The sequence below is a fragment of the Alligator sinensis genome, unplaced genomic scaffold (genome assembly GCF_000455745.1).
Source record: "Alligator sinensis unplaced genomic scaffold, ASM45574v1 scaffold941_1, whole genome shotgun sequence".
Taxonomy (NCBI): Eukaryota; Metazoa; Chordata; order Crocodylia; family Alligatoridae; genus Alligator; species Alligator sinensis.
Window position 1 is genome coordinate 890555 of NW_005842163.1, and position 65060 is coordinate 955614.

The following is a 65060-nucleotide window of genomic DNA, read 5'->3' on the forward strand; positions in this document are numbered from 1 at the left end:
AACAGTTTAGTGGGATAAATAGGACAAGTGGCTCACTGCTCACTGGAACCGAGTACCATAGTAAGGTTCAAAAAGGCAGGATATTTAGATGCAGATTTCAGGGACCAACTTTATCTGTACACACCTTCCTTTGTGCCATAAGTTCAGGCAACACTGCTAGGTGATGCAGGAGATTAATATTAGAACAGCATTAAAGTTTATTATTATTATTGTTCAGGGAAACATCCACAGACATTTTCTCTACCACCTCTTATGTCACATTAAAAGCACTTGGCAGTCCGAACCCAGAATACAAAGGAGCTTTGCGTCTCATAAATATCCTGTTAACCAACATTAAGAATGAAAGGCCCATAGAGCTCATCATATCGAAACCGACATTTTGCCAGTCCTTTCTAAGAAATGCGGCTGTCGTCAAATGCGATAAGAACGGAGCAAAAATACTGGGAATAATTAAGACTATCTATAAAATTATAATGGTTTTGCAACTTAAATCAGTAAACCAAAAAGATATTCCCATGTAATGCCAGCGAGTTGTGTACAATGAGAAATAGAAACTTTGCTTTTTGAGGTGTAACCTTATGATTGTTTTAAGATAAATGGAAATTAATGCATCGTTTTCCACTGATCTTATTGCGTATGTTCACAATCCTAGGTGCATAAATGTATTTCATACTGAGAGAGTGCTAAAGTTCAGTTAGCATAAGGAACTAGCCTGAACTTGTTTCGCAGCTGACTGTAGCTGCTGACAATGCCTAGAATCAGTTGGTGCCAACAATGCTGGAAGGAAAATGGAGTTTGTCCTGAAGGTATGTCAAATATTCAAACTATTTGTGTTCCAAATCTGACGGGGAAGAAACTAAACAAAAAATAAATAAATCCAATGTTCAGTGAAAAATTTGGGGATTTTTGGTTTGTTTTCTTTAAAGGAATTTCCCCTCTGTTTTAAAGCCCCAAACCAAAGATATTAAAAAAAAAAATAAATAAATAAATAAAACTTATGATTTAATATTGATACTTTTGTATTAATAATAATAAAAAACAGCCTGCACATGAAGTAGCTCCATTCCAATGAAACTGCATTATCTGCAGGTTCAAGGATTTCTGTACAGAAGTTTTCACTCTATTCTACCAGAGTTTAAAAAAGATTCTCCTACCAGTTTTGCCGCTTCTTTCGAGCGGTGATGCTGAATGCTGGAAGCTACAGAGATTGACTTTTGGGGGTCTCTGTGGTTTCTCTGGAGGGGGACCAAGAGATTCAACAGAAGGAAGGGGCTTAATTTTGGGAAGCTTGTTATCGGTAACATCAAGCTGCTTTTCGGGGGCGGAGTGATGGTGGAAATGTTCCGATGCCGTTTCTGAAAGAATCACAAGCACAAATTTAGTTATTCATTCATTTCAAGCAAAAATCCAAAGCAGGTTTATATTAGCCAGAAACACATTTCCAACCATCAGTGTCACGATCTCCTTCCCAGTTAAAAATTCCTTTTATACAGAGGCTATTTTAACATGCTACAAGACTGACAGGTCATTAGATAAAGCACCCTTCGCTGTCTCTTGTTTCATCAGGTTTTTATCAAATTGGTTCAGTTTGGGCCCCAGCAATCTTGACAGCCACATTTTCTTGATTTATTATCAAATCCTGGGCTAATTTTCTGAACCAATACATTTTTAATCTGCTAAAAACATAGCTGTGTTGCTCTCTCAAATATGCATTCAAGAAAGGTAATGAGGGAGCTTTCCAGGGTAAACAAAGATTTAATCTTTTCAATATTCTGGCACTGAATCTAAAGTTGCCCAAATTAACTTGCTACCTAATATCTGTAGGGTTCCCATAGCAAGGACAAACACTCGAAGTAGGGAGCATCTACACGAAATCTTTACTGTGGAGTAATCTTTACTGTGGACTAATTAGCTCCGCTGTAGATGTTGGCGTCTACAAGTGCAGGGCTATTAGGCTGGAGTAAACTAAAACTCTGCAGCAGGGTAGTACTTGTAAATACAAGTAGTAAATACAAGTACTACCCTGCTGCAAAGTTTTTTTTACACCGCAGCAGCACACATGTAGACGCTAACCCAGCTGGCTGGGGCACGAAGGTGCTTCAGTGCAGGGGCTGCATATCAGGAAGCTCCATGCTAGAGCATCTTCGTGCCCTTGCCAGCCCCTCCACAGCACAGCGAGCCAGGTCAAAGCAGACCTGGGCTGGCAGGCTGACCCCCTAATCCCCCTGCCAGTCAGGGCTGCTCCAACCTGGCTCAGTGTGCTGCAGTCCCAGGTGCATGTTCAAATGGTGTGCCCAGGAGCAATAGCCTCCGGTGCAATGAGTACCAGGTTATTGCATGTGTAGATTCACCTGGAGAGAACACGCATTTGCTTTGGACCTGAACTTTCTCCAAATTGTATAGGACGTATACAGGATCAGGATATTCTCACTGGACTCCACTGCAGTTATAGAAAACAAAGCCCTTCATTTTTGCTGGGCATGTGAAATATGAACAAGGCATAAGAATCACCTTTGTACACTACTGGGAGGTAAGCAGCAACAGCCAAATTGATTCTAATAAATAAATTAATTAATTAAAATCACACATTTTCTCCCTCAGTCTACTCCCAGGATTTGACCCAACTTGCTACCACTTCAGTTGGAGAGAACATAATTTGCCAACTTCTCATTTTCTCTCTATGCCCAGATTATCACTTTTGAGCATCCCTAAAATCTCAGTGCTGGGCACCTGGATATTAATTGGCAACTTCAAAACATCACCAGGAAAGATACTGCTCAGGATGCTTCCTCTTCTGTTCTACGGTCCTTATTTGCATGGCCAAACTGACCCCAACCTCTGGCTTTTTTGTGGATCTGAGTTAGAGTGCAGATGATCAATCTTCAAAACACCCTGGGAGGGAGAGAGACCCGTTGCTGGGATCTTCTATATAGGATGTGCTTACCTTTAGAGTAAGGAAGGGTCTCACTTGAATCTTGCTGGTTATAAAATGGCTGGCAAAGTCCAGTGACACCAGTGGTTTTGGAAGGGGCTGGTTCAGTGCCTTTGTATCTTCTGGCTGGGAGTGGCGGGGATGGCGCATGGGGAAGTGCAGAAACTCCGCTGTGTGAAGCAGTGTTCTTTTGGGTAGAAAAATCCTGGGTTTGTTCATTGCCCGCAGTTCTCATTTTGCTACTCTCTGCTGCAGTGGCAGTATTTGTAGCCCTCGGCTGTGCACTAGAGCATGTCCCATTTGCACGGTGTCGCGGGGGGACCATCGCACACTTCCTATCATTCTGAGACGCAGCACTTTCCCAGATCTGCCGAGCATGCTGGAAGGAATTTTTTATTGACGCATCCTCTGAATTTGCATTAACAGTTCCTTGCTGATAAACACACGAGTTTGGACAGGGTTTCCATGGAACTTCCTTAGGAAGGGCATTGCCACCAACAGCTACCTGTAGGACTTTATCCTTTGGATCTTCATCCTTCCCACTCAGATGCAAATTGCTGAACTTGGCTCGAGGCATTGCCAAAGGCTTGGAGTGTGTTAGCTCCGAGTTGCGTACAGTGTAACAAAACTGCTCCTCCTTTTGTTTGCATGCCAATCTCTCTTCCTTGCTTGGGATTTTGGGGCCGGATACATGCTTACCATCACTGCAAGATGGGTGTAAAAAATCTGCGGGAGGCCTCTTGGCTGGTTGTAACAGAGTATTTGAAAAATTGGAGTTGTTTTGAAATTTGGCTCGAAGTGCTTTGAAGTCATTAACGCCTTCCTGAAGGAGGAGAAGCAAAGACTATTAGTATCCAATGGGTTCAAAATGTATTTGTAGGGAAATAGAATCATAAAGAAGTAGGGCTGGAAAGGACCTCAGGAAGTCATCTAATCCAACCTCCACCCAATGCCAGATCATCCCTGTTGAAACCATCTCATCCAGTGTTTGCTAACCTTGCAAAAACATCCAATCATGGATACTCCACACTTGAGTTAGTCTGTTCCAGTATCCAACTGTTCTTGCAATTAGGAAGTCCTTCCTAAAATCCAACCTCTCATGCTACTATTTAAGACCATCATTTCTTACTCTTTCCTCAAAACCACAATGAAAGGTCTATCATCAAATCCCTTCTAATGACTCATAATGTCTTTGCATGCTTATTTTAGAAAAGAAAAAGATTATAACCCTACAGCAAGTGAACAAGCATTGCATGACTTGCTAGAAATATGCAAATGCTATAGCATAAAAACAATATTGTGTCATGCATTTACATTTTATTTGAGATGGACAACTTCAGCATGAGCCCCTCACCCACTTAAGCACAACCTCCAAAGGGTTAAACAAAAACCTGAATAAGCAGATGTTAGAAAATCATTGGTAACACTCATTCCACAGTCCCACAAGCTACTGACCATGCAAGTACTCCATTAAAGACAGTGGAAGGAAGACGTATTTAGGATCATAGGAAGGTGGGGCTGGAAGGGACCTCACATGGTCATCTAGTCCAGCCCCCTGCTAAAAGCAGGATCATCCTTGATTAAAACTATCCCAACCAAGTGTCTGTCTAATCTGCTTTTGAAAGTTTCCAGTGATGGAAATTCCACAACTTCACTAGGCAGCTCGTCTCAAAAACTGACCACACTCATAGTAAAGAAAAACAACAAAAACTCATGGAGTCATAGAAAATTAGGGCTGGAAGGAACCTTCGGAGGTCATCTAGTCTAGTGTTTCTCAACCTGTGGGTCATGGCCCAAAAATGTGTCATAAGGATATTTGAAAGGTTCAAGAACAATCACAGAAAACTGTGGCAAAGCACGAGTTTCCCTTTCGGGCTGGCAGCATTCCAGACTGCAAGAGGCTGGGGGATGCAGGGGATGCCATATGCATGTGCATACATGCATGTGGCAGCCAGGCAGGATGGAGAGCAGGTCCTGCAGTTCCCAGCAGGTAAATCTATGGGACAAGGGGGACAGAGATAACACAGAGTGTGGGGCATGTCCCTCCCCAGATTTGTGCAGAAATGGGGCTGCAGCCTGGCCAGACCAGCATGGGCAGGAGCCACCTCCTTGGCCCGGTGAGTAGGTCCCAGTGTGGAGCACCAAAACTAGTTGCCAGGAGCTGGGCCGTGGTGGTAGTGTAGCTCGGTGCGCAAGCAGTTAGCTGGTGGTGGGAGGAAACGTGGGCAGCGTGGACCCCCTCCTGTCCATTACCTCTCAGGTTGCTGGTGGTTCAGCTGGCATGGGGTTCACGGCAGCAGCAGCAATTAATCTCACTGTCCCACTCCACCCTCCTGCCTTGGGACCCACCTGCTTGGCAATGAAGGAAGGTCTTTCCTGTGCTGATCTGGCCAGGCTGCAGGCCCATGTCCATACAAGTCTGGAGAGGCACATACCCCACCCTGCCCAACCCCTCACATCTATCCCCAGCCCTACACACTGGGGGGCTGGGACTGGCCATTGATGTTTACAAATGGGTCCCAGTACAAACAAGGTTGAGAACCACTGATCTAGTCCAATCCCCTGCTCAAAGCAGGACCATCCCTAACTATATCATCCCAGCCAAGGCTTTGCCTCGCTGGGTCTTAAATACCTCCAAGGATGGAGATTACACCACCTCTCTGGGTAACCTGTTGCAATACTTTGCTATGCTCCCAATTTTTCCTAGTGTCTAACCTAAACTTCCATTGCTGCAACTTGAGACCACTGCTCCTCGCGTCTCACGGACTGCTCTTCAGCAGCCTACACCCAACCTTGAACAAACCCTTCTGCTTGGCCGTTCAAAACATAGCCCCCTGAGCCACAGCCTCTCCTCCTAATCTCCAACCTAAATTCCCCCTGCTGCAGCTTGAGCCCATTGCTCCTAGTCCTCTCCCCTACAACCACAGAGAAAAGCCCATCTCCACCCTCTCTGCAACTGCCCATCTGGTATCTGACAACTGTTACCAAATCCCCCCTCAGCTTTCTTCTCCAGGGTAAATAACCCCAATTCTTTCAGCCATTTCTCATAAGTCTTGTGCCCCAGACCCCTGATCATTTTTGTTATCCTGTGCTGGATTCTTTTCAAAAACTGCCCATGTCCTTCTTGAAACATGGGACCCAGAACTGGAACACAGTACTCCAAGTAAGGCCTTACCTGTGCTAAAAGAATCACTTGTCTTGATTTGCAAGTGACAGTCCTGTTAATACAACCCAGTCTGCTGTTGGCTTTTTTCCCCCCTATGTTTTGCTAAACCAAGAGCACACTGTTGGCTCATATTCTGCTTATGAACCATCGTAACCCCTGGGTCCTCCTCGGCAGTGCTGCAACCTAGCCAGCCATTCCCCAGTTTGTATTTGTGCATATCATTATTCTATCCCCAGTGCAGGACTTTGCACTTGTCCTTGTCAAATCTCATAGACTGGAGAAATGGTCTATAATCAACCCAGGTCATTCTGGATCCTAGCCCTGCCCTCCAGAGTGTCTGCAATTCCATCCAACCTGGTGTCACCTGCAAATTTGCTAAGCATGCACTCAGTCCCATCATCCAAATCATTAACGAAGATGTTGAACAACACCAGGCCCAGGGCAGACCTCACTTGATATTTCCTCCCCCGACTAGACACTGAAACATTTAGGGCTACTCATTGAATACAATGATCCAACCAGTTACGTGTCCACCTGCCTTTGTCTAGTCTCTATTTCCTTAACTTGTTAATGAAGATGATATGGGAGATTATCATAGGACAGTACTGAGATCAGGAGTTATGCAAGAGTGCAAGTCACTGCTGATCATGAAGGAAGTGGAGAAGTTGTAAGAACGGCAACTTAGCAAACCCCTTAAATGAGCCACTAGCAGACTAGTGGCTTACAAGGGAGGAATAGTGAATAGGGCACTACAAGAACCAGAAGTTTCTTCAGGTCAAGGAAAGTTTCATCCACATATAGCTGTAAGGATATGTGTGCGTGTCAAGGTGGCTGAATGGGGTTCAGGGAAACAGTGAAGGAATGTCCTTAGCTCATGTGGATTGTCATAGCTCAGCTGAAGTCCATGCAGTTATGATACTTTATGCCAATGAAGGATCTGCCCCAAGAGGAAAGAGAGCATGAGTGAATTTGCACTTGTTCCAAGATGGACAATTTTGTAATCTCCAAAAGCAGGGCACAGAGAAGTACTTTTTCTTTGTAAACTAGCAGTAGGAGCAGCTGTGCCTTGCTCTCAGCATGTGAGAAACAGTTCTCTCTACCTACAGGCAGCCTAGCATCACCTAATCCACACCCCAGTGACACGATGAGAAGCAGTTGTATATCTGTATCCTACTGAAGGGCTATAAATGAAAGGTGCTTAAAAAAAAAAAAAATGCGGAAACAAAAGTGATTTATGTCCATCTATCCATACCCTGTCATATATTCCTTGAACATCAGACTCACACCCCTGTTATTCGTTCAGCAGAGAGGAACCAAAACAACAGCTAAACATAGACTCCATTAAAGAAAAAGTATGTTATCTTGGTAGATGATAAGATCATCTGTAATTCTTCAAGAAGAAGAACAAATGTAACAAGAGAAACCAATTACTTTTCCTTCATTGGCCCGAAGCACATGGTTAGGGTTTTTATTAAAAGCTAATCAGTAAAACTGGACTTCTCAAGTGGGCAAAGTTTGGTGAATTTGTTTTCGTTCTGTTTTTAAGATTTGCCTCATTTCTTCCCAGGTGTCTTGGTGTCCCATGCTGAAAAATAAGGAGACCACCGTACTTATCAGCAATGCCGTGCTTTGAATCCTGAAGAGAACTAGAACACGCCTGAAATAAAATTTGTGAGCTACGCAAGTCCTTGAACTGCTCTATAAAACTTTTTATAAATGCCATGATTACATTAGGTGCGCTACTTTAGCCGTTTTGTTCAGCACAGCGAACAGCGAGACTTCATGAGAGGCTGCCTAATGAGGAAATTGGAAAAAATTATCTAGGACAGAACTTTGTTATTCGTAAAAAAAAAAAAAAAAGCTAAGGCCCTTAGCACTAAGGCAGAGCAGATGAATAGCGCACTGAGGGTTTATTGCATTTAATTGCACAATTTATTAAACACTGACAATTTCTCTTGAATAACCTCTTTCACTAACTTTATTACTTTCACACAGCAGTGTATGATGTAAAGAACCAACCCCTGAAGGAGAAGTTTGAATTGCTCCAATAATATTTCATTGGAGAGGTCGGTAGCATGATGCAGTATAAGAAGCCAGGCTAGATGGTCTTAATATGGTCTAATCTAATATAGGGAATGGAGGTTGTTCAGAAAGGTAAAGAAAACTGACTCAGCCTCCTCCCTCCCAGCCATCCTAAATCACCCTGGCTACTCCAGACAGAAGACCGGGCAAACTCCAGTGCCGTTGTTTCTGCTGCATGGGCATTCAGCCACTGCCTAATGTAGTACATAGTAGCTAAAGGAACTGATACTGTTTACGGCTCCTTGCTGCATTTCAGGTGTTTCCTGTAATACCCAGTTTCTTACCGATACCATTTGAGGTATGCAGCTATGGAGAGGAAAAGCATTTGCTTCTTTAAATGCTTTCAGCATGTTAAGCAAGACTTTCCTCCTTAACAAGCCTACACACATCATCCATCTGATGGCAGGTGGGATGGCAAGAGTTAATAGCTCTGTATGGTGGCTCTTTCCTCCTTTCCCCCACCAGCCTCCTTTAATTAAAATGGATCCAAATACAAGTCTCCCTCTTTTCCTCAGGTTGTTATTCCCCTTCCCTTGAAATGGCAGCTATAAGCACTTTGTTTAATTAATTGAAAGGTTATCTAGTTGCACTGTTACTTCTGTAAGTGTCTATGTCCTTTGCTGAAAGGCGGCTTTCTCATGTTGCAGGCAAGACATCTAGGAACAAGGAGGACTCTTGAAGTGTAAATGGCTATTAAAATCTTCTGACATCCCTCTCCTTGCTACAGCCATAGGCCATTTTCTTCCCTTCATTTAGAAAAGGAGCACACCCATGTCATTAACCCAAGTAAGAGTCAAAGAGCTGAACCCTTCTATAATTTTGTATACCCCCCCAAAAATGTACTTGCTGGGGCTACAAAGAGGGATCAAATCTGGCCAGGTTTATTCATGAGAACACATTCAAAAAGAGATGAGCTCTTTTCCTGGTTATAAATGAATATAAGCATGCCTGAGCAGGCCCAATGCTCCTTAGAGCAAGGGACTTTTTATGTCAGACATGCTCAGATCTAGGGAGAATGAGACAGCAAGGCTCAGTGCAGAATTCACCTCCAGCACACCCTCATGAAGGAAGTACGAGAGACTTGGAAATAACTTATGGCATGTACCCAAGGTAGCAAACAAAGCAGGCAGCGTGGGAGGCAAGGAACACGTGGTGGTTTCAACAATCCTCCATCAAAGTGTGTGCTGTGAAGATCAGCGTGGCATCCTCAGGGCTCCCTGGGAATCAAGCATTCAGGTAGCTAGGAGGCTTCACGTCCAAGCACAAAAGATGGGACTACCCGCCATAGACACAGTGGCTGCATTTCCCCATTCAAGTGTGCACTCCACAGAGAAGTATAAGGAGTATCAGTGCATCCAAAAGCCTGACTCCAGAAGACGCAAGACAGGAGATTGGTTACATGAGCAACCTTAAAAGAAGGAGCAGCAAGACAACTACCCCTGAGCTCCCCAGGGATACTGGGAGCAAGGAGGGGGACTAGAAATAGTGAAGCTTGGCAGGATTCAGAGTTTGCTGCTGTCAGCAGAGGAGAGGGACAGGACTCATTTCAGGACCAAGAGCACGTCAAGCCTCAGACAGATCAGAGTGAAGTCAAGGGTCATTACTGACAGCTTTAGTCTGTATGTGAGAGGTCACTCACATGCAAATGGACCTTTAGGCTATCCTCAGTGTCCAGCATGGTACAGACTTAAGTACTTCTAGAGCCTCTCAGTACATTCCTCAGTAACAACACCCATCAGTGCCTATAACACTATAAAGCCAACCCCTTTAGATCACACAAAAGGTTTCAAAACCAGGGTAAGCAGCAGCTAGCTATACATACAGCCAGTGAAGCAATGGAAGAGAGTTCACTTAATAAGTTATATAAAAGGGACTGCTGGAATCTTGCAACAAGTATGATTCACAGCGAGCTGCTTGCCCAGGCATAGCTGTAATGCACTTTGCTAGCAACTACACAAAACCACAGGGAAGAAAAAAAAAATGAAGAGAAGGAGACACTTCATTCCCTCGGGAGGAATCTACCAGTGCTCGAGTCAGGAAAGAGTGAAAAGCTCCCCCTGTCCTGCCCTCTGCAAATACACTAATAGTTTTAAATTCCCCTTTGTTTCACTTTTAAGGAAGGCGCTGGTGGACTAAGATAAGGGTCTCTGCAAGAGGAAGACAGCCAGACTTTGAGGGCTGCTAATGCACAAAACCTGATCCCAATTCAAGTGAGCTATGATACACTTACAAAAAAACCAAAACAAAAAAACCCCTAATGGTCCAAAAGCAAGTAGCTTTAGGAGACAATATGAGAAAAAGGATTATGCTTCCACTCTGCTCAAGTTATTGGTTTGATCCATTCTTTATCTAGACGTAACAAGGAAGTTCCTCTTGTTAAATGTTTAATCACTCCTGCACTCTGACCATACCCGCTGCACTCAACACAACCAGCTGGAAGCTTGCCATGCGCACCCTGAAGCTCCTTATTGACAGTGGAGCAGCCCAGGAGATATCATCTACTAATTAACTGACTGGCTTTCCCACATATATCCACCTATGCTTTTGAGTCAATTGAAAGGAGCAGCTCAGCAGACCCCTATCAGAGCTAGCCAGGTGGATAGGGACTGTTCGCAAAGAAGACAAACCCCACAGACTCGGCCAGGTCACTGAACTGCATCCCCATGCCTGAAGGAGCAGAAAGAGGCACCCCAACTACCCCAGCAGAGAGCAGACATGGCACCCCAGATAGCCTTCCAAGTTACAGTCCCCTCCACACCTCTTTGCAGAGATAATAACATGGACCCTACAAGTCAAACACTAAACACAGGGTGAAGGGAATAATCACTGTCAGGAGCCCCACAAAGGCAAAAGGCAGCACCAGTATTACAATAATTACCACTTCCATGTCTTCCCTGCCAGCAGATACCAATCTGAAGGGTTCAGCCTTGCAGCATATTTTACTGTCACTGTCTGCAGCCAGAGCGTACAGAGAAACACCTCCTCTCCCCTACAGCTTTCAGCACTGGTCCGGGAGGAGGGGAAGGCGGAGCGTGCCGGGAAGCACACCTGAGCACAAGGGCTGCATCACTCCAGCCTGGCCCCTCCCTAGCCAGGCCCTGGGGGCAGTGGAGTGCAGAATATCCTCACCTGGAAGCAGCCCTCTTACTCACACCTTCCTCCTCCCTGTCCAACCCCTCTGAGAACAAAGTTAGGAGCTATCCCCCCGGGCACAGAAGCACAAATCATAAGGGTTTACATGGTACTGCAGAACCTGGTGCAGCCTCAGATTTTGAAGCAGTCTAGAGACCCAGGCCACTCCAGTGCTTGCACAGAGGCAGATGCTATCCCCCTTCCTCACCTGGGGAACTGAGAAAGCCTGTGTAAAGGGTTAATGGTGGGTGGGAAGCATAGCAGAGAGGTGCCTGGTCTCAGGAGGGGCAGTGGTAGGATTACATTTTGTGAAGCTTGTAAGTGGGGGGGAGGACTAGGATTGGGGAGGGGGCGCAGTAGAAAAGGGGGTCTTGGGTAGGTTCAGGAATAGAATAAGTGTATGGGTCTATGTCGGGGGAGAAGGCTGTGAGTGAGAAGCAGGAGGAATACCCTGCCTTAGGGGTGGGGAATGGCCTGGGGGAGGTGAGCTGTGGGGCAGTGCAGGGCTGGCTGACTGGCAGGACAAACTAAACCTCCCAGTCTCAGCAAATGTTTAAAATGTGAGGCCAATTCATTTTCCAGCACTGGCTGTCTTGCTGTAGTCTGCCGCTCTTTCCCACCTTCTGGCTGCTTTTTTTCTATTTGATTAATGCTAACAATGCAATCTGCTCTGTTTATGGGAGAGGAGGTGCCTTCCTATGGAGCTAACAATCTAAATACTGTTAGTGCATTTTCTAGGGCTGCTGAAGGTCTTGAATAATATCACCACAAAACAGGCAGCAGGTGCAGAAATAACACTGACTCTGAAGGAGAACACAATCATTTCTTATTGCATTTTGTTCTGCACTTGGACACTGGCCAGTAAATTTGTCAAGGGCTTTGTCGGAAACCCTCGTATTCTGAAATAAAACTTTCAGCTATTTTCTGAGGCACAGTCTTCTCCTTCAGATTCTCCCATAAGATGCCTTGGACCCCTCCACCCTCATCCCGTGAGCCATGTGCTCACGACTGCTATGTGCACTTTTGGCATGTGGAAATATGAAGTGTGGTTTTCAGAAAAGTAAAATAGCTGCAACTCCAAGTGAGGTTAATAGGAGGCACTGCAGTTTCTTGCACTTGAAAGTCCCATAGTTTTTGCCAGCTATGTGGCCCCATACCTATTACACTTACATGGCCTCTCCACCCCACTGAGAGCCAACGAGGAGTGTTTTTGATAGCATAGCATTTCCTTACAGAAAAATTCTTATGTCAGACCTGGGTGAAAGAAGTGTCTGGGAAATGGGAAGGCAAAGGCATCTGCCAGGACACGTGTGTGTGTAGAGGAATGTCATTGCTATGCTACTTCACCACCAGACTAGAGCAATTCCTGCAAAGACCGCTCTGTACACCTGTTATCCCCCACTCTCCCAAAGACTTAATGCAAGCTGAGACTTGAGATCAAGATGGGGGTGAGATTGAGTTTACAGCCTTATTTTTTTCTTTACCCAGAACATCAACATCCTACGGGGTCATCAGATTTGATCCTTGACGGAGAAAATGATAGTAATGATTTGCATTTCTCTAGCACCCTCCACTGAAAGCTCTAATTAACTTTTGCAAGATGCATTTAACTGAGCTCTGCAACTCTTCTAAGACTCAAGAAACAAGGATGCAGAGAGGCTGAGTGACCTGTTGAAGGTCACAGAAACCATGAAAAGCAGAGCTAGGAACAGACCCCAGCATGTCTGGTTTCTGGTCTGTCATCATGATGGCCTGTATCAGTGGCTTTCTTCCTCTCTAAGATGCTCTGAAGTTTTTCCTCATGATTCTCTGAAAGTTAGACCTCTTGCAAAGGTTCACTATTTTACTGTGTGCAGGACCTCTCCTGCAATCCAAAGTTGCTATGCCCCTGATAGTTTGGATAGTGAATTCTCCCTCATTGAATCACCATAAAGTCCTTTGTCCAATTCCCTGTTACCTTACATTACAAGGAAGAGCAAGATAAGAAGACTTCTTTCCTTATCTTTCTTTTCCCTCCTAATGACTTCCACTTTCTTCTCAGTTTTCCTAAAATTTCAGAATCCACCTGATTTCTTTTTCTTCCATCTCCCAGCCCACCATTTTTATGATGCATGCAGCCTAAATGGGGATGGAAAAGGAAGGGCTTAGCAACACTTGCACACATTTCCAAATTCTTGGAAAGTGAAATTTTCACTAGAGTTCAACAGTAATAATCATAATAATCATCATCATATCTCAATTTTCAATGGACCATTTCAATTTATAGAGGAACCTTGAATATAAAAATATTCATTCAAAAGTTGAAGTATTTTGGTTTGCAAGTGTTATTTCTTTTAAATGCAAAATCACTGTTTTCTGCAAAAAGGAAGGCATTTCTGGCAAAACGTTTTGTTTAGTCAAAGCCCCTATTTTCCATCAGTAAATAAGCCTGACAGAAATTATTTGACCAGCTGGAGTCTTCACCTTTAGCTATAATTGGGAATAAAATAGCAGGATAACTGGACCCCAAGGCTTCTGCACCTGGAGAACTTGAAAGCATAAAACCATCTTCACGATCAGCAAAGTCCCATCTGGAAACCCTTCTGTTACTGACTGAGGACCCTGAGAGGGGTGAGCAGAAGATTATTATGCCACGGGTGTCTCCCTGCGTGTTTTCTCCCTCTGCCTATGGAACATCTTGCTTTTTCTCTTCGGAGTTTAAAATTAGCGGGGCAATGTATAAATGAGAACCGAGTAAAGAAGGTAACTCATCTGCTCAATCGGTGGGCAGATGAACAAGCCAGGAGAGTCAGTGTTTAGATGGCTGTACTGCAGTTAGTTTATGCAGAGATAATTTTCAAAACGGATTGGAAGTTTGCCTCGTTCTTTATGTGATATGCTCCATGATGTAAGGATCCAGAAGGATGTGGTTCAGAAGTTTTTTGAACCAGACAGGACAGGACAGGTAGCCTTGGCATCATAGAAGGTTTCCCACTGTTTACAAAAACCCAGCAAATTATTTGTTTTAAATGAGAAGAAGAGACTCCAAATTGTCCCTGTGCCTAGGAACAGTAGTTCTCCTTAGCCAAGAGAGTATTGTCAGATTTTCCTGCAAGAAGGACCAACAGCATTTGGACCTACACATATAAAAAGTCCTAGGTGTATAGGGCAAAAGACTAAAAGGTATTAGTCAAGCTCTGCTGCTACTGGAATCAGATATAAACTCCTTTGCATTGGGCACAGAGTTAAACCAAAAACAAGCATGGCTGATAATCCCACCCACAGAACCTCCTTATAGAAAAACAAAATCTCTGCTCAGGTTATCTCATCTCTATTATACTTAATGGGTATATCTACACGTTCATGAATGTGCTTTAGGCAATGCACATTAAACGCAATACCTCCATTGTGAGGTACTAGAAAAATGCGCATTAGCCTGTTTTAATGCGCATTAGCGAGAGAAAATGGGTTTTTATGATGCTTTAATGCGCATTAACATAGGCAAATGCACATTAAAGGGGATGTGTAGACACACCCAACGTATAGCTAATATCTTATCATGATCCCCTCTGATAATCAGTCAAAAGCTATATTTGCATTAAAAAGAAGGGTCAATCTAATCCCCAAATGAGACTGCCAACTCAGTATGTGACCCTGTGTGTTCAGGTGAAGTTACACAGTACACTTGGAGCATAGTAAGTGCACTTAAAGCACGAGCACTCACATTTTGAAGTTTGTTAACTTATGCTAAGTGCCCTTTGAGTGTCTCAAAGTTACACCACTTTAGACACGGGTTAGCTCTGGACTGTGCTACCTGGGTCATGTTAGGGTAACTTAATTTTACTCCATGGAGATAAAACAAGCAATTTGCAGTCTTCCAGACTCCTAGGATGCACCACTCCCAGCAGGAATAGAGTCCAGATGTGATGGCTCCTAGCTACAACCCTCCTCACCAGTGCTCTAGTGGCAAGTCAAAACTACAAAAAACAGCATTAACCCTTACCATTCACAGCACATTCTAACTTTCACAACACACAACGTTACTCAGCTGTATTATGGTCTTACTGTAACATGTAACTTACCCCTTAGACCATACGAAAGCATGAGATAATGAACTTTGAAGTGAAGACACTTGCATTTTAAGTGCCCTTAATATGGTCTAAGTGTAGCTTAACATGTCATTTCACCTTTACACCCACTGCTGCCATTGAACACTAGGTAACCAGGTTCCTGGTAATTCTGTCTGATGTGGGGCTAGCATTTTGGCCCTGCAAGGTCAGGTCCTACAGCCCATCTTGCTCCATTCTCAGGTGAAACTCCTAGTTGCCATGTGCAAAACTCAGAATGTAGCAGGACTTGGCTGTGCTAAATGCCCACTTTTGCCATATTGATATAGAGAGGATTCATTACCTGATGCATGACTGTAAAGGACTATAGAGATGCAAGTGTTTTTGCCATACCCATTTTACCTGTGGGTGAATTAAAGCTCAGGTTATCACTGAACTGGAAACAAACCCCAGGTGCCTTGACTCTCAGGCTCTAGTTCTAATCCATAAATGCATACCCTGTTCCCTTCCAAGGGCTCTGTTAGGTCTCCTATTTGATATCAATCCTCTCGTCTTTACCTGTGGGAAGATGGAAGAAGTATATACGGCTGTATGCACTGCTATTCTTTATAAATCAGGCTGTGCTACTTTGAGCACAAAAGAGACCTCAGAATGATGAAAACATGTTTCCCAAGAGGAAAGGAGAATCTTCCTCATCATGAAGTATCAGTTTGGCAAAAATAAATACCCACTCCAATTATGTTTCAAAATAAGGCATCTCTTCTTTTTCAGTGATTCTTTTTTAGTGATCTGTTTACAAACCAGGACTAGGGACAAACCACATTTCTATTGTCACCGGCTATTTCTGAAAAAACAGGCCAGCGGGATCTATCCTGACCCTGAACCATTGGGTTTGTTTTCAGAGCAGCTTTCCCAGAAAAAAAAGGGGTAGTTAGCTCAGCAATAAGACAATTTACTAGCCTCTCTTTTGCTACTTAACTGATCAGATAGGATGTTCTCTTTTGCAGTAATAGCACACGGTGTTCTCCCAAAACCCACAGACTCTAAGTGTACGGGAGGACAGCATGGGGTTAAGATGTCCTATATACAGCAGCAGTTAACAGCTACTCAGCTAGGAAGCAGTCTGGCAGAGCGAACAATATTTATACAGACCCTGTGCCTATCTGCCACTAGATGGTACTCTTTATATGTACTATCTATGCAAAGTCATTACTTTTTAGATACAACTCTTGTAACAATCATCAACTCGAGACTGCCAGCCTCTGCCCTTTGATTTGTTTGTTGCATCACCACCGATCTGTTCCTGGATGGGGTTTTTTCCCCTTTCTCTTTACTATACCCATTTCATTTATTCTGTCCTTTCAGAAAACTCTGCAGCACCTGGAAGGAAAGTGCTGTCTCTATCAATTTGGGACAGCCTGACTTTAATGGCAGGAATATGCTGAGTATGTGCTGGCTGGGGCTAATGCTGCAGTCTTTCTGGCATTTATTGGCCGGCTGTAAATGCTGCTGGAGGTTCCTGAAGTTGCTAGGCAATATATGGCACAATTCCACACTATTAAATCCTGCTGCATTTGATAGGCTCTACAGAAGATGGTATGACGTGTTTACGGTAGAATATTGTAAACGAGTCTTGGTAAAATACCTATATTATTGTATATGTTCATTTGAGCAGGTGGCCAAATGTGCATCCTAACTACATCTTGTCTGAAACATTAGGCCCGTGTCGAGTGTTATGCTGTTCTTGGTGCTGAGATCTATGAAGCAGAATAGAGCCATTGATACAACAGAGGGATTTGTCATCTCATTGTGCTAATGAGCAGTTTCCAGTGGGGACTACAGTTTGATCGATACAGTCAAAGCAAGGTGTGGTTACATGAAGCAATGCAATTTCTTGGTTTATCAGATGCAGATTATTCATAAGAAGGTACACCTCAGATCGCATAAGCAAAGACCTGATGAACAATAGAAAGAACATTATATGTATGTTGTATGGGGTTTTTTTGCTAACATTCGAGGAAATCATGTGTGTGAATACATATGCTTATCAATAGGAACATTTTTGCCAGGTTTCAACCTCTTTTCTCTACAGTTGGTGTCCCACAGACCTGGAATGCATGGGTAAAGGCCACGACAAGAAGACAACTAGGATCACCCATGTGACAGCCCAAGCCCAGTGACAGTGAAAAGTACAAAGGGAGGTCAAGGGCATTGGATGTAAAGATAAACCAGAGGAATGGGTAGTCCACAAGATGATGAAAGAACCATGAAGGGGGAGACAGAGTCAGAAAAAAAGTTTATGGGCATGTCTACACACTGAACAAAACCAGTTGAAGGGCAGTGACACTAAGAGAACAAGAGGATCATGGAGATTCAGGCTAGCTTCCTAACTACTGTCATAACTTTCTCATGCATGTGCAAGGGTTTACCTTTTTCTTGGAAAGGATCATTCAGGAAAAGTAGACTTCAGTGATGGTACTTCTTACTGCCTTACTTTCTTTCATGGGATTTTAAATCCTTCCCATAATATACCCAAGATGGTGGAGGTAAGAATTTTTTCTGGTCCTTCTTTTTCTGCCCTGTTCTTCCCCTCATTATACATGTCTCTGTTCAATCCCATGCAAATAGCAAATTAACATGATTAGAGAACTAACAATACAACACATAATGACCAGTCTGCCCGGTGTAAATACTGAAATGTAAACTCGTTGGGAAAGGCATCATCTTTTCATTCTACATTTGTACACAGCCTGCCCAAATGGGTCTAAGGCCATTGGACCATAGTACACATAATGAACAAAATATTATTGCTGCCCATATTAATATCTTCAGAATAAAAACCAACTGATCATTACTAATGATATACCAGCTATCCACAGTGACCCACTGACCCTGAAAGTGTCACCGTGGTTCATAAAGGGATCTTGAATTTTAGGATGTTCTTATTATTTTTGCAGTGATTCAGTTAATGTTTCATACCCATGCATATCACTTGTTGATGTTGCAGGGGTGTAGGTTGTAGTCATGTTGGTCTAAGGATATAGGCAGACAAGGTTCTTTGGGTAAATCTGATATCTTTTATTAGACCCACTCATTTGATTCCAACTATTTGAGTTGGTCTAATAAAAGATAATTGGATTTACCCAAAAAACGTCTGCCTATTTCACTTTTTGGCCAACACACAATCTGTATTCATCAAACATATTTTCCATTTTACTTACTGCTACTCTATGACCAGTCACCTTAGCCACATGGTGTTGATTCTGTTCTTTCATTGGGTCTTATTGAAGTAGACCAGAGCAAGCAAACGAAACCCTGGGAATATTCTTTCATCTGGTTCTTTCAGTCTCTCGGGCAGTTGACAGACATTCACTTAGGGCATAATGGGATCCCCCGATTCCAACAACTGAACCTCCTGACATGCCATACATGCATGGCAGGAAGTGTGATTTTGAGACTGGATCCCAATTGCACCCTACTTGCTAGTGCAGAGGAAGCCTGGGGTCATGATACTGGGCTCTGCTGCACTGGACAATTGAAACCCAGGTGCCCGACAATCAACCCATTGTCAACTGGCTCCAGTTCAAGGTCTGGTGTGATCCCCAAGTTATAGATTCATAGATGTTAGGGTCGGAAGGGACCTCAATAGATCATCGAGTCCAACCCCCTGCATAGGCAGGAAAGAGGGCTGGGTCTAGATGACCCCAGCTAGATGCATATCCAACCTCCTCTTGAAGACCCCCAGGGTAGGGGAGAGCACCACCTCCCTTGGGAGCCCGTTCCAGACCATTAGTTGATTATGAGCTGACCATCAGCTGGATCAGGACCTCACAGGGGCTCCAAACACCCCCAGAGAGGTCTCTAGGCAGCTGATGATCAGATGATTGTTGGACAGATTGGGACAGCACCGGGACTCCAACTGGCCTCAATTCAAGCCCTAGAACAATCCCTGGAGCCTGTGTTTGATTAGCTGATTGTTGGCTGGATAGAGGCTGTACCAGGGCTCCAACTGGCCTTGGAGTGGTTCCTGGACCCAGACAACGATCAGGTGATTGTTGGCCAGCATGGACCACACTAAGCCAGTTCGAGCCCCAGTGCAGTCTCAGAGCCAGCCAACAATCAGCTGATTGTCCACCTGAAGGACTACCCAGGGGCAGGTTGGAGATCTCAACATAGTCCTAACCCTAACACATGTTCCATTTAAGGTGCAATGGAAATCAGCCACAAAATTAATACACATATTTTGTGGGTAATGTTGTGGCCTGTTTTCCATTTTACTACCCCACTATTTGCCTGAATGTGTGGCCAGGTTACTATTTAAGACATGATTATCTGGTTAAACTCATCTTAACATCTGCCTGGGATCTCAGAGAGAGGACAGTTGTTTTTTGTAGAATGAAAAGGAGCCACCCAACAAGTTTAGAGAAATTTGAGGATATTTCAAACCTTTTATTTGCTTGTGATACCATTGCAGGAAACATTAACTTATTGTCATGATTATATTGGGGACAGATTGAAAAGTAATTTTCACTAATCAAATCTGCATAAAGCCCTCAATGAGTCCTCTAGGAACAACTGCCACATCTCTGAAAACCAGGCCATGTTTTTATATGCTTAAATGTGTGTTTAGGTGACAGACTTTTGGCTGGAGTGACCGTATAGGATTCAAGAACATTAAATGGATTTCTTTGCATACTATGGCAATGCAACACCAGAAGTGATGGCCATGTGATAGCTGCCAAAAGGCTAGTCAGCCAGACAGAATCCATGGATTTCCAAAAAGCTGTGTATTGTGGTTTTGCCAGTTTGGTTTCCAAGAACATAGCACTGGACTAGGGAGCAACCGAGACTACAACTACACATACAAATGCTCCAAAGCCTTGGGGTACTTTTAGGACTCTTGACAGGGCTGTTTTCAAAGCACAGCTCAACATTAGCTATATGCCAAAAGAGTCTAATGAGCTGATACAGACACTCGGCAGAAGGTGGCCATCTCGGGGCGTGTCCTTCACTCAAGGCTTATGGTAATGCTTTAGAGCTAAAGTGGGACTTACGCAATGCAACCCTTATGCTAGAGGTCATTTTCAGACATGGGAATTCCTATCTCACTGTCCTTATATGAGGCCAAAACACAGATCACTGGCTCACAATTTCTGTTAAGCAGAGCTTCTGGTTATTTCCATACAGAGGAGTTATATTGGTGTTTTTCCAGTAGAGGGAGAGCTAACCATATATGTCTACATCAGGCATTAGAATGATTGGAGTTATCTAGCTATTTTAAGAAAATGTTTGCAGCTTTATTGATCCTCATGTGTAAAGCAGATAATAAGATGCTTTTTGTCGGACAAGATTAAAAATTATTGTTGGGGCAATAAGAGTTATCACATGGTTATTTTCTAGCTATTTAAAGAGATGGTCTGCTCAGGCAGGACAAGGAGAAAAGAGAACAGAACGTGTTCTTCAGCTTTACATTTTATGTCTATCCAATATCTATTTGGGGTACTTTAGAGGTGCTTGTTGTCAGAATATAACCATGATTGTACAGAAGACTTCAGCAACTACTTACCTTTAAACATGTCTAGACTCCCATTGTGGACAATCTTGCTTAAATATGAGCCTTCCTAAATCATGTGCTATACGCCTGATCCAAAATCCATTGAAATCAATGGGATATAGGATATCTATTGCTAGACCTTATGACTTCTGGAATCCCACGAGGACCTATTCTTTCTGGTCCTTTTCTATATCTTCATGCAGCCATTATGTAACCTGGTCAGGTATGGACTCAAATGCCAGGAATCTTTCTTGGATCTCTTGAACATATTTTAACAACCACATTCTGCCCTTGCAGTGGCTCTTGTCCTCCTGCTTTACATACAAGTGACCCTTCCTTGAGCAGCAGGTTGGACCAGATGACCTCCTGGGGTCTTCCCTAGATTCACTTTTCTCTGATTCTGTGATTCTTTAAATATGCAGATGGCATAGTTCTACTGACTTTTCATCACAAAAAACTATATAATTACCACTAAACCCTTGGACAAGAATGGCTTGTAAGTGAACAACAGTTACCTGAAGCTGAATCCACCCAAAATGGAGGTGATCCTGGTGGCCAGATTTCATAGCTAGGCAGGGGTCTGCTTTGATTGAAAGTATGTACCCAGAATTGCCCAATCCAGTCTGACCTTGAGTACTCTTGGACTCTTTGCTAACACTAAGCTCTCATGTTGCAGTATGTGCAAGTAACACTTTGCATCCCCTACCGTTCACAAATGATGACCTTCATCCACGTAGTTGCTGTGAGGACACTTGGTGCACTGGATCAGGTATATCACATTTTGGGAAAGGCATGTTTTAGGGGCCTAAACAGCAACAGTGCACCAGAGTGAACTCTTACTGAAAAAAAAAAAAAAATATAAAGGACAGAGATACACACACACACACACACACACACACACACACACACACTTAGAACAACCACTCCTTTTCACAACCACAACCTCACTATTTTTGTTCTCAAGGGAAATGTACCTAACACCAATAATTCATAAACTAGCTGGACACTAAGCACCAAGGACTAAACATAGATATCGGTTTTATGGCACACTGTATTTTACCTGACCCTTGAATTCTTTCCACACTGTGAAAGGTGTGAATAGCCCTCCTCCCTTTTGATAGGCCTTGATCACCCAGTAATCAGCTTCTTTTCTTCTGCTAATTGTGTCTCTGCTACCTCTGAGAATTTTTTCTCACCCCTTCCCACTGCTGTTTTTTTCCTGTGCTCTGTCTGGCTCCTAGTGATCAGACCTGAGGAAGAATGTCTTGCATTGAAAGCTTGTCTAACTTGATCCCAATTACACAGTTGGGCCAATAAAAGGGGTCACCCGAAGAAATCCTTGCCTCTTGCATCATTTCTGAACCATCACAGTTGCATCTTATCTTTTACAGCCAAAGACATTTGAATACATTGAAAATGTAAGCCTAGACACAGTGGAGTTGAAAGGCTAAATTGCTGGGGGCCAATTTCATATTTGTTTGTGAAATATAATTTCACCCTAAGCCTTGGTTTTGTAGACTTATTGTTTAATAAAACCACATCACCAAAGACAGAATTCAGGTGCTATTTAGAAGATCTATGGTTTCTGCATGCAGACATTAATTCTAGTTGTTGTGGATAAGACACTATAGAATTTATGATTTAGTTGGCGACTTTTTGAAGTGGAACAAAACACTGTATTCTTATCAGCAAGAAAAAAAAAAGAATGATTCCCTCATGCGGTTTGAACAAAACATTAAGGAAGTGGAGATGCAATTCACACAAGAGCCATCTAAATCCATTCAGCTGGAACTGAGAACAGCCAGTTATACATGTGACCAAATGTGTTTACAATGAATTAATCAGCCTCTGATTTTAGCTATGCAAGATTTTTAAATGAAGAGTTATACATCTTTTTATGATACACTTGGACGTACCTCAGCAGAAGAAACAGATTTGGCGTAAAAATGTTAATGTAGTGTCTGCAGAACGCCGTCTGCAATCAACTGAGACTTTACTAGGGAGTTTGCTGGACACAAGTTCAAATCCATGGCTTAATTCCTATGGAGAGTCCTGTTTCACCAGTATTTCCATTTACCCACCTCTCAGTGATTTCCCTATCCAAAGTTGTAGGGATACTTTCCTGAAGGTGACTGCACAACTTATCCTGTCTAAACCATTTCCAGCATTTCAAGCAAAGCAGTTGAGAGAATTAATTCAGGTCCGGAGGCAAGGATCCAACACACATTTCAGACAAGTTCAATTCATAATGTTATAAATGGAGCCATAATTTTTATATATCCCACTTTCAGTACATAACACCTTTGAGAGAGGTTCTTCAATCCCACCTCTAGCATGGTGTGCATTACTTTATGGCTTAAATCTTTCTCTTTCACACCCACTCCAAAGCGACCTAACCAATCAGTTAGAAATTGTTGATGTGCCTGATTGCACAAACCAGTCCAGCCTTTTATCTAGGAGACATAGCACAAATAACTTTAATTATATATAGCATGTTTCTGAGGCTATCAGGGGTGGGGGAAGATACAATGCTTTTATAATCTCACGAGATGCTGAGAAGGCATTTGACTGTGCAAAGCAGCCATTTATGCTAAAGGTCGGCACAACTTTGGACTGGAGACAGATTGACAGATGGGTTCACACAGCATGTAGAAGAGGACAGGATTTTAGATTTGAGTTGCATCTTTCTCATCCCAAATCACTTTAGAAAATAAAGATTTAGATTCTGGTGATTCAGTGACTGTGCAGGCAAACATGACAGCCATTATAAGCTGAGCAATAACTCAACCAACAGCTTTGGACACTGGAAACTATTTTATTGGAGCAGGCAATGTGAAAAAAATGATTTGCCATCTCCTTTAGTATTCTATATTGGGCATGGCACTTCCATCCTTCCTAACAGGATTCAACCACACAATCTGATTTGCCATATAGCAAAACTTTTCCCCAATAAAATATCAGACGCTCAAAAATTACATTAAAGTCTCTACATTAAATACAATTAGTCTCTTCTCTCTCAAAATTAGGAAGCGTGTTTGAGGTTGGTCCAGTGAACATTGCAATGATAAGACTTATTGGACTTTACCAGGTAAACAGAAACATGATTAAATATATTGCTTTACTCAATAGCCGGGAATCTGTTTCCAAAAGGGCGATGGCCTTCAGAATGTATCCTGCAGCTCTGTGGTCGGATTTATGCTTTTGTCAATGATTTACAATATTCGGCTGTGCTTTGGAGTCCAGAGATTTCGATATACTTCCTCTCAACCCTGGTACCACAGGGTCTTCAAGTGAAAAAACAGACTTTTCATCTATTTTTATATTAAACATTTACATTCCTAGAAGAAATGTGGTGCAGCTTGAGTAAGGTTTCTCTTCTGATTTGCTTGCTAGTCTATGTAATAACGTTTCAGGATACAGTTACAGCGCACAGTGAGTTAACAGGATTGTCTTCCCAGAGGTAAGTCCATGGCCATGTAACTTAAGAGACAGCTTTACATATAGACATTACTGCATATCAGGCAAACCTATCACTTCAGTTCCAGCCTGAAGAATATAGATATTATGTCTTCTGTAAGGAGTTACCAGAAAAATATATTGATAGTTATCCAAAGGATACGCTAGCAATTGTCCTTCCTTGTTATTTGAGGTCCCTGTATATGCTTTATTTTTTAAGGAAGAACTTTAATTTTTTTTTAAAGCAAATAATCTTATTAACATTACTATATTAGTTTTGTGTTAATTTCTCATCTATCAAGTGTTATTATTAAATATATTTCCCTTTTAATTTTACTGTTTAGCACTACAATTATTTTGAACATCTACTGCTTATAGTCAATAATATTATGCAGAAACAACACATATCTGTACACAGTCTGACTTACAATACAGTCTAAACGCACACCATTTTCTTGGTGATAATATTACATTCTAATATTGAATTAAACAGGCATTGAATATCTATCTACCTGTTTGTCTTTCTCACTTTTTGAATGTCATTTTAGCTTTTAAAAAAAAGGAATAAACACATGACGTTTCTTTTAAGCCACAGTTTTATGATAGGAAGATATTGGATGTTTCTGCAGCTGTTAATTGCAAACTTGTTCTGAAGGCAAATATGATTTAGAAGGATCAAAAAACGGTATCAGTGATAATTGGAACATGGAGGCAGGGAGGAAGCAGAAAGAACAAAATGCAGTAGAGATACACTTAATTATGGAGGCTTACTCTGGTAATCCCTTTTGGAAATGAACAAAGACGAGATTTTTGATGTTTGATGAACTTATCAAACAAGACGGAATAATGAAGAGGTAAATTTAAATCCAGGCGAAGGTGAGCCAATTAAATACTCTATGAAGTGCTGAAGAAGACAGCCACCAAATCCTACTGTCAAAAGTATGTGTGTGTGTGTTCCAGAGCTCTATGGTTGTCTGAAGGCTTCTCTTGTTTTCTGGCAGATCCAGGGTGTTTTTATCTAGCACACTGATGTCTATCCACAGGCTTCCTCGCTGAGCTTTTTGTGTCTTTCATTTAGTATTCTCTCTTCTACAGTTTCTGCTGAATCCCTAATGCACCCTATGCCTCCTCTAATTATCAATATTTCTCTTTGGACTGGAGTCTTTTCAGTAAAACAGACAGCTCATTAGTTAATCACCAGAATAATAATAATAATAATGCTCTGAATTAGAAATAACCCCCTGACATGTTTTCTGAGCGATGGCAAACTTTGGCATTTCAGTGCAGTACTCCTGGTTCCACAACACAAGGCGCTGTGTTACACGAATGAAAATGGTTGGTGTGCAAATCATAACAACTGCTCAATGATGAGATAAGAATTAGGGCTGTGCGAAGCTTTGGTCCCTGATTCGATTCGGCGGAGATTTGGCCTGATTCGGTTGCTGAATCTCCGAATCCGAATTGAATCAGAGGACTCTTTAATCTCTCCAAATTGATTCGGAACCCTCCAAATCGATTCGGAGAGATTTGGAAAGATTCAGCAATTTGGACATAGACACAGCTTTAAATGTTTTTTCTACATACCTCTAGGTAGCAGGGACTCTGAACCCTGCAACGCTGAAGCACATGGAGTGTCCCACAGGGGACTCCTCAGTGTGCTCGGCAGCAGACCCAGAAGTGTGGTCCACTTTCACGTCCACACAGGATCCCCCGCACCCCCGCATGCCCCCTGGCTATCGACTGGTGCCTCCTGGGTCTGGGTGGGCAGCCAGGGTCCCCTCATGGCTGATCACCAAGGGCAGGGGGGGCACAGGAGAGTGGGTTCACCGCCAAGCATGCAGAGGGCCCCCCTGCACTCCTGTGGGATGCTCTATTCACCCCATCATCACAGCGTTCATGAGCCATGCTGGTACCTCAAGGTATATACAAAGAACTTTAAAAGCTGTGCCTGTGTCTTAATCACTGATTCTCTGAATCAGCGTCGAATCTTCAGATTCGGATTCGGCCAAATTGAATCGGGGACAGTGATCCGAATCAATCAGTCACTGTCCCTGATTCGGGCTAAATCCAAATCAAATAGGGCCTACTTCACACACTCCTAACAAGTATCTTCTTGGTGCTGTGTACTGCTGCTGCTTACTTGAGTCTCATCCTAAATGATCTGATCTGATCCAAAGCCAATTGAAATTTTATCTAAGTAAAAAATGTCTCCTATGCAACATTCTGCCTCATCTTTTATACAAAGGACGGTTTCTACTGAATTTAGGCATATTTTGCACACTTACAATTTGACTGATTATTTCTACTGATTTTAATTGGTGACGCTGAAGCTCAGTTATGCTTTGCTGGGCCGATGTCAAGCAGTAACTTAAATTTTAATCTATATAGACTTGCAATGCCTTTTTGCCTTTGTTTATGGTGAAATTATGCTCTCTGTTGCCCCACATAACATACCAATTAAGTAGAATTAAAATCATGCATGTCCACCAGTGGCAAAGAGTTTTTGCAAGTATAACAGACAATAGGATTTAGCCGTGTTACATTTACAAGTACAGTGACATCATTCCATTTTACCTATATATACTGCAGTGTTATTTTCAGGCTTCCATAAAAGTTGAATTATACTATATTTTAATGCATTATAATGCCATGTCCATGCACTTGCAAACACATTTTCTTGACAAGTTTGTGATGAAATGCTGGGAGGAAAGGGCTTTATATTCCAAATGTTATCCTGCTGGCTTTCCTCCCTTCAGCAGAGGTTATTTTGCCTTCCTTTTCCTTAATCTTATAACTGCATCTTTTTGCAATGCTGCTCCCAACATTATCTTTTGCCTCCTATTTTATATGTAGCCTTCACTTCAAACTGTCCCTTCACTTTCATTATATATTTTCTTTTATAAGTAGTCTTCAAAAGAGAGCTAATGATCAAAACGTTGCTTCCTAACCCAACTTGTCACCTTGACAGCCATATTAAGTTTTCTTCTCCTTTTGCAGCCCACACGCATACAAAATTTTCTTTTTTGCCCACCCACTTCTAAATGGTTATGGTTATTTATTTACCAAAATATTTCTGCCTTTTACAACAGTATTACTAGGGAGGGATGGGGGTTGCCAGCACATCAGGAAAGAAGAGGCTAAGACACTCAAGTGCTGGCTTTGCTTCCTTCCCTAATCAATGTTTACCCGACGTGAACTAGCATAGCATCAATAATCTCAGGACAGCTATACCTATTCGCCACAGCTGAACAACATCTAGTCCAACTATCTCTAGTTCCTAGTTTCCCGCAAAATTTGCTCATGAAAATGAATATCATAATGTTTTTTGTTGCTTGGCTCCACTTCAAAACATAGACTGGTGTCGCTTACTCTCTTTAGAAGAACCAGAAGTGCTAATACTCCAGCTCCAGTTGATTGTCGACTGAGTCAGTGGTCAGAATGGACTGATTGCTTCCCTTGCCAAGAAAAAAAAGTAAGACTCCACTGTAATGTATTCATTTATCTTCAGATGTGCCTGTGATGAGGATATACACACATTAATTATATATATTATACATATTCATCATTTTTGAAGCATCCAGTAAACTTGTCCAAATATGATAAACACTTTCCTGTACTAGAAACATGGGGCCCGAGTCCCCCCCCTCACATACACTGACATCAATTAAAAGTAATTTCAGTGGAGCCGATTTAACTTACAAAATATAAAACTAGTTCAAGAGAGAGAAGAATGAGGCTGGAACATTTGGCTAAGATGTTCCTCCTTTTCTACCTGGGCTTTACTTACATTTCACAGTTTCATAGTTGGTAGGCTTGGAAGGGACCTAAGCAGATCATCAAGTCCGACCCCCTGCCATGGGCAGGAAAGGATGCTGGGGTCAAACGACCCTGGCTAGGTGATTATCTAGTCTCCTTCTGAAGACCCCCAGGGTAGGAGTGAGCACCACTTCCCTTGGAAGTTGGTTCCAGATCCTAGCCGCCCTGACTGGATCTAGCCTGAATCTACTCTCAGTCAACTTATGGCTGTTATTCCTTGTTACTCCCGGTAGTGCTCGGGGGAACAGGAACTCTCCCATTGCCTGCTGGTCCCCCTTGGCCAGTTTGTAGATGGCCACCAGATCCCCTCTCAGCCTTCTCTTGTGGAGGCTGAACAGGTTCAGGTCCCGTAGCCTCCTTTTGTAGGGCCTACCCTGCTGCCCCGTGATCATGCGGGTGGCCCTCCTCTGGACCCTCTCCATGTTGTTCACATCCCTCCTGAAGTAGAAGTGCGGTGCCCAGAACTGGACACAGTACTCCAACTGCGGCCTGACCAGTGTCGCATAGAGGGGGAGGATCACTTCCTTGGACCTGCTCGTGATGCATCTGTGGATGCATGACAAGGTGAGGTTAGCCTTCCTGACCGCATCCCCACACTGTCGGCCCATGTTCATTCTGGAATCAATAATGACTCCAAGATCCTTTTCTGCCTCTGTGGTGATGAGAAGGGAGTCCCCCAGCCATATAGGTATGCTACTGGTTCTTCCTCCCCAGGTGCAGTACCTTGCACTTGTCAGTATTGAAACCCATCATGTTCTCATCTGCCCACCCCTGTAACCTGTCTAGATCTAGTTCCTCTGACTCCTAATGCAAATATTCTAATAGAAAGTCCTTTCTTTGACAGCTCTGTTTTTTCTATTTTCTGTAAAATTTCATATATACCTATACCTTCATAACCTTCATAGCATAAGCCTTGGTCATAGCTTATATGTTATACTCACTTTATATTCCCAATCTCTGTTTCTGTATCTACAATACATAAAATAGATAGGGCCTTCTGTACCAGCGGCTCCTAAGCCTGGCTACTTGAGAGATAGGCAGTCAGCATTGCAGGGCTACAATTAATTAAGCAGCTGGGCTGGGGGCCAGCTGAGAAGCAATATTCAGCCAGGGAAACCCACAAAGGGTTAAAAGAGCATCAGGGAAGGAGGCAGTGATGGCAGATTAGGTCTCAACTGCAACATCCAAGAGCAAGCTGAGGGCTGAACTGCAGCCTAAATTAAAGCCTGGCTCCTAAACCAGAGGAGGCAGTCTGGTCCAGACCCCACTGCAGACAAAACTCCTGCTGGCCCAAATGCAACAGAGGGGACTCCGGGCAGCGCCAGTACGTGGGGAAGCTGCAAGAGGTAGCAGCTCCAGGGTAGCAGTGGCTGAAACCCTGGGAAACCCCAGAGGGGATTTAATAAGGTGTTGGAGTTGGCACAGAGTAACACTGGACGACCAGGTGTGGCTGAATGGGGTGGATAGGAGGCCTTCGGGGTGCCTGAAGGGCACCCAATTTAGAAACTCGGAATAGCAACACCTGCAGAGTCAGGGACTCAGAAGCATGAGACCAATTAAAGAGCCAGGGGGTGGCATATAAAGAGAGCAGCTTTGCCCTGGGTCAGGGGTGCTAGGAGGGCTGAGACAGGTTGTGAGTAACTTTGCATGGGCCAGGGATCCCAGGGGCCTAGAGATGTGAAACCCCTACAAAAGCAAAGTCACATTTGCGAGGCATGGACATGGCTGTAGGGGAGGCTGGAGACCACACATTTAGCCCTTGAAGTGACGAGGACCATCAGGGTTGGCGCCCCAAGGCTGAGAGACTGGGTGATAGGATCAGAGCCCAAATTAGGTGGGCCAAGGTGAGCCTGAGAAAAGAACTGAGTATGGAGAGAGAGCACCTAAAACTCTGAGGGCAGCCTCCCTTCATTATCTCTAGCATCAAAGCATAGCAAGCGAGGCAGCAGGCTGAGGAGCTAGACTGAGAGCAGGGCAGGACTAAGGCAGCCACCAGGGGCCATCACAGCCACCCTCTGGGTGCATCCTGTACCACCTTCCGTTCTGGTTTGAGAGACATCAGAATCTGCCAGTACATTTTGTGTGCCTCTCTGTTAGGATTTTTGCTTCTATTTCTGCCCGATATCCTCACAGCTTGCACTGCATTCACTATGCAATACATGTACATTTAATACCACTTGGAAAGCACAGAACTAGATAAAAAAAATCCAGAGCAGGGAAAAGTCAACTAGCATTACTGGACTATTTTCCACTCCTGATACAGGCAGTGATTCTGAATGGTATGACGAAAGGTAAAATTTAACACTGCACAAACTTCTTATTTCTGTATCCTTATTCTATTCATTCAAGCCTGATAAATCCTAAGAGGAATCTCCAAAATTAAAGAGTTGCCCAACTTGAAGTTTTTTATTCTAAATTCCCTAAATGTCAATGGTTTGGTTGAGCTCACACCTAATTTTGGTTTTTATTAAACCTAACTCCAATGATATGCTTTTGCAAAAACCCAAAGTAGCCTAATTTATGCTTAACTGTATGAAGATGAGTTAAAACAGAAACCTAGCACAGTCAATATTTTGATCCAGATCTCTTCTGGGCTTTTTGATTTTTGCAGGGCCAAACCAGAAAAAAGACTCCTCATGGCCCAATCAAAATAATTATTAGATGGTGGCATTATAGATTTAGACAGTTGCTGTGGAAATCGCCGCTGCATTCAACCTAAAAATATTTGCTGCCTGGGATTTGTAGAAAAAAGGGATGAATAAAAGACCAAAGCATTCCATAGGTATCTATTCAGTGTTTCATAACCATGTGATTGCCACTCAGGTAGAAGCTCACCGTTTGTGTCATTGGCTTTGTAAATACATTTCCTTCACAGAATCCTGCATCCGCTTAGCTTTTCCTTAGAAACAAAAGGTTAATTAAAATATGTAAGTAACAAAACTCAAGAACTGAAGACTCCACAGTCCCAAAGAGCTACAGCTGTACATAATGTACAATCTAGTTAGATGCCTTAATACAGCCTCTCCATTCAAAATAATAGGAATTATTCATTTCAAGCTTAAACCAGGAGTAACTGCTAAACTCAATGGACAAACATGCCTGAGAAGGAAGGGAATTGGCCGTATTGCATCTCACTTGATTTTTTTTTCAGCCTTGCCAAGCTTTTCAACTAACTTTTATAGATGGCAGCAGTAACCCTACTGATAAAGTTTTAGTGTGTGCTATATTTTTATGCCCAATAACTAAAACCCTTTAAAAAAAGGGTAAATTATAGGAGATCTTTTATCGCTTCATCCAGTTAATAAAAATCATATCTTTACTGGGTATAACTGTATTTATTGGCTAATTTCTTTCTTTTCTTTATAATGTGATTTAGTACAGGTACAGAACTTTGCTACAGCCTGCTAAGTTTAAAGGGAACAGATGTGCTGGACATCTCTTGGATGAACAAGCATGCCGAACCACCAGAACATGTGAAGTAGGAGGAAACTGTGGAAAAGACTTCCAGTGTGAGGAGACAGGTGAGTGGAAGTCTATCAAAAGGTGTGGAAAAATTAAGTCAGCTCCCATGGGAGAGAGGCTGAATTCTGAGAACCATGGACCAGTTCTTCAGGTGGTGCAACATGTTTTCTGATGGTTTCAATGAAGCTTTGGGGTGGTTTCCATTGCTAGGGGAATCTAGACCCACGGTTCTCAATCTGTGGTACGCATACCACTAATGTCACGCAGACAACCTGTCGGTGGTACATGTTAACAGATTTATTATAATTACTTTATATGACAAAAATTTGCTGGCAGTACATAAGGTTGAACTGGAAAATTTGCTGGTGGTACTAAAGGTTGTATTGTTTTAAATTGGTGGTGTGCAATCTGTCAGAGTTGCGGAGTCACTATTATTTGGCCAACAATGTTGGCTGTCCTGGTGTAAGAAAAAAGAAGCATCTGTTTTACATAGTCTTCTTTTTCTAGGGGCTCCATGTATGCCATAGTTTAATGGCCAAAAAAGAATGGCTTCATATGTAAAATGTACATTGTTCAAGAGCATACAGGAAACTGAAATGTTTCAATTCAAAAGAGCACTTCATGGGAATTGTCATTTGGATACCTTGGTTTCTAGTCCCATCTATAGGACACTATCTCTGAGTATACTACATTTCCCATGGTGCACCACTTTCTTCCCCTTGAATAACAGGAAGGAAATGCATAATAGGAAGTATATAACCTTACCTGAATGTTGGTTTTTTGGTTGCCTCACAACTTCTGGTATTTCAGTCATTTAGGATATTTGTTGTTGAGCTTCTGATGAAAACCTGAAAGTAACTGTGGAAAACAGGCAATGCTTGAGAAAAAAAGTCTAGTCGGAAAAACATTTTTCTGTTGGAAAAAAGTTTTGACAGAAATGTTTGTGATTAACCCTGCCTATGTTGAATGCCCACAATAAAGTTCCCAGAAAAATTAGCTTGTATGCACATATTTTTATCAACATACCTTACCCTTTTGTTCTTAAAAATTAGATGTTCTTTTTATAAAAATTAGGAAATGTACCATAGTTAGTCCTCGAGGTGGTGAAAATCAGCATCACTCCTCTGGTCACTGGAACAATGCTGGTTTATGCTTGCTGAGGATTTGGCCCTTCATGTTTTAGGTTTTTCTGCTAGCTGTCAGTGGTGCGCACAGTCTCACATGGTGCTTCCTGCAGACATTCATTTCTGAAATATGTTTATTGTAGCCAATTCCCAAAACACCTTCTGCAACTTGAACGGATATAACTGCACATTAATCTGACAAAGTTAATTCCATTTAGCCAACTGGAGAAGCGATTAGTCCTTTTCAAGAACATGTTCTTGGATAATGGACTCATACTGGAGCCTTGGCAAAGCAAACTTGACAAGATTCCCACACACCAGATCCATTTTTTGGAACATAGCAGGTGCCCAATGCAGGCTTTTCAGCTGATCTCCGCTGCATGCAGCATTGGAAAGGTTTGCAATGGTTCTGACTCTGGTTGTCTCTGTACGTTAAGGACCAAACTCCTGTCCTGGCTCTGGGCCTAAATAACAGTAAGGAGATTCAAAGGTACAGGGAGAGAGGCATTCTCCCTTTCACCCAGCCTATGAAAGCACATCAAAAATCACTTCAGCTTCAATACTGAAATACCTCTTGTGGCTTTGCAACCTGGGTACACCCAAGGGTGTGCCCTATTCTCAATAGGATGGGATGGGTAGGCAGGAGGGGGTGCTGTGAGAGGGATGCCAGCATTTTGAGCAGGTCCCTCTTTCTTCTATAGAGTTAGCCCAAGCCCCAAACTTTTTAACTATATGCAATTTATTGAGTTATAATATACATAAACATAAACCTAAATATCATAGACATATATTTACAGTGAACATTAACCAATAACCAAGGTCAAACCCTAAATAACACTATTTACAACATCACAATACAACCTTTCAATTGCAAAATATAAGGCGTGAACAATCATGTCATGAAGACATGAACAATCATAATAACATCATTTTCCTTAATATAGTCCCTGACCCATGGCAAGAGATAGTCCTCCTTCCAATGGGGTCCCTTGGGGGGTGGTGTCCAGGAAGCATCAGGGGCCCCTCCCCTTAGGACCTTTACTAGGTGGGGGGCTGCTCACCCAGCCCCTTCTCTGGGTTTGCCCGCCCCAAATGTCTTTCCCCTGTGGGACCCAAGGGCCCAATGACCCACAGTCCCTCAGGTGGCAGTGGTCAGGGCACAGCTCAATGGGGTCTCCTCTGCTGGAGCACCTCTCCAGGCCTCTCCTGCACCACTGGGCTCCTCTCCACACTGTGCCCTGCTCTGGGCACCGAGGGCTTAGCTCCTCTCAGCTGCTGTACCACTGCTGCTGGCTCCTCAGTGCTGGGCCTCACGCTGCAGCACTACCATTTCCCCGTGCCCTGTCTTGGTACTGAGGGCTCTCTTAGCACAGGCTGGGCCCTTCAGGCTCCAGCCAGCCATCCTCATGCCAGGTGGCTAACCCAAGCAGCTCCCAAGGCTCAGACCCATGCGCCACCCTGAGCACCGTGGGACCTGGATGCTTGCTGGGAGATGAGGCCTGAGCTTCACTGTGGGCCCCAAGGCCCTGCTGGGGTTGCAGGCTCAAGTCATTGCTTGCAGCTCCCAAAGCCTGGGCTCCGTGCACCGAACTGTGCACTGTGATGCGCCTGAGCAGTCTCCCAGTGTTCCCAGCGCTGGGTCTCCACACACCATCCCTGTGCACCATCTACACCCCGAGGGGTCTCGCGCCGCTCCCAAGGCTGCTCCTCAGGGGCAGCTTCAGGAGCCTTGGGCCTATTGCTCGCTGGGGGAGAGCTCCCCAGCTTTTCTTGGCTCCGCTCTTCTTGAGTTCCTCGCCGCATCTGCCCTTTGTGCTGGGCACGCCACTCCTTTTATACGCTCCAGGGCTCCGCCCCTGAAGTCTTCCAGACCTGACAGTTTGCAGTCTTCAATCAGGTCCAGGCGAGCTCTTCTCCCCCTCCCTTCAGGAAAGGGGCATGATTTTATTTCTCCTGCTGCCTCCTGATTGGTGGATGGGCTCCACCAATCAAAACAGCAGGATCTCAAGCCTGGGACTCAACCCGAGCTCTGAAAGGTGAGCCTGCTACAGGCTTTTTTCACACACCTCTGCAGTGGAGAAATCACAGAGTCATGAGCTCTGCTCCCATTCCTCTGCTGGACTTCAAACCTCCTGCTTGATGGGGTTACAGGGGCGTCTGAAGAACGAGGCATACGTGCTCCCTGCCCGGCCTCCCATCTATTCCCCACTGCAGGATCACATCAACTCTGCTAAAACCAGACACGTCTGGGGCTGAGGAGGAAGACATTTTTCCTTGACAATGGTTTTAAAGGCAAATTACTGAAGCACCTCACAAGGGAACTATGTGATTCCCACAGACATTGTTGTACAAGTGGGAAATCACATAGCGGGCACCATTTCTGCTGATGCTACTCAGATACCACACTTTCCTCCATACAGGAAACAATGGTGGGATTATAAACTCTATTCTGTGGCAACCATTGGCTACAGTGATTTTAAACAGTGGTCCCTGTCCAGCTTTCTGTGATTAAAGTATCAAGGGCACCTTGTTAGCTTGCTAAGACAAGGAAGGGGGCCAGGTCCACTGATCTTGGAGCCAGAAAAGGTAAATGAGCATACCTTCCACCCACTTGGGCTTTTGTGCCCGGTGGAGATTTATCCTGATTGTGGCTTATGTGATTTTTTTTTCACGCATGGAAGACAACTTACCATGTGGGGGGCTGGACCCAATGATCTGTAAGGTCCCTTCCAGCCCCTAGCAACTATGAAACTATGTTATGGAGGAAATGACCTGAGCCAGCAGTTTGCAGGATGCTGCTTCTGTCGCCAGTGTTGCCTGTGTTAGGCGAAGGCAAATTGCATCTCTTTTGTACAACCTTCATCTTCTCCCAAGGGGAAACTTTAGGCTCTGAAAGGGCTTCTTGGTCCCTGAACACTGATTCTGGGATTACCCATAGGGTCCTCAGTCAGCCAGAACTCCCATCACTGGGACATGTCTTTGAGTAAGGAAGAAGGAAATCAGATTGATTCAGCTTTAATAATTTGTTTAAGGAAACAGGGACTTTAAAAACCATCCAGTTAGACTACACACAGATTCAAAAGATAAGAAATATTAATATGCACCTCTGCATTTCAGGCCGCTGTATTAAACGCCACCTTGTGTGCAATGGAGACAGAGACTGTAGGGATGGGTCTGATGAGAACAACTGTGAGGATGCCGATATTGAAATCCTCTGTGAAAATATGCACCCAATTCCTGGAGCTGAAAGAGCAGCGCAAGGGTGAGTAATTCATTTATATTTCTATTCTTTCAATCAAACCAGGATTTTTTTTGTGTGCTGCTCAAATACCATAATACCATAATTTTTTTTTTCTAATTTGCTGAGCTCTGACAATATAAATAATGTTGTACAAACAGAGGAGGACAGATTGCCCCACAGACTTTACCGTCTAAATTGAGACGCCAATGAAATGTAGAACCATTATATAGTCTCTACATTAGCCTGATCCAATGTCTTTTGAAGTCAAAAGGAAAAATTCCCAAGTAATTAAATAGGACCCAGGAATAGGATGTGAGCAAGTCTATCAATAACTTACCTGTCTTAAATTTAATTAAACGTCAACTTTTACATTTTCTTCTGATTTGTTTGTCTTAGAGCACAAAAGTAATGGCATTTAGCCTCTTACCCTTAGAGAGGATTTCCATTCAGAGGAGTTGCACTGATATCTACTTGGAACCAGAGCTGGTTTCAGGAGTGAGTAACAAGGGCAATCACGGGTCGTCCAATATGCCTTAGCCTTAGGTCCCCATGAGTCCGTTGGCTGCTGTGCTTGGAACAGTGCTTTCATTTTGGGGCCGTCAGGTTACCAAAGGACGTCGAGAAACTAAAGGGAATTCAGAGAAGAGCAGTAGAAATGACCAGCGAGCCAGAGGGAATGACTTGTGAGGAAAGATTAAATAAGACAACTGTGTTTAGCTTGGCAAAGTGAAAACAGCCTGCAAAGATACAGAGGGCTGCAACTCCCCATGGAGGAAGAGGTAAATGGGAAAATAACTAAGAGGAAAGAAATGAGATCAAGAAAGATATCAAGGAAATGCTCTAGTGACAGTGAGACGTGCTATGCTGTAAAAGTCTCCTGAGGGACAAGATGGGCTCCCCGCTGATTAGGACTTTTAGATCTGTGCTGGATAAAACACTAGCAAACGTTAATGTAACTGGTTTCCTGCCATTGCAGTAGCAAGGCTCTGACTCCTCCTTTTGGCTCACCCACTCTTCACATATGGCACATTTTAGGATTTGATCATTGGGCACTTTGTGACCCTGGGGTGTGAGAGGGGGTGGAATAAAATGTTCTTGTGCAATTTCTGGATAATTGGTTGCTGGCAAATACGCAGAGCTAGATTTCTTGGCGCCCACATTCCTAAAATGAAAATCATCAGAAAATCATCTTATGCTGACAGAGAGAGATGGACAGGATGATTTAGTTAGTCTTTTCCATATCTAACTTAAGATGCTATGACATTACCTGTGAAATAACTTGGGCTATTATTAGTCTGTCTTATTTTTACTTGGAGATAACATTATTCTAAGCCAGTTCCTGCAGGACACAGCAACGATATAGAGCGGGGTAGCATCTGTCTCTCCTCTCCCATTTTTGAAAATGAAGATCTTGAGTCGTTGCTACTGGTGGTCCAAGAGTTGATGTGGAAAGCCAACGCAGGGGTGAAAAAAAACATAATGATAACTGTTTCACAAAAAAAGAGAAGCAACAACTAATTTCTGCATGATGTCTTTGCATTAAAGATACAATATTCTTACACAAGATGAAAGACAATATATATATGATCCTAATTTTTATGGAGGCCAGTGCGAGTATGTTTACAATGGAGACTGGCGAGAACTGAAATACGACTCCGCCTGTGAACACCTGTATTATGGGGATGATGAGAAATATTTTCGAAAACCCTACAATTTCCACTTTTATCAATTTCTAGTGAGTATTTAATATGTTAATATTTGGCAATATTTTCTGTGCTAAAACCAAAGCTTGCTTTCATGCTTTGATGCTAAACAGATTTCCTCAGGAAAATGTATTCAAGTTTTTTCCAGAGATAGAAAGATATTGCTGAAATGCAACTTTTATGGATGAGCAACTTCCTATGCTCTTCGACTGTCATTGAAAATATGCATTTTTGATACAAGAGATTACTGGCATGGTATCCTGTACTACTTGTGGACTTGTAAGACACTCAGTTCTGGTCTCTTTTATAAATCCTTCTTTAAAACCCAGCATTTCCAATGGTTTTTTTAATTATCTGTAAGCAATTTGATAGCATATCGTTGTTTTGCAAACACATATATGCATCAAGGTGCTCACAAGCTCTAGGATTGCACCCAAGCAATCCCATTACTTATTCTGGTCTAGTGGACAAGGCATTAAACTGGGAGCTAAAAGATATGAATTCTTTTCCTAGATCTGCAGTGGTGGGATACTGAAAATAGTTTCAGTGCCTCTGAGAGTGGAATGGGGATGGTCCTACTTGCACACTATTGTACAGCACTTTGAGAGCTACGGTATGGATGAAAAGTGCCACAGAGAACCAAAGTGCCCCTCCATTCTTCCCCCTTCATCTTGTTAATTGCTTCCTTCCTCCACCCCCGTACATCTTGTTAGTTGTCTGGTTAATGCTGGAGCTATAAAATTCCACCTTGTTCAATCTGTGACCCAGTCCTTATCTCCTGCACACTATTCAAATACAGCTCTGAAGACAGAGTTATTAATTTCCTCCCAGGCTTTTCTATGGCGCTTTACAAAACATCAATTAATTTATCTTCACAACTTCCCTGTGAGGCGAAGCAATGGTATTAGCCTCTTTTCACAAAGGCAGATCTGAACTGGAGAAAGATTCATGTTAAATATTTCGGCTGATTTTGGGTATCCAATCTGAGTTGCCTCCGCCCTGTTTTTTCAGCCCTTTCATTTCACTGTTATGATGTATTCCTTGGTGTTATCAATGCACAGCTCCCACTCATGGGCTTTTCGGCTGCGAGTGCTCAGCATTTCTGCAAATCAGCCCCCGGTGTACCTAGTTGGGCGCCCAGAAAATAAGGAAGGCACGCGTACTGATCGCCCGCCCAGGGAAAGTCTGAATTGTGTTAATTGTCTCGCATCACACAAGAGCTCTGTGGCAGTCACAAATAGAAGCCAATCCTCCAGGGCAGCATTCAGCTGCCTTAATCAAGGCTAGAAATAGATGGCATCAAATGCAATGGGTCACATCCTGGAGCAGCTGATCCGCTTCATTGGGCAGAACACACATTGCCTATTGTCCCTCCTGTTGATTTGTGGGAGAACGGGCAACACGTTTTCCCGCTTCCAGAGATTGCTGGGGCCACGTCTCTGGAGGCAAAGAAAACTGGGCAGGTGCTCCTGGGGCTTGAGGGGCCGGATCCTGTGCAGGAATCCCAGGATGCACACAACCAGGCTCCTCAAGCCTTAGGAGCACCTGCTTAGGCTAGTGGGAGATTGCGGGCACTCTGCCTGCCCATGCTTTCTCACCATAAAGCAAATAGATGCCCACTGTAATAAAGCAGCATGATTTATTGCTACTTCTTGTTGCAGTCATTGTAGTGCAACAAGAGGTATGTACATCTATTTGCTGTTGCTTTGTGCTGCCAGATAAATCTTTATAGAGGCAAGGGAAATTTTTGTTTTTACCCCAAGAGTTCCTCCCTTCTCTTCCTGCAATCTCCAGCTTTGTGCATTACACACCTTCCGATTTCAGCAACCAATAAGGCAGGGACCCCACAGACAAGTTTTCTGTGCCCTTTACCAAACAACCTTGATCCATCTGCAGAGCAGATTTGTCCTGTATACTGAATGTGGATGGGGGCTGGGGGTATCTTTTGGAAAAATAATAGTACAGGATCATACAATTAAAGACTATACCATAACGCATGTGCACTTTTATTACAGCATTTGCTAGTCTTTCATAGATTTCATAGACATTAGGGCTGGAAGGGACCTCGGAAGATCATCGAGTTCAGCCCCCTGCCCCAGGGGCAGGAAGTCAGCTGGGGTCATAGGATCCCAGCAAGATAAGCATCCAAATTTCTCTTGAAGGCGTTCAATGTGGGTGCTTGTCCTACCTCTGATGGCAGGCTATTCCAGACCTTGGGGGCTCAGACAGTAAAGAAGTTCTTCCTTATGTCCAGCCTGAAACGGTCTTGCAGTAGTTTATAACCGTTCGACCTTGTTATCCCTTGGGGAGCTCTGGTGAACAAACGTTCCCCCAGATCCTGGTGAACACCCCTTATAAACTTATAGGTGGCCATCAGATCACCCCTGAGCCTGCGCTTTTCCAGGCTAAAGAGCCCCATAACTCTCAGCCTGTCATCATAAGTTCGGTTTTCCTGACCTCTGATCATGCGTGTGGCTCTTCTCTGGACTCTCAAGCTTCTCCACATCCTTTTTGAATTGTGGGGCCCAAAACTGGACGCAGTACTCCAGGTGTGGCCTCACCAAGGTCAAGTACAAGGGGAGAATGACGTCCCGGGATTTGCTTGAGAAGCATCTATGGATGCAAGCCAGCATTTTGGTCGCTTTACTAGCCGCAACATCGCATTGAAGGCTCATGTTTATCTTGTGGTCAATCATGACCCCCAAGTCCTTTTCATCCATAGTGCTAGTCATGGGGAAGTGAGGCTCTGGCAGAGCTTGGACCTAATTTGGGTCTCCAAGAACTGTGCTAGGTTTTGGGCCCAATGGACCACTGGCTCAGAATTTCTTGCAAACCACCACTTTGCACTTCATCAGGCTCTAACACTACAAAGCCATTGGCTGTGCTACCTACAGGGACCTTCTATGCATAGGGCCCAGTGCACGTCATCAGCCAAATGTGGCCTACTTATCATGTCCTTATTCTAATACTACCTTAACATGGTCTTGTGGATCCCTGCAGACTATACTTTGGGTTTCTCTTTTTGTCTCTTCCCCATGGGCCCCTCCCCATTAAGAAATTAAAAATGCTTTGCTTTCATCCTGATGTGGAACACTTTTGAAATCTCAGTACTACATTTATTCCCCCATCCAGCTGTAGATGAAGCACACATTTTGCCAATAAGTGTCACAGGTTTTTGGTGAGGAATGGCGGGAAACAGGGTTCGAGACTGGTGGAGAACATGCTCAGGAAGTAGAGGATCTTCTGCCCGTTTCTCCAAAGCTATGTCCTTTCTCTCTTTATTCTGTCCTAGGCTGGTGTCTTCTTCAGTCCTACTCTTTTCTGCACTCTCAGTGCCTCATCCAGTTTGTCTCATTCACCTCCTCGCTCTACCATGTTCTTTCCCACATATCTTGTCCCAGTCTCTGCCCAACCAGTCCTAGTTTACTCCAACACCCATCTCTGTCCATTTGTCTTTCCTATTCCACACCCTATTCCTTCACTGACTTATATTATAGTGTTTCGTCCCAATGACATAGGGTTGGAAGGGCCCTCAAGGGTCATTTAGCCCAGCCCCCAATCTTTATCCCACCTCTTAGACCTCATCTGAATTCAGTACATGTTGTAAGCCAGAACTGTCTGCTCTGCTCAGACGGTCAGTTGGGATGGCACACGCAGTCTGATGAGTAAGTAAGTCCTCTACCTATGGAAGCTTATGCTACACGTCTCTGATTTAGTTAGTCTATAAGGTACAAATTTACCCTGCCTTCTACATGTAGTCTAATCACAGAGAGGGACTGTGAGAGTCTCAGGGATGCTCAGTGAATATAAAATTAATAAAAAATAAAAACAATTTTTTCCCCTGACTGGAGACAGATGAGGCAAAATGCTTAACTTTAAATATTTTTCTCCCAAAGCTTAGCTGTGATTAAGTTTCCAAAGGAAAAGGCATTTTTCTCAGTTCTTTATCCTGCATTACGTTTAGTCAGGGACAGTGTTGTTGATGTTGCCACTGGTTTCAACAGGAGTGGGATTGGGTCTTTAAATGAGAGCGTGGATTTAAAGAGGAAGCTAATATGTAAAAAAATAATGCCTCTTCCTCTTATTTCAGGCTCATGCTGATTCTGGATTCTCTTTTGAGTTTTATGATGATTCAAAAGACTTGCTTGAGGCATTAAAAAAGGAAAAATCCAGGAATTTTGGCATTACTTTTGGAGTAACTCCTGAGGACTCACCTGTCAAATTTGAGCTTGGTTACAGTTTATCAAAGGGAAAGGGATCTCTGAAGAATTTCACACAGTATAATGAGAAGGTAACAAAAACAAGATGCACACATTCTCAATAATGTCTTATATGATTTTGGTGTAACTTATGTTAGTTTATTCCCGTAACTGCATTTAAAAAAAAAAACACACTAGTAATTGTACCTTAATTTGTTCATGTAATTGCACATGTGAGATCGTTAGTAATCCTGTTTGTTGTTCTTATTACATTTAAGCAAACAGGGAATGGGAATAAAATTGAATTATGGAGTATGAGAACACATGTCATCTCACCCCGTCCTGTTTCATGACTACATTAAGCATATAAATAAAGAAATACTGAAAGTGGTGAAGAGGGAGGGGAAAAATCAAAATGTTCATCAAGCAGTTGTCCTGAGGGAATGAGCTCCAATGGCAAATATATCTTTTTCAAATTAATACGAGCTGCAATATGTTGGTAAGATGAGCCACAATTGTGTCATCGGTTGAAAATATCATAGTACGATATCATAGTACAAGTAGTACTAAGAAAAAGGGTTTATATTTAGTAGAAGGCTTATGTCATTGACAGTTATGTGGTGACCCTTTTCAGATGTAATAATATTAATGGTAATAGTACTATTTCACATTTATACCATGCCTTGCATCTATTTCTCTCATGGAAACTACAGGAGAATTATTTTGACAGTGCCCTTAAGTGCCTTCAAAACTGCTAAAGAATTTAGTATCTCTTTGTTTCCAGCAACGAAATGCTCAGTTATTAAAAGAATCATTAAAAGGGCCCTTTTTATTGCACCTGATTCTGAGACTTAGTACAATGAAAGAACTTGCAAGAGAAAGCTCACCAGTTATGTGGACTTAGGGGACCGGTATCGTCCGCTGGTACTAATGTTATATCCTGGGAGGGTCCCACGGTGATGCCATATCCAGTTAATGCTGAGCTGAGGAAAGAAAGGGAGATGGGACATTTTGCCAACGAGAAGTTTGGTAGTTATAGATACACACACTTCGTAGACCTTTATAGAACGAGCCACTGACATACTTGCTCTTCCCCATTTCAATGCTTTGCAGAAAACTACAATGTAACATGCTAATTCTCTTTCATTGTCTCATCTAGCCCGAAAGAAATGCAAAAGTGAACAAAAAACATAAATTCCTGGAAAAGACTAGAAGATGCTGGCACCTTATTTGGGGGTGTGCATGGGCGGTAATTCTGATTTTCCTTAAAGCCCCAAGTGATCACATATCCTGAATTTCCCCCTTCTCCACCCTTCCTCTTCCCTCCAGCTGGGAAATTGGATATGTAAATCAATTAATAAATGTCAGGCTTACTTTAGGCTTTTGAACCTTTAAGGTACAGCTTGGACCCACTTTCAAGATTTCTATGCAACTAGAAGGGGTAGATTCTTATATGTTTTCACGTATTATTAGATCTGAGATAAAACTGTACATATTGGCAGCATGACTTGGCACAGTTTTAAACTAAAATATCTCCATTGATTTCAGTGAAGATGCTCCTGATACACAGGAGTTAAAACTCAGGCTTAGGTAATGTACCTTTATAGGTCTCTCAGACAAAAGAAAGCCAGCTAATGCTTTTTTTCCTGATCTTCTGCAAAGTGGACTTGTGCATTCTTTGTCCTTTAATATTTAGTTTACGGGTAACTTCTGCTACATATATTTTTTTACCTGCAGAATCTGGAATTCATTAGAGGTGTAACCAAGGTACAGACTGCACGTTTCAAAATGAGAAGGGATAACATAGTTCTGGATGAAGACATGTTTCAGGCCCTAATGGAGCTTCCAGACAGATACAATTATGGAATGTATGCCAAATTTATTAATGACTACGGTACCCATTTCATGACGTCTGGGACTATGGGAGGCGTCTTTGAATATATCTTGGTTGTTAACAAAGAAGAAATGAGGAGAACAGGTTAGAAAAACACTACAAATTCTGTATGAATTGCTTTCTACTCTACTATCCCATTATGGTAAAGATTATAGGTAATTAAAAATCCCTATAGGGTTCTTTCTTCATCTGCACCCCAGGCATGGAGCACTAATACTATCATTGCTACAGTAGTGTGTACCTCACAGGTGTTTTGGCCAAAGATGTATATAGTCTTCTACCTCATGGCATCGCCCAGTATTGACCCAGGCTCCATATGCTAGATAGAGCTATGGATCAACACCTGGCATTCTGGTCTGGTTACTCAAGCAAAGAGTCCACAAAAGTATGGATGGAAATTAAACAAGACCTTCCTGGTTCTTTCCAAAATAAAACTTTGTTCTTTTTTTAGTGTAGGCATCACCTTTGGCTCAGGGGGCAGGAAAGCCTGTGAGGTATCTCTGGTCAACAACTTGGGAGGATTTTAACCCATACATCTTCTCTTTGTCCAGGAGAGTGTGCTAAGTCCTGAACTATAGTTCATCCAAGGGTGGATGTCTCTCCACCTCTTCTGTTGAGGACGATCCATTTTGCACAAATATATAAATAGACATCGTTCCAAAGCATTCACGTTACCTACGCTGACCCTCTATAGTTTGCCCTCCCTGCTGAAGAACAGCTGAGGTGAAGATAGACCTCATGGCCTTGATGAGCCTGGTCAGGACTTAGTTCATAAACCTAGGCACTCTGCATAATTACTGCTGCTTTATCATTCATGGCTTCAGTACATTTCATGGCGTGCTACATTTAATGGCAGGTTCAATGTCATGGGTTGTATCATCAGCTCATGTATTTTTGGTACAGAAACGGAGCTGCCCTGATAGACATCAGTTGAGGCTGCCCTGATAGACATCAGCTGTACCAACTCCCCTATGGGTCACTCTGTGGTATATGACCAAAGCTATGAGAAAAGTTAAGGTGGAGAAGTTCCAGGTTAGTTTATTTAGCCTCTATCCTGCTGTGAGATGTCAAATGAACCAGACAGGGCCCACTTCCCCCCCAGATCACTCACTGAAGTGAAGGAATGTCAAATTCCTACTATTAGCATCGCTGCCACAGGATTAATTAAGCAGAAATGAATCCATCCCTGGTATGTTTAATGCCCCTCTCTCTCAGCAGGACCATTCAGAAGACTCTGTGCTCTAACCCTCAATTGGAAAGTTTGTGACCCACGTAGAATTGGTGATGTTCTCAGTTAAAGTTTCCCTCTCCCATAGGCAAAATGAGTTCAGGGGTGGCGAAGGTGCCCTCCTCAAGCACCACTCCAGTGTCCCTCTACTGCCCTAGCAATATTTGTGCCCCACTCCCCAACCCCTTTTTATGTCACTGCTTTGGGGATCAGTAGTTTCTAAGTCCAGATACAACCTGTATCCAAATTTTGCAGCTTTAACACAATGCCAGGAGGAGGACAGGCAGGTCCCTCTGGAAAACATCTAGTTAAACAAGCAGCTAAGATCTTCTGTGAAAGTAGGATGGTCACTGAAAGGGCTTCCTGGTCTGTTTTTTCACATCAGACCGCCGTGGCAATAAGTATTGTAGGGAAGAATCTGCATTTCCTTCACTTCCTTCCTTTGCTGTGTCAATCTTCTGGGGTTTCACCCCTTCCACCAAGTAATTGTGCAACAAGTAAGCATCTTATGCTATCTTTGGCACTGGTGATTTCCCAGATCTGAAACTCTTCTTTTCCCCTTTCCCTAACTTAACACAATGGGAAGAGAGATGACCACCAGGCAGGGGAAAAAAATCATTTTTCAGGGGAGAGACTGGTTGTGAATGTCAAAACTGGTTCAGAATGTCAAACGAGATTTAAGTCCATATTTTGAAGCCTGAAAACTTAATAACTGACTGCTCAGGAACAAAACAAATGCAGACAAATAGCCAGAGGAAAGAACGATACCTCACTCACACTTCATCTATTTGCTAGTGAAGGTCGCTATATGATGGAGCCCTTAATGGGATGCAGTCTAATAAACAAGCTCTTCTCTAAAAGGGTTGGGCTGAGCAACACAAATGCAGGTGCATCAGGGGGTGAGACTCCAAGAAATTCCCTTCACACTGCTGGCAACAATTGTCGCTCCAATTATACCTGCTAGCAGAGACGGCGAGTAAGAAAGCATCATGCAGACAGATCCAGACAATTTCAAAGGCATTTGTTTGTTCTGAATATGTAAATAATGCATTGTACTTGGCATTATACCTGCCATTTTACACTGGCTGGCTTTTAATCTGAGGCAATGACAGAGTTGCACTTGTTCTAGCTTTCAAAAAATGAAGGTGTGCAGGACTGCAGAAGGCTGCCTGTAAATCTTGTTTGTGTAACATATCATCCACAGCTGTTTGGACTGCATGCACGTCGGTCTCTGGAAAGTCGACGCATAAAGTCGCTGCTAATCAAATGTATGAAGCGTAGAAGAGCAACAACATAGTACATCAGCGCACTAGCCAGATTCGTAGCTCCTGCAAAGCCATCCGCAGTGTGATAGATACCACGGCCCTGACACAGCCAGTGATACAAGCAGGCATTACACATGCAAAGGGTCAGCACTGGTTACTCCAATCTGGGGGAAAAGGGTAGGGGTTAACTAGGAGACTGCGATGGTAGCAACTAGGCTAGGTGACGATAGCAATACTAATACCTAAGAGGAATCAGGTGCTGAACTGGGGTCTGTCTCTGGTATAAATGAACATAGCAGAACTATCATAATTTACACCAGTTTGAGATCTGGGCTGGAATAGGTTGGTTCCATATAACTCCATGAATTCAATATGTAGCCCCAACCATAGAGAGTATTACAAAAGAGATCATTCCCAGTTGAAGTCACTGGCGCAGCGTTCTGAAAGCAGATGCCCTTATTCTTGAACGGTGCATGGCCGTTCTTAGTTGGTGAAGTGATTTGTCTGGTTAATTCTGATAACGAATGAGACTCTAACTAGCATGCTAACTCGTTATGTGACCCCCAAGCGCTTAATAATTGTTTTCCAACTATAGAAGTTGGTCTAATAAAAGATATCAGATTCATTCAAAGAACCTTGTCTGCCCATGTCCTTAGACCAACACGGCTACAACCTACACCCTTATTCTTGAATGCACTCTGTGTTCTCAACCCGTTTTATTTGACTTGAGGGGTGAGTGATAAAGAGGTGAGCAAGATCTTGGCGAGCACAACTTGAAGCAGCAGACTGCCAAGCTAAGAGGAAGAATGAATCAATGACAGGAGGACAGGGGCTATTATTTTACTTTATCTTGTGCTTACCGTGTATCTGAGAAGAGAAAATTTATAGCGACATGGCACCTTATTTTAGGAATGAGGGATGTTGAAATTCTGCAAAAGGCAAAAACGTGCCCCTGAAGGGATGTAATTTTCACTCTAATGTAGGATACTTGTACAATTTCCATCTATACTGGAGACTATTAAAAAGTCAACATTTACCAGGTCACACAGCACTATATGGTATGCTAAGCGTATAGGTGAGGACACTGTTGTATCACCACCTGGAAAGAGTTGGTATAAACTGATCACTCGGTGTCCTAGAAAACTGGGTTGGCTCTTAGATCCAAATCCACCAAAGGATGCAGCCACTTAATGTGGGATTTAGGTAAGATTTTGCTTTTCAACTCCAAAACTTAGATCCTCAGAGCCCCCGTTCAGTTGCTTCCTGAACCTGGAAGTGCCCGTGCAGCATAGGCATGTTGGTCTTCAGCATCCAGTTTCCCCAGGTGCTTTGAATATGCTCCTAGATCTGCTCAAAAGAGCATAAGTCTTGACAGGATTGATTCATTTGGTGCCTGCCTTACACCCATGCCCTGCTGGAGCCCATCTCTCTCACCCAAGGGCGCAGGAGGGGTTTTGATTCAATATGTCCTCTCGGAGGCCAGCAGCTGTATTCTAGCAAAACACAACTGGAGGAGGGGTCCCCTTTTTATCCAATACCTCAGTAATTATAGCATTCACCCAGTACAAGGCCCACATTTAATTTCTCCTTATGCTTCTGGGGAGTCATATCTTCAACCTATCTGTTCCAAATACCACATCAGTATTTTATCCATTAACATTGTTAGGTAAAATACTGGAACACCTTGGAAGGAGGGCTGGCCTCCCCACCAAGTGAGCTCTCTCAGCATTAAGCTTTGGAGTCATGTTCTTTCTTGTGCACTCTCTTGCTCTCGCTCTCTCTCTGGCCCAATAAATCCTTAAGCCATTTCTGCAAACTGGAACAAAGTCAATGGTACAGGTGTCAAATGGCCCCCAAGAAGGAGTGGCTCACTTGGTGATGGGGATATTCTGGGAGGTGAGAGTTCAAGGGACCTGAAAATAGGTCTCTCACATCCTGGCTGGGTATCTTATTACTGTCTTATTGTAAAATAGTACATAACACCCTGTAACATTGTCTAAAGAAAAGTGGTAGCTGGCTGCCACTGCATTTTGATGCAGGCAGCATGTAGTAGGTATTTTCTGACTGGATGGGGCTCCATGAGCTTGGTGAAAAGAAGCTGAAGTCTCTGGATCTCAGTGGGGTTTAAGCATGAACTAAGATGGAGCTGTTTGACAGTCAAGATTGAGGCACGCCTGGATGTACAGAAGTAGACGTTTAGATATCTGAGAAATTTTACATTCGAAAATGAAGGCAGATTCCTCCAGAATTAGGGTCCCATAAAGGGTGAGGTGCCACCCTTGGACTGTGTAGCACATGTACAGTGAGCTTTGTATCACCAACAGCTCCCTCTTTACACATCCTAGATCCACTCCTGGTGCGAGCTAAGCAAGGAGCTACAGGGTTGCATTTTGAGACGTATGCACCTAAACTGTGCATGGCTCCCAGTTTTAAGAACCGAAGGTCCTTTTCTTGGATCTGGCCCAAAGTGCAAGTGAATGGGGAATCTCAGGCTATGTCCCTTATAAATTATGCCATTCATGTTGTTCATTCCTCCTTCTTAAAATAAATGACTATTGTTTTATTACTTACCAGAAAAAAAACTGTGTAATTTGTTAACGGTTATAACAGCATTTAGGGGAGAAACAGTCCACAGAGAATAATGTGGAAAAAGCCTTTATACATTATGATTAATTCAAAATACAGCAATAAATCTAATGACTAGAACACATTTAACTATCTGAAATTATATCAGATGATAACCAATAATGGTTTCCCCTCCCCCAAAGTGCCAATATTTTGTATGACCACCCTTTTGCAGTGATAACCACTTAACATTTATCAACACTGGATCTACAGTTTTGCTCCAACCAATAGCAAATTGTATTGACAGACCCTGGCTGAACATAATTACTCAATGGGAGCCATGGTGAATCAATTAATCAGGGTGTTACTCAACTTTAATTTTATGGCACTCCAACACTGAGCTAAGCAATCATTCGTGCTGCTTTGGGTGAATGAATTTTACCCACTTCAATTTACAGCTGTTGAATATTTTAGTTCAAGTCATTGAATGCTACGTGTTTAATCTTTCTCAGGGGTCCAGGTTTACAATGTGATGAGACCCTCTCTTGGCACAAAAGGCCATGGGCAATGAGGTGTTGAGTACCTTCTGAAATGAATGGGAATTCAAGATACAGATTGCTTTATTTGGGAAACTTAGTACCTCACGTGTTCAGCATCTGCTCCAGCACCAGTGAAGTCAGTGGAGCAGATCTTGGTCTCAGTTGCTCTCCACTGACTTTTTATGACAATTTTTATCACAATTGATATGTGATAGAAGAACAAAGTCTGGCTTAAAGGAGTGTTGCTGTAAACTTTAATGGGAGCAAAAGTGGGTCCCACAAGACTGTAGCAAATAGGAAGCAGTGTCATCTGGGGAGCAGTGCACTGTCTTGACAATCAAAAAGGCTTGGGTTTTATTACTGTCTTTGATATTGGATGATGTCTTGGGTGACTTTGGTCTTTTCAGCAATATTTGTAAAATACTTTGAGATCTATGACAAAAAATGGCTGTCTAAAAGTTGGGACTGTATTATGAGTCTCATCCTCATGCCTCCACTGATAACAAATTGCCATTAATTTCTATACAGTTTGATCCTCAGTGGGCATGTCTACATGAGGCGCTACTGCGCAGTAGTGTTGGCGCGCACTGACCATGATGCACCGCTACAGTGCAGTAGTAATGAGCTTGTCGTTACTGCACAGTAATATCTGAAAAACCTGTCTGGGGACAGGACTGTGCCGTAACGCTGGTTTACTGCGCAGTCGTTTAGTACTTGCTTATGCAAGCAGTAGGTAACTGTGCAGTAACAACTGCGCAGTCTGCTGCTCGTGTTGGCGCGGCCAGCTCATAATGTGCCAAAACTTCCTTACAACGAAAGTATGTTAGCCTACATTTAGAAGTAATTGTTAAGATAACACAACAACATTTGTGTGTACCTAGGAGAACTTTTACAATCTCTTCTCTCTCCTATGCCTGATAAAGGGCGAGTGCGCCTGAAAGCCTGCAAATAAATAAAATAATTTGTTTGCAAATCTCTAGTTGTTCTAATAAAAGATATCATCAGCTCTTCCACAAGTTTTGATTCCTTTTGCAACAAACAGGTGCTTGACAAGTTGTCCTGAAGATGATCTGCAAGCCATTCTTTTTGCCTCATTCAGTAACCTGTCCACATTAATCCATTAAAACCATTGCAGGCAAACTATTTTACTATGATGTTTTTTCAGCATCCTCATTTTTTAGCTCTTAACCATTGGCCCAAAAAAGGTAAAGGAAAGAAAAGAAAAAGACATAGGGTTTTATCCACAGCTAGCTAAAGGAAATATGGCAAATTATATCTGTGAGCATCTCACCTGTCTGTCCCAGGCAGGCCTACTTGGTTAGACCAAATAAAAAGATGAAAGTGGATTTCAGTTTGTCAGGATCTCTGCATCTCTTTCTTCGGATCACTTTCTGCTGCCGGTACAGGATTTTAGCTTAAAAATTACTACCAGGGATATCATGTCAGCTCCTTAGCTACTGAAAATTGGTCTCTAAATGCATCGATTTTAGTGGATCAATTCAGATGTATTCCATATAAGGATGGTACCTGTATGAAAATAGAGTTTTAAACAGGTGGAACAAAACCTGACATAAACACATTTTTTAAAGCTGAGATTTTTGATTTCTTCTAATACATATTGCGAGAACACTTTTTTGCCCTTTGCATCACTTAGGAGCTATGCTTGAGACACCCAACCAAACCATTGGCACCACACATGGATGGAGAAGGCTTGTGCAAAACAGCTTCCAGAAACTCTTAGACATCACTAATTATTTGGCTTCCACAGATGTATATACATATATATTTTTTTTCTGGATGACATGTCCCTACCAAATAATATTGAGAAAAACAGCATCTTTCTGAATAATAATGTAATTCATTATATTTTTGTTTTTTCAGGTATTGAAGCTGAACAAGTAAGTTCCTGTTTTGGTGTATCACTAGGCCTCTCCATCAGTAAGGTTGATATAACTGGAAAAGTAACACTTTCATACAGTGAATGTCAACAAAAAGGAGCTCTTCAAACTGGTATGAAGTTTTCAAATTAATCAGAATATATGTTTCCTGCTAATAAATCTCAAGCTGGTTTCACTCCTCGTGTTAGTGGTAAAACTGCAGTTTTAGAAATTCAGCCATTGATGCTGCTTATTTGGCTCAGTGTTGCTGTTGCTGTTAGCTGATTGTTGACTGCTTGGCTTTTGAGGTTACATGGTAGTTTAAAATAGGAATGGATGAAAATGAAGGAGCTTTATGAACCTCTCAACATAAATGATGGGTTGTGGTATTTGTCAAATTAGTTCATTTCTATAACATTTCCCCCAAGTAATTTAAATTCAGTTTTTGTCAAGGGAAATTCCTTTTAAACTCTACCTCAAAGTTAAGTCAAGGTACCCACACCTCAACAGCTAACCAGAGTTAACCACAGCCTCAAGAGCGATCAAATGGATTTGCTGCATTTGGTATCAAGATCCTTAATTGATGCAAATCAGCGTAAATCCACGGATTTTAGAGATGCTATTTTGGTTTACCCCAGCTAAGTATCTGGCTCAAGGTATTTATTTTGGTTAAAGCAAAGTGCTAATAGCAATTCTCATTCCAGAAGTAATTCCAATATTGCAATATTAGCTTTTATGCCAAATCAGAGAGAAAGTTAATGAGAGGCATGTGGGCTAATGAGAGGGCTAAATGCTTCTGCATCGCTTTAATGGTGTTGGTGCTTGCACTCCTCGGTGGCGCATTGCACATTAATTCCAGCCGCTGTAGAAAATTTGGCAGTGTAATTTGCCTTAAATGACTTGCGGCACAGCAAATGAAAACACCTTTAAGGAGTTTTAGTTTGCTACCTCTACAGCCGCGGAGTGAAGCACCGGGCTCTGTGCAGCTCCACGGCTCTGCAGGAAGCCCTGCAGGCAGCCTGGCAACAACCGGGGAAAGCAGGCTCTCCCCAAGAAAAGCAGGGAGCCTGATCTTTTTTTTTTCCCCTGGAGCCTGCCTGCTGGCCTGACCTATGCCAGGGCCTGGTGCTTCCCTCCGTGGTTGTGGTGCCCCCCAGGACTGCCCAAGCTGGGTGCTGCAGGTGGGTGCTGCCTGGGTGGGGGACACTGCTGCCGCGGAGGGAAGCACCAGCCCCCCGCAGCCAGGGACCGCTCCGCCCGCCAGCAGCTCACCCTCCCCTCCGGAGAGGCAGGTAAGTCAGCAGGGTATGTGCACAACACGGGGGTTTAATCAGCCCTAAACTGAAGCAGTGTTTTTTAAAACCCACCGCTTTGATTTAGGGCCCCCGTTTCGTCTACACACTCCCCTGCAGATTAATATTGAACTGACTCGTAACGGTATATTGGGTCAGTTCAACAAAATGAACTATTTTGATTCAGATCAAACGCATCCAAATGAAACATTTTGTGTGAAAATGTTGGAAACATTGAAATTTCCCTATAAGAACTTTCAACTTTGTGGGAGTGGCATTTGCTCTCCAAAACCGTTCCAGTGGAACTTTCTCAATGAGCTCTAATGTTTAGATTAGAAAGTTTATCTCTTCCTTTCTATTTTATTCCATAGTCCCTTTGAATACATTTTTTTTTTTATCTCCACGATCTTTCTTTAGACTCTAGAGGTCTGGATTTCCTTCTTATATGATAATTGCCAGTAACTAACTGCATGACCTTGCACTAATTGCTTTTTTATCTGAACCTCAGTTTCCACATCTGTAATACAAGGAGTGGATGCTGGGGAAAACTGACACCTAAATTTGTAAAACACTTTGACTTGTACAGATGACATGACAAAATTACATTGCTATTAACATAGCTCTTATTATTGCATATATGCTGGGGAGCATGAAAGTGATATACGACAGTGACTGTGTCTTATATAAATCTAAGCCAGATAGAAGAATTAGAAATGAGGAGTTCATGTAAGGTCCTTAACTTTTATATTACCATGCTTATGGCACCTGTACTGCTTAACTCATTAGAAACCAGCTTGTAGTAATGGGAAAAGCTGCTTAGCTTTGCTTACCTCATTTCACTGAAGTCAATGGAAAAGCTTGCACTGGTTAATTGTCGAGATCTGGGCTCTTCTGGGCAGAAGGGGACATAGAGTCCCGTTGATTAAGTATTTTTTACTACACTAGTGAATTTGTGGCAGCACTAACTAATGTGTAAGTATAATTCAACTTTCCAGGTCATGAAACTAAAAATGCTGTTGTGGAAGATATTATTCCTCGGATTAAAGGTGGAGATACTGGTTCAGCCGAAAGCCTTTTAAGCAGCCAGAACGCCAATATGTATCGGCGCTGGGGAAGGTCATTAAAATATAATCCTGCTGTTATTGATTTTGAGGTAAGACTTCTTGCAGTTGAAGAAACTCCACAGCTAAAAGGAATGAAAGTGTAGCAGACCAGATCATTTCATATTTTTATTGTGATCCCATCACAGAACAAGATTAAATGTAATGGGCCACTGATTTGGTAACCTCATACATTTCACAATGGGGAGTGCATTTCTTTGTGACAACATCAAGAGGTGAGGCAGACAAGAAGCTTCATGCTAGATTAGCATAGAGGTTAATTTTTGATGCGTCTCTGGGCAGAAGTAAGCAGTTTCTTGAAGAACCCTTTTCAGTGATCACATCACTCACTGTTACTCTCACTACAGCTGAATTGTGCATCTTCCCAAGTCAACAGGAAACCACCAAGTGGCTAGAAGGGAATGGGATCCTCTCCCAGCCCTGGAGGCTCAGTATGTAGCTCCCACACTGTCACTACAAAACTCATGGACTAGTAGTGATACCTTGCTATCTGCCTTTAACCCATTACGAGGTTTATTGCTTGTGGACCGAGACAGCTTACATGCTCATAATTGCAAGTACCTCATATAGATACTAGAGTGGATGCTGCTGCAGTGCATGCTTTTCTGCATCCTAGCTTTGTGTTACTTACCTGTCATGCCCTGACCCAAAGAAAAGAAGAAAGAAAACCTGAGCTTTGGCACGTTGCCCTTTGAGGCTGTAAATATTTGGTCGGGTCGGAAAGGACCTGAGCAGATCATAAAGTCCGACCCCCTGCCGTGGCAGGAAGGAGTACTGGGGTCAAATGACCCCAGCAAGGTGTTCATCCAGCCTCCTTTAAAGACCCCCAAGGTAGGAGCCAGCACCACTTCCCTTGGAAGTTGGTTCCAGCTCCTAGCCACCCTGACTGTGAAGTAGCGCCTCCTGATGTCTAGTCTGAATCTACCCTCTGCCAGCTTGTCACCATTATTTGACACGGGCTTGACTGTCCCAGAGTTTGATGCATACGAAAAAAGGCATGCCACAATCATTTACACAGGTAGTCCTTCCAAGCTGCCCTGCTGCTTCCCCATCAGAGAAGAGCACTCTGCCTGCCCAACTTGTCCTGGGAGAAAGCACAATCATCTTATAGATGCACACAGCCGGGTCCTGGGAAGAAGCAGAAGCACATTTTATCCCACTTACTTCAGAGTGACTTGAAGCAGGACAGCAGACTTGTACGTCTGCAGAATCCTGGGACAAAAGGCTTTATTCTGGGACAAATATGATGTCTATTTGCACCCATGCATAGCTATAATGAATTTTTGCCCTTCAGTGCCATGAAGCAGGGTCTACTCTTCTAAAGGAAGCGTAACAGAGAGGAGGTGGAGAATGGAGTTCTCTAGTTAGGGTACAGAGATGGTTTTACGGGCTATATTGCACTGCTAGGGTATAATGAGGTGCTTTGACATTTTTTGGCTTCACTCCCCCTTTTTTGGCTTTCCTGCTTTTACCACTGTGTAAAACGTAAAGCCACCTAGAAAGAAGAAATGTCAAATACCCCATGTTTTTTAAAAAAAGACTCAGATGGATTTGCTTTTATTTCAGTTTCTGGCCAATCAATTCTGCAGAGATTTTTTTGTACAGCTAGGGAGCTATCTTTCTCAAGGGAGATGTCTCCAGGCTATTGCTGCTTTGGGCAAAATCTGTAAAATTGCTCTTGGTTGTAATACAAAACACTTCATGAGGAAGAGTGCCAGTGTCAGGGGGATGTGCACAGAAAGGTTGCCTGCAGATTGTTCTAACTTGGGTGCAAAGTTTATATTTGTTCACTGACAAAGACGGTTTTTTAATAAAAAGCCAGGGACAACTTCATGTTAGGCTGGTAGAAAAGCTGTTCTAAAAGTTTATTTTATTTCAAATGGCTGAAAGAAATTAGCCATTGCTGAACCCATGCTTTCTATATGCCCTGCTTTTGTTAAAAAGAACAACAAGAGCGTTCAGGTAGTTCAAGGTTTCAAGCTCAGATTATAGGATTAATTCAATAAACATCCTGAACTAGCAGCCTTTTGTAGGTAGGCTTTCACTTCAGAGTGGTCCTGGGCTGTAGTAATCAAATATCGTCATTTGATGGCCTAAAAATATATGGCGGTCTCGGTGCTTATGGTAAAAAACTCAGCAAATCATAACTCAGTCTGCCTCTTTAATGTCAGCTACAATGCCAGATACATGAACCAGCAAGCAAGCAAGCAAAAAGCTTACCCCAATAGCTGATCTCTGCATTTCTGATGGTCAGCACTGAGGCAGATTGGTATAGCAACCTGAGACTGCTGCTGCCCGTCTCGTCTGTAGTTTCTATTGTTTTGTCTTGGCACTGAAATTCTGTTAAAAATCGGATGCGATGGGCCATGTTCCACAAAGCACAGCGTTCAGGTGGGGCTGAGTCTGCTCATGTTCTCAGACTGGGCCTCCAGTTTACACGCCCTGGAAAAGAAGTCAAAGACAAGTAAATTAATTTAGCTGGATTTCCTATTCTGGCTAGATATTCAGCAAGCGTCAGTTAGCACAGCCTTATTGACACCAATAAACCTTCTGTGCTTACTTTCTTGGTAGGATTTTGATCATAGGTAACTGTGAAAGTTTGGGGGAGAAAACCAGAACATGCTCCGAACCTTCTGTGCCCAACAACACGAAACGATCTGCTGAAACGTCCCGAGTGGTTTCAGAAATGGGGGTTGGAGAGGGAGGAGGAAGAAAGGGAAAGCAGGGGGGAAAAATAATTCAGTGCTATCAGACACTGCAGCTTTTACTTTGTGCCCTTGCCATCCATCAGTGAACCACTGCCTTTTACAAGGCATTTTCTTGTAAGAGTGTGGCAGTGGGGAGCAGATTGGGCGTTTCTCTCTGTGCAGTGAAAGGAACAAAAATCTTCCAGGAGAGGTTATAATTGCCAGGCTACTCAGGGACTACAGCTGTGAGAGGAAGTGAGGAGGAGCTAGGTAATTTTATAGGCCTGCAGTCATGCTAGTCCAGGTCCATTCCCCTCATGCTAATTTAAAAGCACATCTGCCTCTGACTTTGACAGCAGGAGGGACAGAAGTGGGAAAGAAGATAGGAGAGAATGAGGAAACAGGAATTATCTACCCTATTAGCAGAGCAAATGGGAAATTGCAGGACATTCTGGCCCGTGCTGTATTGACAAAAGGATCTGTTAAGACAGAAGCACTTTCGGTAACTCCTGAGCAGTCTGCTGCAGGTTATCCACATTGCTGCACAAGTTCCCAGCAATTTCTGGGCCAAATTTACTGTAATTTTCCAGTAACCCACTCAATGACCTCTCAGCTGGCTGCTCTAAGGGCTCTGCAACTGCTCATGGAATTGGAGGGGGTTCAGGCTGCTGATAAGCACCCGCGTCCATTTGACCGTCTCTTATCTGTAGCTCATTTCAGTTTGCTAAAGGCCCTTGTGCACATTTGTCTAAGCACTGTTTTCAGAGCTATAGACTGCTTCAGAAGCCCTCAGGAAACACATTCTCTTCCTCTCTTGTAATAAGAGTAAATCCCAGTTTTCCTGCAAAAGACTTTCTTAGATGAGACATATACCTAGGTATGTGTATGTATATCTATATGCTGATATGCATATGTAACTACATGCCATTTTGCCTGCATCTATAAATAGGGTGACCATATGTCCCAGCTGGGCTGGGACAGTCCTAGATTTCGGAGGCTGGTCCCGGCCATCTGGTGAAAATTAAAACAAGTGTGCTGGGCATGGGGTGCAGGGCAGCACAAACTGTGAAATACAAAGTCGTAGCAGACAGCAAAATGGCACTAAAATAGGTTCGCTTGATTAATGGAGTGACAATTAAAAACGGGAGATGATTATAAACACCTGTGAAGTAAAGAACAATGGGTCGTTAATGAGGCATTGATTCCCTTAGCTGCCTGAATAGTAATACCAGAGCTGCACCACACTGCTTCACCCCTGCCTCTGCCTGCAGCAGCACCATTGACCTGATGGGCTAGGGGACAGTGACCCAGATCTCACATTGTCTCATATGGTCACCCTATACTATAAGCCACTCTCTGCAACTCTGCAATCTCTATTTGAACATCCATATGAAGGCCTGGTTTTCAAAGCACTTCCATAGGAATTGGTATGATATTTGCAATTAAAGCAGGTAAATCAGGAAGTGAGGGCTCAAGTTGTTTGCCTTAGAATATTTTGGCCTAAACATATGGCAGACTTAGATTTTGTTGGAAAGATTAGCTTTCTGGTATTTTAAATGTTATATGCCATAGCATAATGCCTTTCAACTGTACCACGCTGCACAGTGATGTAAAACACTGCACATTCTGATATATACCTGTATATCTATTGGCACAGGATTAATAGTGCTCTAATCAAAATTCAAAGTAGACAGAAATTCAGATTTGATAACACTGACATCTCACAGGATCCTATCAAAGGGTTTTGGTCTAAGGAATCAGAGATCATGCAGAATGCTTGTACAATTGTTGCATCATCAAATAATGAGACCAACAACAGCTGTGGCTCTGAATGTAGGATCAGTTTTGCAGGATGTCTTTAATGATGGGCCTTCTCAGCAATTAGAAGGGTTTGGGACCAACTGTGTTATTGTGTCCACATAAACATATGTATCTATCTAGGAAAATAGGTTAAGTTCTGGTTTTATCCCATAGGTACCATAATACTATGATTCTAGCACTTAGCTAGCTCGGATGTGCTCACAAAATAAAAGTTTCTCTTTGTTGTAGATCCACCGAAACAATTATAAAGACACCCTTCCCCCCCCCCCCCCCCCCCCCCTCTCTTCCTTCCTCTCTCATCAATACAGAAATGAGGAAGGGCTCACCCTCCCATATTCTCTTCTTTCCTATGCAGCTACAGCCAATACATGAAATCCTACATAGAAGCAATCTGGGTAATATTGAAACAAAAAGGCAAAACCTGAAACGGGCTTTGGATGATTACCTATTGGAGTTCAATGCGTGCCGCTGTGGTCCATGTCAGAACAATGGTGAACCTGTGCTGATAGGAGATATCTGTTTTTGTCATTGCCCAGCAGGTTATGATGGCCCTGCATGTGAACAGACTAGACGCATAGGTAGGATGTTGTACATGCGTGTTTGGGTGTGGGGAAAAGATGGAAACAATGAAGTGCTTCTCCCTCTGCAATGCTAATCAGCAGCTATTTGAATCTATCCATCAATCAAACCTTCACTTCTATATCACCTTTCATGCCAAGCAGTCTTCTGGGCTTTACAAAGGAGTAAAATTAACAGCGTAAGTAATTATTATAAATATGCCTAGCTAAACAAGGGAGGTTTTAATAGCTGGAGACTTGTCAGCATTGCAAATCGACAGAGACAATTGAAGAACAGCAGAAGGAAATAGTTCTGAAAGCCAAAAATCTTGCCCTGCTTGCTGAGCAACATCAAGCTGTGTTTTACTAGGCCTTGGGCACCATTCAGGGTGTGTGTATATATATATATGACCAGCATTCTTAACCAGGTTGCCATGATATTCTGCAGTGCCACAAGGTCCTCTTAATGGTGCCATTCAGTATTAACATTGATAGTGTGCAAACATGGTACAGGATTTGGTCAGGAGGCATGAGGATGTAGAGGTGAGTAGGAGACTCCTGGGGTGGGACAGCATGGTGTAAAATCACTGCTGTAGTCAAACACATTGTCAACCAAAGATTTTTTTTACTGATACTCTGCAAACATTTTACTGATAAACATTTTTACTATGGTTGGTGCTAAGTCCCTATATTTGAACCCAGAGCTTGTCCAGAGCCTGGTAGAAGGGTTATAGTTACATTAGATAAAATAACTCAGTCAAAAAGTTTGTCAGAAAAAAAGTCAGATTGTCAGTAAAAAAAAAGTCTTGGGGTGGCAACCCTGCTATTGACATGTCAGAGCATATTGTAATTGAAAAGTCCTGGAATGACCCTCCAACATAGAAATGAAGCAGACTTTCCTAACGCAGCTTCTCTAATGTGACCTGCCTGGCATGAGACAGAAATGTATTCTTTTACCTTCTTGTCAGCAAGTTGCTGGCATGTATCATTGATGACTTAGGAAAGAAAGGCCAAATTGTAATCTTTCAAATTATCAGAAGGGTAGCAAAAAGCAACAGCTACCAATTTGAATAGCAAAATGTTTCTTAATAAAAGTGATCTTCAAAATGCCCCAGAAACATTGATCTGCACAACAGTCCTACATGCCAGGTAAGGATCAAGGTTGCGGAGATTGTCAGTGCCAATGTGAGGGTTAGAGCAAAATCATTAGTTTATCATGGCAAGGTCTGACTCCTCTTTAGAAACTGCAGCTGGCTGCTCCGGCTTTTAAGTGTAGCTTGCCACTGTACTAAAACTTAGCTTTCTATTGAAATGAATAATAAAATTCTTATAATCTAATGCATTTTAAAAAAATCATTTTTACAGGCAGTAAGACAAATGGTAGATGGAGCTGCTGGTCACCCTGGACTCCCTGCCAGTCTGGAACAAAGACACGTACAAGGCAATGTAATAACCCAGCTCCACAAAATGGTGGGATACGGTGTGCTGGAAGGAATGTGGAGACAAAGGCATGCTAATAGCTGGCTAGGACTGGAATAAGTAATGAAACTGCTTAATGCAAGTAGATGGTTGATAGTGTTTTGTATAGGAGATCTGAATTGGGCTATAAATACCCTTGGCATAACTCTGCTCGGTGGAATTCCACCAGTGATAAACAGTTTTGAACTACCGCATTTACATTCCTAGGAAGACGTAGCAGATTCACACCCAATAAAACCCAATCACTGTTCAATAAGCTTCACAGTCGAAATTCGGTATGCACCAAAATACACACGGGCCATTTTAATGCAATAACATTCATTTTACCCTCAACTTGGGATGACACAGGAGGAGAATCAGGACCCATGGGTTTTACTGAAGAGCCATGGGGTTATGACAAGTCATAAAGCATACTTCTTATAACTGTTTGCATAGTAAGCTGCGCTAACCAAAGGTTTTTTGTATTTGCCTTTGGAAAACAAATTAAAAGCTTGTGGTTTTTGCACGTGTACATGTATTGTTTTGGCACGTTCATTATCTCACTTCTATCACTGTAAAACAGACAACTAGGATCTAGTAGCTTGCCAATGTCAGAACTTCAAGCGCAGCATAGTGGGCAGGTTCCTGTTTCCAGGGAAGGCAAATGGTGATTTCAATAGGACCAAGGACGCTAAAGTTCTCTGATGAACTATTAATAAAAAACTGATGAGGAATTTTTAAAAATGGAGGCAAATGAAACTGTTCTTCAGAGGACCTTCTTGCACAAATGAGGCCATTCCTCTTTAAGATTAGTGATGAATTCACTATTAGAACAGTGGCATTTTATCTCCAAGGCACCCAGAGTTGGAGAAGATGTTAACAGGCTTGTTGATTTAAGACCCTTTTTTTGAATGTAAGACGTAAATCTTAGCACAAGAATACGTACAGTATTGAACTGCGTCCAAAGACTGCAGCGAGAGCCCACAGCTCTGCATTCATAATGAACTGCTGCAAAAACCCAGGGTGGGAGAAAGTGAATGGCACCGAGTTTTCTTGTGCTCTTCATTAAAAGAAAGAAGAAAAAGGCCATGGGAGCAAATCAGGTCTTATACAAAATAAGAAGTACAGCCAGGGATACTTCTTTACATCTTTGAATGAGAGGGAGGGAGAGAAATGGGGTCATCATCTAGGGAAGATTGTTTTGTTATTAGTGTTTTAAAACACGCTCATTTTTTTTCAACAATGTGCCACTATTGAGTTAGGCCCACATGCTTAGAGGGTGTAAATCAGCATAGCTCCAATGACTTGGCTGACTTACGATAGCCAAAAATCTGTCCACATCATTTTTTTAATAAGTTTGGCAGAAAGACAAATATTTATTTCACTTTCTCCTTGATCCCCCACTTCCCCCAGGAGGTTCCACAAGCAAAAGCTCGAAGCAATTTCTTTTCTAGGAAGGAACAACCAGCTTCTATGGAAATGACAAATAACTCCACAACACTGGCAAATGGTCGATAATTCAGGATTTGGCAACTTTTTGTCATCGTTGTACCCAAACACAAACAGCACTTGACCCTGCTGTGGCAGGACATGCAACCACTGAAGAGCCCCATTGAAAACTGCCTGATGGCATGGATCAGCCCATGAACAGGGCTGTCATACTCAGGCTTTTTATTTGAATAGCCTACCCTACAGTATGATAACTAACAGACAAATGGCATATTTGGTGGGGAAATATAGCGCAATGCAGTTCTACCAGTGATTCATTTAGTGCTTAGTTTTTCTCTTTACCCTGGCCTTTTATGGCTGAATAAAATGATGGAAGGGGAACTAGTATGAAATAGATTTTAGCTAGAAGGCGGCAAGTGTGCACCATTTGGACAAGGGGAAGAATGAACCGAATGGACTTGATACATTAAAAAAAAAAAAATAGGAGACCACTTGCCCCGTCTTTTCAACCACATTGTAGAAGGACAAATCACAGGGTTGGGAAATACAAAACAGGAACAATGACAAGTGATCAAAGAAACGGAAAATGCAATAAAACCCACCAAGTGGGTATCTAGGCAACAGGAATAAACAAGGGCAAACCCCTTAAAGGAGGGCAAACTCCTGAAACAGGAACTGGGAATTCAACCTGAGTTTTCCTTTATCCATTCTGAATGCTGCAATATTTCAGTCTGGCGATCAAGACAAGGCAACACAGTGGACAAAGTGTTTGTCATTCGCCTCGCAACAAATGACAGCAAAATACAAACACTGAGGCTTTGTTCAAATGACAAAGAGAAAGACACCTCTCTCCCTGTACTCCAGTTCTCCCCCTTTCATCTGGGGCTCAGATATGCTCAGTGCTAAAACTCAGAAGTCAGAGCAACAAAGATGAAGCACGGAGAAGAGAGAACCTGCCTGTAAGGTCTATAGAAGATTATGAGCAATTACACATTTCCAATGATAGTCCAAGAAACTAATATGACTCATGCTGAAGTGCTCAGCCCATGAGTTGCATCAAATGAGATTTTAAAAAGTCAGGTGTTTGCCTAAAATAAAAGCTTAGGCTGTACATTACACCAGTGCAGCTCTAGTCTGCTTCTAATGGATGAATTTTGCCCTCATGCATGCTGACATACAGTTGATGTAGCTATTTATCCTATATATTTCTTCTGGGATATTTCCTGGGAGACCTTGTTTATCTCTTTTAATAAGTACATGATGGATGTATGGTGCTCTGGATAAATGGTATAACAATCCAGTGTTTTTATGGATATAAGCAAACTGGTTTATTAACAAAGGAAGGGCAGAGAGGAACCAGTACACAACAGAAAATAGCAAATGATTGATGACAATACACCTTAGGTTGCAAGGTGCAGACTCAAGATAACTGGGTAACAGAAGAGCAGATAATGGCAGAGCTTGAAACAGAGATCTGTTTTCTACCTGGAGGTCAATGCCATGCTGACTACCTGACTAAGCCCCTTTGAGGCTGGGGTTTTACAGCAATCCAGAATCCCCAACACTAACTGCTTTAAAATTGCTGCCTTCCTTCTTGTGTACAATGCATTAATGATGTGCATAAGCAAATAAGCTGGCCCTGTAAAAGAAATTACACTCTAAATCCTCAGCAGGGGAGCTGAGAGGTTTTGCTGCATGTTGTAGAATTTGCTGAGAACAGTTGGGCCCTGCGCTCTACATCACAAATGAGGACGATGAAGAGAAATATATTTTTATTTGCACTGGAGTTTTCCAAGTGGGACAAAGTTAAAATGCAACTGTATCACACAATGTTGGTGGCATAATTTGTCCAGCGTTATGGCAATTCTGCCGGGCACCTAGCAAAAGACGGGATGTCCTCATGGTTAGAGGCAAAGACTTGGAGTTCAGAAACATGGCTCTACTAACAGCCTCAGTAGGGACCTTGTTGCACCTCCCAGCCATGCAGGAGGTGGACAAGTTTATCCAACTAGCCTGAGGCATCCCATTTGGCCAGTCAACCCAGCCAGGTTGGCCTGTTTCAGCTCCTGCCAGGCTGGAGCTGAAGCCCAGAGAAATGACTCATATAAGACTACAGGGGTGGGATTAAAACTCAGGGGGCACATCTACATGTGCAATTAATGCAAAGCAATAAACTCAGGCTAGCTGGATAAATGTGTCCACCTCCTGTGTGGCTGGGAGGTGCAGCAAAGTCCCTACTTAGGCAAGTTTATTGTTCCTGGATGCACCAATTGAACATGGGCCTAGGACTGCAGCACATTGAACTGAGTTGGAGCAGTCCTAGCTAGCAGTGGGCCCCAGAGGTCTTCCTGCCAGTCCAGGGCTGGCTGCAGCACAAGGCTGCTCCAGCACAGGGCTAGCCAGCAGGCAGCCGCTGCACTGAAGCACCCTCGTACCCCAGCCAGCCCCATCAGCGTCTATACGTGCACTGCTGCGGAGTGAAAAACAAATACTATCCTGCTGCAGAATTAATTAGTTTACTCCAGCCTAATGGAGGTGCACATGTAGATATGCAATGTATACTGTGGATCTAGTTAGTCTACTTTGCAGCAAACACCTGGTGTAGATGCACCCAGGGATTCCAAATCTCATCCTCAGGCACTACACTGAGAGCAGCAGCCCCTATCTTTGCACTTGGATTTAAAGGGGCACTTTCTGATGTAAATTAGCTGATAAGTCAGGGGGCATGACTGCCTTTCAGGTGACTAAAGCCCCAGTTTTTGCACATGCCAAGGTTGTGCCTGCCAGTGCGGAGCTGGGCTGAGACATCCATGAAAATCTGACCCAGTGGTTTTAATGAAGGAAATGTCTACATGGGTTGCTGGGAAGGCTGTTGTGGGAAATAAGCACTTGATATATTGGATTATTATGCTCTTGAGCCCTTTTCTCAGGACAGATTAGATGTAGTCAAGAGTAACTAGCTGGTTCTCAATTACTCTGGTTTGATATCATGGATACCTGGGATGCAAGACACCTAAACCAGAAAAAAGTAAGAATTGAAGAAAAGGACTAGAGGAGTAGCATAGATCTGGGCCATGAGCACACACTGTATACATCTGGATTTCTCACTACAGTGCTCTCATGTTTGCATATATGAGATATTAATCCAAATTTCCACAGGCATTAGAAATACCAGTAAAAGACTATAGCAAAATTTAATATGTAGCAAAATGAAGCAATTAAAGCTTCAGCATTAGTACTTTTATTACCCCAGATCATAATAAATCATCAGTTAGTTAAGTCAAGCTCAGAATCACAAGGACAAGATAAAGTTCTGTCCTTAAAGGTTTTCAAGGCTCACAGGTTCACAAATGAACCTCCAACATGAAATATGCTTAAATAAAAATATCCCTCT

General features: G+C 42.9%; 2 protein-coding genes across 3 annotated transcripts in view; one reads left to right on the forward strand and one right to left on the reverse strand.

Annotated features, from left to right (window-relative positions):
* The window catches only part of FYB2 (FYN binding protein 2), a 48382-nt gene extending 37175 nt beyond the window's left edge, over window positions 1-11207 (reverse strand). For both annotated transcript variants that reach the window (XM_014520864.2, XM_006025731.3), the window contains exons 1-3: window positions 11059-11207; window positions 2945-3755; window positions 1155-1355 (exon numbers count right to left, since the gene is read on the reverse strand). In XM_014520864.2, coding sequence (XP_014376350.1) covers window positions 1155-1355; window positions 2945-3755; window positions 11059-11067 — 1021 coding nt within the window. In that variant the 5' untranslated portion in view covers window positions 11068-11207. The remainder of the gene's footprint in view (window positions 1-1154; window positions 1356-2944; window positions 3756-11058) is intronic.
* Window positions 11208-24104: 12897 nt separating this feature from the next.
* On the forward strand, window positions 24105-60698 carry C8A (complement C8 alpha chain). Its single transcript, XM_006025733.3, has 11 exons — window positions 24105-24372; window positions 27747-27840; window positions 31561-31705; window positions 35888-36032; window positions 37557-37746; window positions 41805-42005; window positions 43651-43891; window positions 51286-51414; window positions 53569-53726; window positions 58558-58780; window positions 60125-60698. The coding sequence occupies exons 1-11, from the start codon at window positions 24260-24262 to the stop codon at window positions 60274-60276; spliced, it is 1791 nt and encodes a 596-aa protein (XP_006025795.1). The 5' UTR covers window positions 24105-24259; the 3' UTR covers window positions 60277-60698.
* Window positions 60699-65060: the final 4362 nt, after the last annotated feature.

Coding starts and splice junctions, on each gene's coding strand:
- C8A (XM_006025733.3), top strand. CDS start 24,260: ATGTGGTGCAGCTTGAGTAAGGTTTCTCTTCTGATTTGCTTGCTAGTC. Junction 27,841..31,560: donor TCCCTTGCCAAGAAAAAAAA/GTAAGACTCCAC, acceptor AATGTGATTTAG/TACAGGTACAGAACTTTGCT. Junction 43,892..51,285: donor AGAAGAAATGAGGAGAACAG/GTTAGAAAAACA, acceptor TTGTTTTTTCAG/GTATTGAAGCTGAACAAGTA.